This window comes from Xyrauchen texanus, chromosome 49, assembly GCF_025860055.1.
Source record: "Xyrauchen texanus isolate HMW12.3.18 chromosome 49, RBS_HiC_50CHRs, whole genome shotgun sequence".
NCBI classification, from domain to species: domain Eukaryota; kingdom Metazoa; phylum Chordata; class Actinopteri; order Cypriniformes; family Catostomidae; genus Xyrauchen; species Xyrauchen texanus.
Window position 1 is genome coordinate 18355822 of NC_068324.1, and position 72089 is coordinate 18427910.

General features: G+C 37.4%; 2 protein-coding genes across 2 annotated transcripts; one reads left to right on the forward strand and one right to left on the reverse strand.

The window, feature by feature from the left end:
• The first annotated feature begins 5051 nt into the window (after nucleotides 1-5051).
• On the forward strand, nucleotides 5052-16129 carry LOC127640445 (ubiquitin-conjugating enzyme E2 variant 3). The gene is made up of 12 exons (XM_052123026.1): nucleotides 5052-5209; nucleotides 5418-5502; nucleotides 5638-5703; nucleotides 6025-6188; nucleotides 7540-7681; nucleotides 7783-7871; nucleotides 7970-8075; nucleotides 11003-11173; nucleotides 11451-11624; nucleotides 15387-15474; nucleotides 15656-15779; nucleotides 15945-16129. Exons 1-12 carry the CDS (start codon nucleotides 5168-5170, stop codon nucleotides 16107-16109), a joined length of 1416 nt encoding a protein of 471 aa, XP_051978986.1. The 5' UTR covers nucleotides 5052-5167; the 3' UTR covers nucleotides 16110-16129.
• Nucleotides 16130-18572: 2443 nt separating this feature from the next.
• LOC127640444 (USP6 N-terminal-like protein) lies at nucleotides 18573-55868 on the reverse strand. Its single transcript, XM_052123025.1, has 14 exons — nucleotides 55726-55868; nucleotides 38859-38932; nucleotides 34577-34662; nucleotides 34241-34280; nucleotides 33992-34072; nucleotides 33770-33877; nucleotides 28267-28376; nucleotides 24854-24902; nucleotides 23348-23468; nucleotides 23120-23214; nucleotides 22972-23037; nucleotides 21654-21753; nucleotides 20031-20183; nucleotides 18573-19622 (listed from the first exon to the last, which is right to left on the reverse strand). The coding sequence occupies exons 2-14, from the start codon at nucleotides 38922-38924 to the stop codon at nucleotides 18577-18579; spliced, it is 2121 nt and encodes a 706-aa protein (XP_051978985.1). The 5' UTR covers nucleotides 38925-38932; nucleotides 55726-55868; the 3' UTR covers nucleotides 18573-18576.
• Between the last annotated feature and the right edge of the window lie 16221 nt (nucleotides 55869-72089).

The window sequence follows — 72089 nt, forward strand, 5'->3', positions numbered from 1 at the left end:
GATGGTAAATACACAAAGCATACTGTAATATAACAGCATGCGCCTCCATCTAAACTGAGCGCGCTCTACGGAACTACGTCTGAGGTTAGACACTTTAAAAATGTCCTAAGTTGTGAAAATAACACTAGAATATATTTCTATTTTTATACAAAGCCTGACAGAATCTCACCTAACAGCAGATTAACAGGACAGTAACAGTTACACCACGGGTTTGCATTATTTTTCAATAATTCAACGGGCCAGAGTCAATTATTCCACTTAAGACATTATTCAGGGTTTTATCGCAAGACATTTTCTGGTTTTCGTCCATAAAACGCTCTTGTAAGTGAGCTACTTTCTTCTGCCATGTATTCAGCATCTTTGATACAGTCCGAGCCTCCGTTGATTAGTTTGAAAGTGTCACTTTAGAACTAGCAACGGAGCACTTACTGGAGTAATAAGGTAGTGTGTTTGTATTTGTGAGTTTGTTTTTGAGGGATCAAAAGAGAGAAGCTCAAAAACTGAGATAGATCAACAGTGGGATTAACTTTATTTGTTGCAGCTCTCGTCAGAAGTAACATAACTTCAAAATCACCAAGATGTGAGTTTAAGCACTTCTCAGCAGCAGCGAGTGTCACCATATATTTCGCGTGAGGTATACTTTCAAAGCTGTGCGCCCACAACTGTGCGCCAGACGGAATGGAAAGTGCAAATTTAAGTATACCTGGGCCTTAAGACGGGGGGAGGAGCATGTCGACGTTGAAGCAATTTCCAAACAGATATTTCAGATAACATAGAAACTGTTTGATACAACTCAAGCCTTCGTTGCTAGTTCGAAAACATCACTTTAGAACTAGCAACAGAGAATGCGCTGCTTTTCGACATTGGAGTAACAAGGAAGTGTGTGTGTGCATGCATGCGAGTGTACCTGCACGGGGGCGGGGGGGATGTACAGTGAGGAAAATAAGTATTTGAACACCCTGCTATTTTGCAAGTTCTCCCACTTGGAAATCATGGAGGGGTCTGAAATTGCCATCGTAGGTGCATGTCCACTGTGAGAGACATAATCTAAAAAAAAAATCCAGAAATCACAATGTATGATTTTTTAACTATTTATTTGTATGATACAGCTGCAAATAAGTATTTGAACACCTGTCTATCAGCTAGAATTCTGACCCTCAAAGACCTGTTAGTCTGCCTTTAAAATGTCCACCTCCACTCCATTTATTATCCTAAATTAGATGCACCTGTTTGAGGTCGTTAGCTGCATAAAGACAACTGTCCACCCCATACAATCAGTAAGAATCCAACTACTAACATGGCCAAGACCAAAGAGCTGTCCAAAGACAATAGAGACAAAATTGTACACCTCCACGAGGCTGGAAAGGGCTACGGGGAAATTGCCAAGCAGCTTGGTGAAAAAAGGTCCACTGTTGGAGCAATCATTAGAAAATGGAAGAAGCTAAACATGACTGTCAATCTCCCTGGGACTGGGGCTCCATGCAAGATCTCACCTCGTGGGGTCTCAATGATCCTAAGAAAGGTGAGAAATCAGCCCAGAACTACACTGGAGGAGCTGGTCAATGACCTGAAAAGAGCTGGGACCACCGTTTCCAAGGTTACTGTTGGTAATACACTTAAGACGTCATGGTTTGAAATCATGCATGGCACGGAAGGTTCCTCTGCTTAAACCAGCACGTCAAGGCCCGTCTTAAGTTTGCCAATGACCATTTGGATGATCCAGAGGAGTCATGGGAGAAAGTCATGTGGTCAGATGAGACCAAAATAGAACTTTTTGGTCATAATTCCACTAACCGTGTTTGGAGGAAGAAGAATGATGAGTACCATCCCAAGAACACCATCCCTACTGTGAAGCATGGGGGTGGTAGCATCATGCTTTGGGGGTGTTTTTCTGCACATGGGACAGGGCGACTGCACTGTATTAAGGAGAGGATGACTGGGGCCATGTATTGCGAGATTTTGGGGAACAACCTCCTTCCCTCAGTTAGAGCATTGAAGATGGGTCGAGGCTGGGTGTTCCAACATGACAATGACCCGAAGCACACAGCCAGGATAACCAAGGAGTGGCTCTGTAAGAAGCATATCAAGGTTCTGGTGTGGCCTAGCCAGTCTCCAGACCTAAACCCAATAGAGAATCTTTGGAGGGAGCTCAAACTCCGTGTTTCTCAGCGACAGCCCAGAAACCTGACTGATCTAGAGAAGATCTGTGTGGAGGAGTGGGCCAAAATCCCTCCTGCAGTGTGTGCAAACCTGGTGAAAAACTACAGGAAACGTTTGACCTCTGTAATTGCAAACAAAGGCTACTGTACCAAATATTAACATTGATTTTCTCAGGTGTTCAAATACTTATTTGCAGCTGTATCATACAAATAAATAGTTAAAAAATCATACATTGTGATTTCTGGATTTTTTTTTTTAGATTATGTCTCTCACAGTGGACATGCACCTACGATGACAGTTTCATACCCCTCCATGATTTCTAAGTGGGAGAACTTGCAAAATAGCAGGGTGTTCAAATACTTATTTTCCTCACTGTATATGAAATAAAAAACTACATCTATTTAATCAGAAAAACAAAAGACATTTTGCCAAAGCAATATTAGCTTGTTTGTTAAATTAAGTAAATGCTTGCACTTAATCTAAAACGGAAATGAAAACATTTGTGTGTTCGGTATAATTCTTCTTGTAATTAATTTGTTATTAAAAACTACGTAAATGTTTGTTTAATAAAGACTCCTTCCAGTTTTTATATAAAAACAGGCCTTTCAATAATTTTTCTCTAATGTTTTTCCACAAAACTATATTCTATTACCTTGTTAAAATCCTTAAGATTGCATCTACGTCCACCTTCTTTAAAAAAAAAACATAGAAAATAATACCTTATTTTACAGTGTCCTTGTTACATGTACTTACTGTAGTAATAACAACAAATTATGCATAATTGCATGCAACTAAATCAAACAATATTCCTCACCCTATAGTAAGAACATGTTGTTAATTAATATTACTCCGTACTTAAATGTATAATTACACCTTGAAATAAAGTGTAACCAAACTTAATATGCAAATAATTTTCATTTCAAAAGATGAACTGCAGAATGGAAGCTTTTTTTAATGTAAAATGTAATAGGAATTTCTTTGTCAAGAACCAAAAACAAAGGTTGGGATTTACTGTACTTTTACATATGAAATTTAGCAAAAATTAAAATGTAATTTATAATATAGTATTCTTTCCTTTTATTTGAGGGGATATTAGTAAAACCAAATATAACGTTATCTAAACATAAAGAAAAAGTGGGTTCAATGTTATCAATTATAAATCTGGTCAAATCTTTCCAAAATGTCCTTACATGAGCACAATGCCAAAATAAACTAAACAAGGACTCAAGCAATGTATTGCACAGTTCAAATCAATATCCTTTTTAAATTTAACAAGAAAAATATTAACTGGGTAGTATCGGTGTAAGATTTTGAAAGTTATTTCCTTAACTTTATTTACTAATAAATATTTGTTTGGTAAAGCACAGATGGCCTTCCATAATAAACGTTCCACCAGTCTATTCCAATAAACAGTACAGTTTGGCATAGTGACATGTCTTTTTGAAGTAAGGAGCGAATAGTTTTATTAATATTTAAAACTCCAGGGGCAAAACAAAGTTTCCCAATTACTGTTTTGAGTAATTAGCTCTGAATAGTGCCAAGACCCCTGTGGGAATCGCATCCATGAAAATAAGTGAACAACAAGCCTTCTTGATTTAACAATTGATAGACTTGTGTTATGCCTGCTAAAAGCCATCTTTCAAAAAATAAAGATTTATTTTTAAATAATATATTGTAATTTTTCCAAATTAAATATCTATGGGGTTTCGGCGGTTATTCTAGCAGCTCCAAAAGCAAGTGTCGTTACTAGATGTCGCAGCTAGTGCGCATGTTTTGAAACTCTGAGCAGAGATGGTGTTTTTGTTTGTTTGTTTCAAAACCACAGTTCCCTTAACCACTTTAAGCTTGTTTGATTATATTAATTAAATAATTAATTACCAGATTTAGTTACATATAATTGATTAAAGAAACAAACAACCTCCATGATTAAATCAATAATAAGTCAAGTGGTTTTTAATTGTCGTTCAAACATATACAGTTTAGTACAGTACACAGCGAAACGAGACAAAAGTTGTGTGAGACGAGAGCGAAAGAGAGGGAGCCCAAGGACGCTTTTCAATTGAAATAAATGTAGGATATTATAGACATTGTTTGTCATATTGTACTATTCCAAATGTCTGTTATTTTGTTGTGGTAGCCTGTGTGGCTCTTTAAAATAACTGAAATAAATTGGATAAGTGATATATGAACTGTTATGCGGCCAAGAACTGTTAACTACTACATAGGGTGTTAAAAAGAATAATAATAATAATAATAATTTAGAGCCATAGAACTTCTGTGAACCAATCAGAATCAAGCATTCTACTGACCCGTAGTACAAGAAACATTATTGCCTTCTAGAAGTTCTGGTCATATTTTTGAATCTGAGTTTATTTGGCAGCTTTAATCACTTGAAATGTCCTCTAACATAGTGTTCATCGACGTTGCCCCAACGTCGTCATGACGGACTGGCGCCGTTCTTTCAAATAACTCATTGTGAATCGTAAACGACTCGGATTGGGCCATACTGATCAACGCTGAGAAAAGTAACACTTACACACAAATCCTCAATTGAGCAGCACGCAAACCTTTGGACATAAAATAATAATCGTTAAAATATCTTAATATATCAACAATAAATGTAAATTCTCCCCGCCAGTCTCTGAATAGATTATATGCACATTCTGTAGCCTAATAGCAGACGATTGTGATTGGCCCATCATGATTAGCACTGACAGCTGCGTCACGTCCTCTATGTGCTACTTCAGCAGCGGTCTAAATAATAATACTAACAAACTTGAATAGACATCGAATTGAAAATACTATTTACACATCCTATCTGATTAAAAACAATTTGGTACTGCCAATCCCCGCCCATTTAGCTATGACGTCAACTTTGGGAACTTCCTTTTGGCTTGCCGTCCCTGACAACAGACATCAGCTGGAATGTATTTGCGGAAGTTTCAGTTTATTACCCAGATGAGATTGAAGTGACTTACCGCTGACAGACCTCTATTAAACGCAAAGTATGGACTTGAGTGCGGAATCTGTTAAGAGAATCCTCTCTAAGGTTAGTATCTGACGTTTGATCACATATTCACCGGTACTCTTTAATAATTAATGAGTAATTATGAATATGATAATAATGATAATGAGTAATGACACTGGTCAAACCTGTTTGAGTTCAGTCATTGTGTCAGAAATTGTATGTACAATACACAATTTTAATATTTCTGTTCATTGATTTACTTTAACATGATACATGACTTCTTTATTAGTATAAATTTCGTGATGTTGCGATCGAAGAGCTGCAGAAAGTGTCTCGCGTTCATCCTGATATGAAAATAAAAACTGGACCATACAGTGAGTCATTGTAATACAGATAAAATGTATATTTCATTTTACATATTAATTTATTATCATACTTATCTATCACTGTGTTTGTCTTAATTGTGATCAGTTCATTGTGCTGAGTCATTACTCAAAAATCTTTTACAGCATTTAGTGACAGTTCACAGAAAGATTTGCTCAAACTGGTTGGAAACATCCCAGTCGCATACCAAGGTGAGACTCTATGAAAATAAAGGAATAAAATAGTTAGAGCCAATGTGTTTATGATTAAATTACTATTAGAGCACAAAATTGTTAACAAGAGCACAAAGTTCTTCATAGATCTAGCCTTTTAATTTTGCTCTCAAAGTGCACCAGACTGATGCATTTAACTTCAAAATGTACAAAATGTTCTTCTGGGTAAGCATTCCTCCGGACCCTCCTAGAGGGTCCGTGGTCCACTCACCATAGTCTCACAAGATCCTATGGGAAACACTGGCCCCTCTTTATGTTTTTAGCTCTAGTGTGTTTATGTGGATAATAATGTATTTACAGGGCACTCCTATAACCTGCCCATCCTTCTATGGCTCTTGGATTCCTTTCCCTTCACGCCGCCCATCTGTTTCCTGCGACCCACTTCCAGCATGGTGATACGGGAGGGTAAACATGTCGACTCGAAGGGTAGAATACACCTGCCGAGCCTCCATAACTGGGATCACGTAAGATAACTTAATATTAGATGGTGCCCTGGATGGGACAGGTTCGATTCACTTAGATTTGTCATGGGGATGTGACAATATGTTGAGAACACTAGATATTATATAGAGGGAACGACACCCTAAAAATACAGGAAACACTGTAGTTTAGTCTGCTTTTCTGTACACATCACCGGAATAATACACATGCAAGAACCGTTAACTAAACTGAATGTCATGAAAATTATTCGGTTTTATTGTAATGAAATCATTACCAGATCATTTGTATGTGTGGTGGTGAGTAATTAAAACTTACTCACACATCCACTGTAAATCCAAGGGTGGTCTTCCCTTCATCCCGATGGCAGTAATGCTCCTGTACATTACTTTAATCTTGCATCGAGATTTACTTCTAATGGTACGTGCCCATTGGTATTTTCTACTATTAGCTTTCAGTACATGATCAAAGATGTCATCTTAACTATGTGTGATTACAGTTGAAAAAATGCCAACTTCAATTTAAAATTCAAAAAGTATACAAACAGTGTTGATGTATTAAATGTTTGCTTAAGCAGCTACAGAATTGCTGCAAAGAATGCATGCAATCATCATTTGAAGTCTGGATTTAAAGCACTGAATTCACCTTCGCTCACCATGCACCAGTGGACACAGCTTTTGAGACCATTGATGAGCAGCGGCATTACGAGCTAATAATAGCCGTTCTATGTAAACTCCGTGCTTAAATTTATTTTACAAGCTGACATAACTGCTAGAAAGCAAAAACCACCCACCAGAGTCGCCCGTGACGCTGCGAAATTCACAGGGCAAACAGAAAATGTACCCACATTTGGCGCTTGGCGGGTGTTCATTTCAGACATTCCTGAAGAGAGCTCCATCAATCAGAGAGTCACTGACAACAAAGCACGCCAAAATAGCTCTGCAGTGGTCGCCCACTGTCATGATGCACTGCGAATGACACAGGCCAGTCTTACTTACGCTTTCAAGCTACTTATGTATTTGCAAATAACTGAATATTTTGCAATAAACTTAATATATTGTTTCTATGTTTATAATCAACAACTTGAAATCAATAGTTTAAAATGATTAAATTATGTTATTCACAAATGCTTCACAGTCTTGTACCTTTATCCTTTTGTCCAATTTTCATTTTATTTTTTGCTTCAAATCAAAGTTTGCAATGTTGTGATTCACCTCAAAGCTGGTTGGTTTGGTTAATCGCTTAGAACTTTTTTATGAAGTACTTTACTAAATACCCAATGGGAACAATATTATTGGGAAAAATTCTTCTGAAACCAAGATAGAAATTGACTAAAATACATTTTTATGTGCTAATGTTGTAACGTCACTGCTACAGCCCAAGTCAACAGTCAACAGTCTTCTAGCAGAGATGATTGCTAGATTTGAAGAGGAACCTCCACTGGGCACCAAATCATCCGGATATGGCGAAAACCCCAGCGATTTACTGGCCTATGTGTCTAATCTCAAAGTGAATGAAGGTTTAACAAGCCTTTTGTGACTCTTCCTTTTGTTACATTTAAGTTCATTACCTCTTTTGTGAATTTAAAATCGCTATTTGTTTTTCAAATTGCTCTTATAGGTGGAAATCGGCATGATCAAGCAGTTAAAGTTTCTGTGATTGGAGGGGGAGATTTGGGAATAGCTGCTGTGTTGAGTATTATGGCAAAAGTAACTACATTATTTGTTTTCAGGATAACAGAAATAGCTTGTGTGTAGCTAATTATGCTTTTATGACTCAGCTCTTATGTCATAATCTCCTCTCATAGAGCTGTGTGGACAAGCTGGTTTTGATTGACATCCCGGAGAGTTCAACCAAAGGTGGCACAATGGATCTGGAGATTTTCAATTTGCCAAAGGTCGAAGTTTCAAAAGGTGCTTTTTTTTTGTTATCAATGATCTGTATTTATAAAATGATATTCAAAATTTCATCCCTCCATAAATTGTAATGCTTCCATTGACACAACAGTCTGGTTCTGGAAGTAAAAATCCAATTCGTTGTCTTTTTTTAACAACAACAATTTATAAACCTTTAAAGACAGACCTACCATGAGTTCTGGGATTGTTAATCTAGGAATTAGGCTCCATTTTCTAAAATCAGTGTTTAATTGTGTCATTTCCTGTGAAGAACTACACTGCCTATGAATCCTGAAGAGAAACAATCCATCAATTGGAGAATTGTGGCAATCAATGTGCGCCAAAAGAGCTCTGCAGCAATGATTCACTTCCATGATGCACTGTGAATGACGCAGTCGGCTCGGTCTCCCTAAACTCAAACTAATTATGTATTTGTAAATATCTGAATATTTTGCAACACCTTTACAATATATTGTTTATATACTTATAATCAACTTTAAATTAATAGTTTTTAATTAGATTGTGTCATTCGCAATGTATCGTTGGATTGTAGTGCATTTTCCCATGAAAGATGTCTTGTATCTTTTGACTTTTTGTCTGATTTTCAAATACATTTTTGCTTGAAATAAAAGTTTGTAATGTTGTGATTCATGGCTTCATGGATTAATGTTTGGTTCGTGGCTTAGAACTTTTTTTATAGAGGATTATGAAATCACTATGGAAAAACCAACCAAGGTGGCAAAAAAAAAACGGGCAGGCACTATTGCATTCCTTTGCCAGTGTTGGGTAGTAATGGACAGCATATAATTTGTGTTATGTAATCATAAACACAAGAACAAAAAAATTACAGTGCATCCGGAAAGTATTCACAGCGCTTCACTTTTTCCACATTTTGTTATGTTACAGCCTTATTCCAAAATTGATTAAATTCATTATTTTCCTCAAAATTCAACAAACAATTCCCCATAATGACAACGTGACACACCTGTCTATATAAGATCCCACAGTTAACAGTGCATGTCAGAGCACAAACCAAGCCATGAAGTCCAAGGAATTGTCTGTAGACCTCCAAGACAGAATTGTATCGAGGCACAGATCTGGGGAAGGGTACAGAAAAATTTCTGCAGCATTGAAGGTCCCAATGAGTACAGTGGCCTCCATCATCCGTAAATGGAAGAAGTTTGGAACCACCAGGACTCGTCCTAGAGCTGGCCGCCCGGCCAAACTGAGCGATTAGGGGAGAAGGGCCTTAGTCAGGGAGGTGACCAAGAACCCAATGGTCACTCTGACAGAGCTCCAGCATTTCTCTGTGGAAAGAGGAGAACCTTCCAGAAGAACAACCATCTCTGCAGCATTCCACCAATCAGGCCTGTATGGTAGAGTGGCCAGACGGAAGCTACTCCTCAGTAAAAGGCACATGACAGCCCTCCTGGAGTTTGCCAAAAGGTACCTAAAGGACTCTCAGACCATGAGAAACAAAATTCTCTGGTCTGATGAAACCTTTGGCCTGAATAGCAAGTGTCATGTCTGGAGGAAATCAGGCACCGCTCATCACCTGGCCAATACCATCCCTAAAGTGAAGCATGGTGGTAGCAGCATCATGCTGTGGGGATGTTTTTCAGTACCAGGACTGGGAGACTAGTCAGGATCGAGGGAAAGATGAATGCAGCAATGTACAGAGACATACTTGATGAAAACCTGCTCCAGAGCGCTCTGGACCTCAGACTGGGGCGAAGGTTCATCTTCCAACAGGACAACGACCCTAAACACACAGCCAAGATAACAAAGGAGTGGATACGGGACAACTCTGTGAATGTCCTTGAGTGGCCCAGCCAGAGCCCAGACTGAAAATGGCTGTGCACCGATGCTCCCCATCCAACATGATGGAGCTTGAGAGGTCCTGCAAAGAAGAATGGGAGAAACTGCCTAAAAATAGGTGTGCCACACTTGTAGCATCATACACAAAAAGACTTGAGGCTGTAATTGGTGCCAAAGGTGCTTCAACAAAGTATTGAGCAAAGGCTGTGAATACTTATGTACATGTGATTTTTATTTTTATTATAAATTTGCAAATATTACAAACAAACTTCTTTCACGATGTCATTATGGGGTATTGTTTGTAGAATTTTGAGGAAAATAATTTAATCAATTTTGGAATAAGGCTGTAACATAACAAAATGTGGAAAAAGTGAAGCGCTGTGAATACTTTCCAGATGCACTATATTTATAATTACATTATAATGCATTTTTAAATGTGTATAATCAGATTAGTTACTTTTTTGGATTACAGGATTACATATAATTACATTCACTTTTATAATTACAACTTGTTTTATTGAATGTTTACTAATTTTACTCAATGGACAAAGTTTTCATGGGGGCCTGGGTAGCTCAGCGAGTATTGACGCTGACTACCACCCCTGGAGTCGCAAATTCAAAGCCAGGTCTCCTAAGCAACCAAATTGGCCCGGTTGCTATGGAGGGTAGAGTCACATAGAGTAACCTCGTCTCCTTGTCATGTGTAGTCACATGGGGTAACTCGCTCTCAATGGGGCGCATGGTAAATTGTATGTGGATTGCGGAGAGTAGCATGAGGCTCCACATGCTGTGAGTCTCCGCGGTGTCATACACAACGATTCACATCATAAAGTGCGTGGATTGACTGTCTCAGAAGCGGAGGCAACTTAGACTTGTCCTCCACCACCCGAATTGAGAAGAGTAAAAGGAGAAAAAATTATAATAGTTGCATTTTCAATTGCATAATTGCATTTTCTTCAAAACTTGCAAAAAGTAACCAGATTTGATTACCTTCTAAATGTAATCTAAAAGATTGCTACTGATTACATCATTTGCATTTACCTGCTTGTTGTTCATCTTTGCCAGGAAAGTTACTTTCTTACACGCAACTCTCTAACAAGCTTGTGTGTTTCATCTCCTTTTTCAAGACCTGTCGGCCACTGCGGGTTCTATGGTGGTGGTCATCACAGCAAACGCCTGGAGTGATGAGCAGTCATATGCAAGTGTAGTTCAGACTAATGTGGACATGTACCGAGGGATCATCCCTCATCTTGCCCAGCTGAGTCCAAAAGCTGTGCTGCTCATCGCCTCTCAACCGGGTTAGTCAATTCTGAAACTATTGCATATATTCCAGCAGTTGTTATTCACTCTCAAATCAAGTCATTATTAAAACGTTGAAATTGAAATATGCTGGCTAAGTCAATAACATCAAGTGTCATTGGTTCTTGTGAAATGACTTCACAATGTTTGGTCATGAGATTCAGTGAGGTGAACAATCTAGTTCTAAGTAGATAACTGACTAGTATATCAGTCAGCAATGTATTGCCTTTCTTGTTGGAAGAACATGTGTGTGACCTCTGACCTTTCTGTTCACAGTGGACATTATGACACATGTTGCCTGGAGACAGAGTCATCTGCTGCCCAGTCAAGTGATTGGTGTGGGCTGTAATCTGGACTCCGAGAGACTGTCTCACATCATCAATATTTCACTGGTGGCCAATAACACCGGCAAACAGGCATGGGTCATAGGAGAACTCTCAGAAAACAAGGGTGAGTGGATCACCTGACTGTATTCTGTGGATTGAACACGTTCTAGCGCATGGAAAATGAACACGTTCTAGTAGTCAACGAATGGAAAAGTATGCAGGTGTCTTGATACGGTTCAAAAGTTCAAAATGTTTTCTCTTGCTAAAAAAATGTAGACGCAATGGAAAAAACTAAACAAAAAACAGTCATATATTTGTAAAACATTATCATTTTCCACCCTCATTCTGACCCTCTGTTTTGGTGCTGCTTCTCCTTTAAGAATTGACAGTAAACGCCCACTGTTCTGATTGGCTCACTGCTCTTGACTGACCTGCTCTCTCTCATTGTCATTACACTGTTCTGGGTGGGGCTACAGAAGTGATTAGTAAAGTAAGTGTTGATGTGGTGTTGTGGAGGTGGTCAGATGCAAATGTCTATCACAGTGTGACATCACAATGTTGAGAACAAATCGTTTTGGCAGCTTTGTTTAAGAAAATGCTCTTATAACAGTGAGGAGGAAGTTTTGAGTTCTGAAACCTAAAGTATTTTTTATTATTTGGTAAAAGATCAAGGAAAATGTATTCCTTACATCACGACCCCTTTAAAAATGTTGGCAAAAAAGGTGTCTCTCCTGTGCGAGATGCTGAGAAAACAAGTCTGACATGGCAAGTCATTGCAGATGCACACTAAAGCATAATTTATCAATGATTGAATTGCTAACTATTATTAATACCACAGCAATATCACTTTTTGTTGCTGCTTGGAGACAAAGTAGTTTTAGATTTGTTGACCTCATTACTGTTACATATTACTTTGCCTCGTTCCTTCTTTCATTCTCACTTTCGAACTAGGAATGGTGGCTTGGCTGTTACTAAGCAAGATCATTTTAGTTCTACAAACAGGAGAAGTTAGGGAATGAAAACCTGACATATGTCTTAAAATAAACACATTCACATATGGTAACTGTGGTATAATCTGAATACTTGACTCCAGATCAATTCATTATTGAAAATTCATGCAGAGACAAGTGGAGGTTGACCGATAGTGGATTTTTCTGATTCCAATAACTTAGGGGGTGGAAAAGGTTGATAACCAGGTGTTAAATTGGACCGGTACAGTCCGGAATAGCGTTCAGGCACCTTTGGTTCCAAAAAGAAAAAAAATGCTTGTTTGTCAATGTATTGTATTTTCCAATGCAGTTTTTGATTCCATTGGACACATTCTGTCTATTTAGCAAGTGCACTTGTTCAAAAATATTTTAAGTTCATTGTGCTTCGTTCTAGTCAGTTGCAGATGCTGGTAGGGGCAACATAAGCGAGAGCGGCACGAGACAACGCGGCCCGCATATAAACCCGCGTTCCACTTCTGTATCGAGCCATGGTCCGATCTCTATTTCAAAGAAATAGCGTAATATGTAATCAACCGCTCACACATTTATTTTAGAGCTACTGATATGCAGTAGCGATTTTGCTTAGTTTTGTTAAAAAGCTGTATACACGAAGGTAGTTTGAATGCTGAAACACTCGCATCAAAATCAACATGAAGTTGTACATTCTACTGTACAACTTGAGATCAAAAGACCCCTCGACCAGTACACTGTAAAAGGTTTCACTGTTATTTGTATATGTACTGTATGTGTGTACTCCATTTTTGTTGATTCAGCATTTAGTTTTAGTTTGTGTGTGGAATTTTTTTGTTATGGAAAAAAAAAAAAAAATAATAATAATAATATATATATATATATTTTTAGCAAATATACAGTGGGACATCACCCACTTTTATGGTTCCCCCACCTCCAGAATCTCTAATAACCAATAAATCGGCCGATAGTTTTTAAAATCGATTTGTAGAATGCTTTCCTTACTATGATGGCCACAGATGTAAAGGCTACCAGAGTCCAAAATTAATCAAATCTCAGACTCAGTTAATTGTGCAACCAAAATGCCAATAATAACCTGAAAAACAAAAATGAAGATTTGGTGCATAGTGTGCATGAAATACACCAGTGACTCTTATTTTGAAATGACAGTTGGCTGTTTACCAAATTAAGCTTTTTATAGCCTATATAATCACCAAGTTTTGTGTGCATATATATATATATATATATATTAGCCACAACATTAAAACCACCTGCTTAATATTGTGAAGGTCCCCCTCGTGCTGCCAAAAAAGCACCGACCCGCATCTCAGAATAGCATTCTTATATGATATTCTTCTCACCATAATTGTACAGAGTGGTTATCTGAGTTACTGTAGACTTTGTCAGTTTAAAGCAGTCTGGCCATTCTCTGTTGACCTCTCTCATCAACAAGACATTTCTGTCTGCAGAACTGCCGCTCACTGGATGTTTTTTCTGAGTAAATTCTAGAGACTGTTGTGTGTGAAAATCCCAGGAGATCAGCAGTTACAGAAATACTCAAACCAGCCCGTCTGGCACCAACAATCATCCATGGGATTATCTAATCAGCCAATCATGTGGCAACAGGGCAGTGCATAAATTAATTCAGATACTGGTCAGGAGCTTCAGTTCAGTTTAGTTCACATCAAACATCCGAATGGGGAAAAAATTTGATTTCAGTGATTTGGACCCTGGCATGATTTCTGGCGCCAGACGGGCTGGTTTGAGTATTTCTGTAACTGTTGATCTCCTGGGGTATACACACACACACACACACACACACACTCACTCACTACCGGTCAAAAGTTTTGAAACACGTGACTGAAATGTTTCTCATGATCTCAAAAATCTTTTGATCTGATGGCGTATGCTTAAATGTTTGAAATTAGTTTTGTAGACAAAAATATAATTGTACCAATATATTAATTTCATTCTAAAACAATTTCTTTTTTTTATTATTTATGACTTGGACCAAATAATAAAGATAAGTTGCCAACAGAGATGGAAACTCCTTCAATACTGTTTAAAAAGCATCTCAGGGTGATCCTTAAGAGGTTGGTGGAGAAAATGTCAAGAATACATGTCTGCAAATTCTAGGAAAAGGGTGACTACTTTGAAGATGCTGGTTTGATTTATTTTGGATTTTGTTTAGTCACAACATAATTCCCATAGTTCCCTTTGTTATTCCATAGTTTTGATGACTTTACTATTATTCTAAAATGTGAAGAAAAAAAAAAAAAATAAATAAATAATATATATATATATATATATATATATATATATATATATATATAATAAAGAATGTTTCAACACTTTTGACCGGTAGTATAGATATCAATCACCAAATGATGTTTAATAAGTAATTATTATTCACAAGATTTAAAGTTGGAGACTTGAAGTGTGTGCTGATGGGGCAAGTTTCTATATAGTCAGATTGCTCTGTGCATCTTCTCCCTTCAATTTAGATTTATCTAATCAAGCTAACTAAATGTGAATTGAAGTGAGGAAAAAATATGGATAAATACTGTAAAAGATTAAATAGTCAGATACAGCAAATACCTACGAAGTATGAGTGATTGCTTTTATTTCACCTCTGTAGGCCACTGTTGTACTGTAGCTGTTCTAACTAAAAACTCTCTGTAATATCATCATCGATTTTTGCCAATAATCGATAGTTCTAAAAGTGACTATCGGCACCGCTTAATTGATAAAACCGATGTATCCGCCTACCTCTGGCCAGTTAGCTTTGCATCTTGTTGGCCAGAAGTCTTTCCTCTTTCTGTAACCAAAATTTCACCAATACAATTGTTGCATAATGTCTTTGAGTTGGGGGAAAAAGTTATGATTTTAAATGATGAATATGATTGTTCTCTCTGATGGTGTATCAGTGGCAGTGTGGGGTAATCTGGGACCAGGGACTGACCAGCTACAGGCATTAATGCCAGTGTCCAACTCTACCAAACCTTTGATGGAAAGGTATGTATTAATCACAGGCCAGCTATTTTTCCATGTACTTTGTTTTGATGACACATTTTAATCAGATTATTATCATATACATCTTATAGATCAGAATATGTTTTTGTGGATGTAATTAAAGGATCACTATTGTGATTGTGTAATGAAGTCTGAGCTTTTTTTGTTTACGATATGTTCACAGGGGATTAGAGATGCTGAAGGGTAAAGGTCAGAGGTCATGGTCAGTTGGGTTGTCCATTGCTGACATCACTCACAGTATCATAACAGACCAAAAGAAAATACACTCCGTCACAACACTGGCAGAGGTATGTTACTTACCCTGTAGAATATCTAACCAAATGTGCATCATATTTTGGGAATCCTGAAACCCTGTTATGGTATACATACAGTAGTTACTGAAATGTAATGATCTAAACACACTGTACCAATTAATATAATGTCGCCAATATTTGTGCATCTCCTTGATTCAGGGATGGGGTGGAATTGGGTCCAAGGTGTTCCTAAGCTTGCCGTGCATGCTTGGAGAAAACGGCTCAACACGATTACCAGGAGTGGCTTTAGGTTCAGAGGACAATGCCAAGCTGAGGGAGAGTACGGCCTCTCAGATCAATCTCTTTATGCAAATCAGATTGTAGCTCCTGAATGAATATTACACCAGGGCATTGACAAGTGCTTTTCAAGATACACAGAACATTTGTCCAGAAGGTAAAGATGCAATTTAGTCCTTCCTGCAACACTTATGAAGCATATATTCTCACAGCAATAGCACTTTCTGAAGATATTTATTCTTTGAAAGTATGTCCTATTCTAGCAAATATATATGAAGTATCTGTAAATTAAGAACAAGCTGTTCTATTGTACTGTAAGCATTTTGCATTAAATTGTTGCTGAGCTTATGTATTATTGTTTACCTTACTAACTATGCAGTCATTCAGTATAACTTATTTATCTGTGCTAATAATACAATGGTGCTTCTCTGGCAGGTAAAAAGTTGCATTATGGTTAGACGGGGATTATCAAATTAATCTTTAAGTGTCCTTGTTAAATGCTATACCAATGAGGTGAATCCGTCATGTGCTTTTGACTTAAAATGCATGTATTCCTATTGTGCCTTTTTGCAAGTGAATGTACATCTTAATTTCTAAAGTAACTGGTCTTGTATGACACCTTTTGTTTACCATTGAATGTGAAAATTGAAATATCACAGCAATAATGTAAATATAAAAATAAAAACTCCACTTTACGTTACCTTGTATTGTCTCATTGTTGCCTATAAGCAGTTGTTCTTAAATCTCAAATGAGCATCACAACCAAGAACAATAAAAACAGTGTTTGACACACCATCTCCATTATGAAGATAAAACAAGGAAACCATTTAACCTGAGAAGCACAATATAAAAAACACTTAAATATCAGCTATTAATCCAAATGACAAAATAATAATGTTCTCTATACAACAACAGAATAAACCTATAAAATTAACTTAAATGTAGACTTTCTTCACTTGGATACAATCTCCCTCTAGATCCATTGAACAAGCTGTGCATCATCATTGTCAACCACACGATGGCGCTACAGGACAGGATACCATTGGACTTTAAACAGAGAATTTCCTCTGAAGATTTCCTGTTGAAATACTAGGATCTTTAAAACTATAAAAAGTTATTATAACCATGCCTACTCATGTCAGTGTGGTAAAAGTATACCGCATCAGTATATTTTCCAAATGTAACCAAGTTTCAAAAGAAACGCACACAATTCGCATAAGATATAAAACGAACCCACAACATATGACAGAGATAATAGAAATGGGGTCAAATCAAGCTCTTTCCCTCAATCCAAGATTAGTACTTGTCCTCTGATATGTGACCCAAGGACAAGTGTTGTCTCAACTCTCACAATCCCTTTAAAACAACAATACCTATGTTAAAGCACCATTTAAAAAGAGTGATGATATTTACTGCCATGGTCATGACATCCTCAACCCACATCAAGTCTCTCAAGAAGATTGTAACCAAACTTGTAATCAATAAATCGTGACACTGATAAAAACCAAGATACCTCATTGTGGAAAAGGGATTTTCAACGCAACAAATTTACCTGAGACACACTCATAAATACACAAACAAGCATCTCATTTAGATCTGTGGAATAAAGCAGCTTCTACATGACTTGCGTCAACATTGCCAAATACGCTGAGCTCTACGGTGTGAAGCGTTAGCGGTGTAAAACTGTGCTCAAGTTCAAGAATTTTAACCTTGACCTTGCTGACATTTTGAAGCTGAAGCCAATGATTACCAGACATTTCAGATGATTATTGACTGTACCAGCACTAAAATCAAAACAAGATGTTCTCTGCAGCAGGTTTCATCTGGTGTTAAGTGGTGCAACACATTTCATTCGTAGAAACCTCTTACCGTTATTGCAACATAAGCTCTACAAGCTGCAAAACAGTTCACTTCTTATCACAAAGCTTAATGGAGCTTCCACATGACTAGAGTTGGGGTGTCAACGCACTACTCAATGGCAGCATCAAGTGCTGCTTGAAAGCCAAATGAAAAGTGTTACAGCGACCATCTTTTGATTTTAGCACTGGCATCGATACATTTTCTGAATTGTCTTGTAAACGTTGGCTGTCACTTCTAAAAGGTCTGCAGCAACAGGGTCAAAGATGAAATTGTTTTAAGTTTGAACAGCGCATTATAATACTTGGCAGAAGTGCAACAAGGTATGGGGGTAGCAGTGAAGCTGCTTCTTTACTACCTAGAGTTAAATGTTTTTGCTGACGGGAGTGATGTGGAAGCCCATACCCTATAAAAGTCATTTTCATATGAGAAAATATACAGAATTAACTTATGACAAAGGTATATACAGTTTTGACAAACAAAATTTTACAAAAGCCCATAAGAAGAAACACACCTTCAGTTCATTGTAACACTGTGGTATAAAGAAGTCTTGCTTTAGAAGGGGAAAATTGTCTTACAGCAGCAAATGACTTGGATTGTGCGTTCGGTAGAAGTCTGAATCGGAGTGTACAGGAGAAACTATTGCAGATTGTTTTTTTTGGGGTTGTAGTCTTGGGAGCCATGATTGACCCCTATATTATACAGTCTGGTTTAGAAGCATGTGACTGGACGGGACTGAAGGTACAAGGAAAGGTCTGTCTGCGAAGCTGTCTGGCGGCTGGGAGAAAACACCATCTGGAGTCGCCCAACTGTTGGACTCCTCAGTGCATGGAGTTTGAGGAGGAGGTAGGGGCAAAGAGTCTGGGGAGTAGAAGAACATGGACGGGGGCGGTAGAGAGAGAGACAAGGCATCTTCTGCAGGAAGGGGAAGTGTGGGGTTCTTATGACCCAAGTATGACTTTTGCGGCAATGTGGGGACCATCTCCAAGAGTCTCTCCACAGATTGCTCTTCCGCCTCCCAGATGTTTTCGTAATGGGAGGTGTTAGAAGGTCGGCGGTCATTCGAGGATGGAGGAACATACAAGTTGACGGGAAACTTGCTTAGCTGCCGATGGGCTCTATAAGAGGAAGGCGATGAAGATGGTTCTGCTAAAATGAGATTCAGAGGTTCGGCAATTGGCAGAGGTGGTGGAGGAAGGTTAAATGGGACATCCTCCTCTAGAGATGAAAGCTCAGCTGCTTGTTTGATGCAGGGAACAGGTGGTGGTGGCAGCATATCTGGGAGATTCAAACAGTTTATACTAGAAGAATCTGTTATTGGTGCCTGGTAGGGTGGAGGCCACTCATCAGGCACAGCTGTTAGAGATCTACTGACACATCCATCTTTCAAAGAAAGTGTATCCCCTGGTGCAGGTTCTGGGAGGTGTAGAATAGTTGGTCTTTGTTCAGGGGCACTGTATTGATTCTTCATTGTGGTCATTGTGTCAACAGGTGTAGCTTGTGACAATGAAGGGTTGAATGATTGGGTTTGCTTTGGTAGAGGGGATGATGAGGTAATGGAGGGGGTAAGTTTGTCGCTGCGCTGGTTGTTGTTGGTGGTGTCCTCCGTGTGTGGTTTGAATGAGGTTGAGTTGTTGTGTGTGGCTGGTGGTGGTATGGACATGCACTCAGTTTGGATAACTGGCATCAGCACTGTTGGACACTCTTGGCCCAGAGGCATCTTTGGCAACTCATCTCCCTTGGCTTAAAATCAATCCCAGACAAGACAATACATAGGTATTACACAGTAGTCACACAACAGTCTAGCATCTCTAGCATCAAATGCAACCAGAGGATTAACATACGCATCTAAATATAAAAGTTATTCATAAATGTATCACACTTTTATTGTTTTAAACTCGTTTAGCTTTCTTTCTTCTGTTAAACACATAAGGAGTATTACAATGGCAGTGGTAAGTGCCTCACTTTAAAGCTTAAATAAGGACCCAAAAGTGATTCTTCTTATAGTAATACTTTCTGAAGTAGAACACGCTTTAATAAAATTAAGTCATACAGGTCTCAAATGACATATGGGTTCATAAATTATGGCAGAGCTTTCATTTTTGGATGAACTATTTTTTAATTGTACTCTTATGATATTTTGCCATTTACCTGAAGGAGGGAGATCGAGTTTCATCCTTCGGAGCTCGGACATAGACGACTGCAGTTGCTCAATAACAACATCATCTCTCACATTGAAGGACGAAGAAATACTCTCCTGCAGAAACTCCCTGAGGTCCTCAAGAGACATTTTCAGAAGAAGTTCTGATAGGGGTAGAAGGAAATTTTAAATGAGAACTGACAATTCTAACCAAACCAAGATTCTCAAAATTTCAAAACATTAAAGACTTATGGCTGATAGCATATCTAGGAAGCTCATCTAGAACTGTGACCTCTTCTGTTGTGTGCTTTTGAGCTTTCCAGCCCAGACAAGACATAAACAATGTATTTCAACAATGTATTCAATGACTAACTTCAATAAGTTTTTGCAGCACTGGCCATCTTGAATTACTGTATCTTGACACTTAGCGGTGTGGATGCAGCTCCACTTAAAAGCAATATTTATCAGTTAACGTTGCCATTGTAGAACTATGTCTGCATGATTAATTCATTCTGTGAGCAAATGTGTCCGATGATAAAGGGATTACAGAGATGTAGAAGTATTCGTCTGGTGATCTCAACATGGCAACCCTCTAGAAGCTCTGTTCACATTATCAGCGACTTTGTCGCTGGATGTCGCTTGTTTCTGTATTCTGTGTCACTAGTGGGTGTTCATCCTGCTGTTGCTCTAACGATATTAGTCAGCTGCACAACTAGCCACGTAGCTTTAGAAAATCTGATCACTGATGAGATACATTGCCAATAAAACAAAGATATCCTTATTTGACAAAGAATCTTCGTTTTGCCTCTAAAAATCAACATTTAGATTTTTATATAAACTGCAGCAATGCTCAATCCATCATTTGAGCAAGATGAACGATCTATCAATTCAGAAATTTGCTCAGAATGCAGACAATTTCTGACATGGTTTTCCATGCAACATATTTTTTAATTATATTCTTTCATGTGGTTACATACAAATAATATAGAACAGTGAAATTGATGACAACCACTTCTCAATCTTGACTGCACTCGATTCCAGTCTTCACTCCAGTTGGTTTTAGGTTTGCGATTTCATTACGCATTCGCTAAAGGTTATACGTTTCTCTGCTTTATCGCATCTCTTGATGCCCACATCCTGTAGCCAACAGTCGCTCATATCGTATCATATTGGTGGAAGTCCCTTATTGTAAATGAATGGTCGAGGCTTGATGCTCCATGTTAACTCCATGTTAAATAAATCAGCTATTATTAGAATACTGATTTGACCAGAATCTTTATCTCATCCCTTGAACATGTTTATCTCATCTCTTATTTATATCTGTATGGACAAAACGTTTTAATGAGAAAAATATTTAATACTTTTTCACAACTCAAACTATATTTTACACTTTAATGTAAAGACTGTTATTAATTTGTCATTTAGTTGATTTTTGTTTAGTTTTTTTGTACAAAGCAACAGACAATACAATTAATAAGGGGACAGTCTCTCTGGACAAACCTGAGGTTAAGTAGGGTACAATGGTGAAGCTCATGGATCAACTCTTGTGTGTTCAACCTTTTAGTTACCAGTCAAATTGTCAACCACTTGGCTACACCACCCCAAAGGTTCACCTGGATGTAGTTGACACTTACTTTGGTGCAGTTTGAGTAGAGTATAGGCCATGGCGGTGAGGACTTTCTCTCCCTCTAATATGTAGATGTCCCATAGACGCAGGGTGAGCGTGAAGGGTGTCTGTGTAGTCAAAATAACAGATATAAGTCATCTAACAAACTGGATGATTTTTCCAGCTTTTTCACAAGATGATGATTTCATCATAAGCAGAGTTTTCAAGCACTGAACTTGCGCAGTCTGATTTTTCTAACCACATGTCTGAGCACGCAGAAAGCGCATGTGCCTGGAATTATTTGCACTAAATAGTGGGTTCACAAGGTGGCAAAAAAAAAGTCAAGCCAGAAGCGCTAGAAGATGTAATCGCCACTAAACAGGAGATGGTGGAAACAGCAACTTTGTGAGTGTGTGAGGAGGTCAGGAGATACCTGCATTTGTGTAACTAGAGTATGAAAGAATATAAAGACATCTTTATGGGTCTAAACTCCTGAAGAGAAATAATCCAGTATCTCATAGCAGCCAAGGCACACATGAGCCAACCGACTGTGTATGCATAGTCAAATGGAGTACAGTATACTTTGAAAGGCTAACATTCGACTGTATGCAGACGCTTAGCATTCGCATCAAAACATTTACCATTTTGTAAGTGAAAGACTTTTTGCCTTGCGGAGGATAAAATGGGATGGGGGTCATACACTTACATTAAAGGATCCCAAGCATACCAGAACATCATAGAAACCTGAGGTAGGGCTCTTTTGACTTGGGCCAATAAGTAACAACCTAGCAACCACCCAGAACACCCTAGAATTGTTGAGTTTTGAATGGACACTCAGCACTCACATTTTATTAGTGTTTTTGGAGTATTTTAATAATCCGATATGATGTACCATATTCATCCATCCATCTTCTTTAGCTGCTAAATGTAGGCTCGCTGTCCTATGTAGGCTCGCTGTTAGTGCTAGAGCCTATCCCAGCTGTTTAGGGCTGAAGGCAGGGAACCCTGAACATGTAGCCGGTCCATCACAGGGCAACACAGACATACACATTCACACTCTCCAATTAACTTAATCTGCATGTCATTCTGTGGGGGAAACCAGAGCACCTGGGAGGAAACCCATGCAAACATGGAGAGCACATTGAAACTCCACACATAAAAGCCCAGCAAGAACCCGGGACCTTCTTGCGGTGAGGCGACGGTGTTACCAACTGAGCCACCGTGCTGCCCTATGTACCATATTGTCATATCTATTCAAAGCACTATGTTTTTGGCACGGTACTTTCCAAAGATGCTTGCATGAAGACACACTTAGTGTAAAGTTTCTAATGTAAATTATGTCTCACCCTGTCAATGAAACACTGGAGGAACCATTTGGTCGAGTAGATCCCAGTGGACATCTGTTCCTTATCCTGTGGAAAAACTGACATTTGAAGAACTGAGAAAGAACCTGCTTTCATCAGTGTAAAGCCAAACAACTGAATGAAATCTAACCATGTGTTTCTTCAGTTTGGAGAGAAGTTTGGACAGTATTTGGTCATGATGAGTCTGAAAACGCAGGAGTTTGGGAAACCCTGGGATGAAGAACCCTGTTAGAAACCACAAAGAAAGACAAAATGTAAAAGGTCATCTATGATTGGTTTCTTTCTTTCTACACAGAGACACACACTGAGAAAGGAACTTTTAAAGGTTTCAAAAATAACAGCATATTATAACACTCACCGTGCATGGCATGTTTCTTATTGGTCAGCAGTTGTGATAAGGCCCAGAACGCATCTTCCTCATTCATGTACATGAGTAAAATGGCGGCGATCTGACTCATTCCCTGACAGTAGCTTACTTCCTAAGGACAACCACATAACCAGAGACTTAAATGACTCAGTATTTAATTCAGTAATCAGTGACGGAATTGTACAAAAGCATTTGACTTGTAAAAAAGAAAAAAATATTTTTTTAATTATAGTCATAACACAAATGTCATACTGATTAACAAAATTCATTTGAAACCCCACTATAAAATATTTGCTCTTATTAAAACAACTGAAATGTATTCTGAAAAACTATGTAGGGAGGCACTGATATATATATATATATATATATATATATTGTGGCTGATAGCAATAGCCCATAAATATTTGCATGCTGTGGACGATAACTGATGCTTAAAACATACTGGCACAACTCAAAATCTCCTACTTATTTTCATTCTTTTTAAAGCTCACTCGCTTTCAATCTCTTCTTCATACCCCACATAATTTTCCCCTCACCCACTTGACCCACCTGAAAAGGAATCTGGCACCATTTCCTCTCTATTAAAACGGACACACTCCTCGTTTAACAAACAATGACATTTATGTGCATTCATGTTCAAGTAGTGTATTGTGTCAAGCATCCTGCCAAAACTATCCTCATAAAAAACTATTTTTTCCTTTTGACTCCTGCCATTCCTTCCTCTATATCACTGCAAACAGCATTATGGGTGAATAACAGAAATCTGGGAAAGTACCCCAAAAAAAAATTAAGGAGTATATCATCTGATTAGTACCAGACAAACATCCTCTGTTGTAGTCTTAAGACCCTAGTCACCCATAGCCAGTGGGCAGCACTGTAGAGTCACCGTCTCTGGATCAGTCTCCAAAGCATGTGTTAACATTGTTATCAAGCAAATAAATCAGTTTACCAAGAAACAGACAGACAGTGGGTTTATTTCACTAATAAATGCATTCAAGTTGCACACTTACTGTATGTGCACAGAAAAGGCTCTAAAGCCATATTCACTACAGGTGCGTAAACAAATACATTTGTTCTAACACTTATACGTTTGTTGATGAATTTGTAATACTCTAAATGAGGGAGCATGTGACATACCCCCTTTTGCATACTATATCAACATATGATTTGGGATGCACTAATCCTAATGTCACAATCTGTGTACTGGGGATATAATGTGAATTGGCATTCCGCCACGTGTTTGTTCACTTTTACAGATGCCAAGTTGTATTTTAGGATTTGGGTTAAGGGTTTTTCTAAAGTAAATATATTTAGCTTAACTTAACAACAACAGAAGTCAATTGGAAATCCCCATTTAGATAGCTAAGTAATTATGTGTGTGTGTGTGTGTGTGTGTGTGTGGTTGACTGGATGGGACACACAGTGGGACAACATCCCCTCTGTCCTGTATCGTCCAGTGCTGAGTTACGTAACATCCAAACTTTGTCAGTCACTCACCAAGTTGTAGACGGAATAAGCTGCCAGCACATGGAACAGGGATTGCTGTCTGTAGAGGACAAAAGCAGAGGTAAAAAACAGCCATCGTACAGATGTCCCTAAAAGAATGTTCAATAACTCTGATCCAAACATTAATTGAAAAATACAACTGTTTTTTTTTTTCTGGATTTAGTTACTCAATACAATATCAAAAAAAATCTATTTAATACAAATCAATTACATGAGTTTGTCATTTTGATATTTTTCATAAAAATAAAGTAAAAAATATATATATTTTATAAAAAGTAAAAGCTGAAATTCTTAAAAAAAAATACAAATAAATAAAAAATGTTGGTATAAATAGTTTGGAATAACATTTTGTTATTATTTCTTACAAAAAAATATTTGAAAAACATTGCAATCAATATGCAGGCAGACATTTTGTTGTCATGTGACCAAAAAAAGACCCCCATTACAGTGTAAATTAAAATTAAAATATAATAAATAATCAGCCATTTTGATATTTTCTTGAAAAGGTACATCTTGTTCAGGTTAATCAGACTCTAAATAAATAATTTTCATAACCACTATATATATATATATATTTTTTTACCTTAAAAGTAGTTTGAAAACTTGTTTATTTATTTATTTATTATTATTTATTTATTTATTATTTTGATACATTTTACTTGTTGGTTACACCACAACAAGAACCATTTAAGCCATAACTTAATCCAATACTTAAATTTCTAAAAGCTAAATTTACACACTTTAAGGACCTTGTGTGAACCCTGCATATAGTCCTTTCCCTCAAGCACCAACGAAATAATCAAAGAGAGCACATTCATAAGTGATGGTTGTGTGAATGGTCTGTATGCATGAATTAGAACAATAGAAGTATTGTTGAATTGACATAATTCTATGACAGTAACGCTACTTTTATACACATGGAAAATGTGGATTTGGATCTATGTTCTGTTAAATTATTAGTAATGCAATTATAATGACTAATTTTCATCTACTGACACAGATCATGGCTAGTATTAACAGTGACTGTATTGGCAAGCACTTCACTGAATTAATTGAAAAAATAAAAAACATTAAATCAACCAAAACAATTGCTAAATTCAAATTACACTTCAAACAAAATGAAAATATAATCTAAATAACAAAGTGGTCGAAAATATAATTCCAGATCCAAACATTTTACCCTCTCCAAATTCATCCACCAAATCTTTTGTAGTCACTTAAATAAAGGTGGAGAAATACCAATATAAATTAGATCATTAATACAATATAGCCTAAACATCCATCCATCCATCCATCCATCCTCAACCGCTTAACTGAAGTCGGGGTGCAGGGGCAGCAGCTCCAGCAGGGGGCCCCAAATTTCCTTTCCTGAGCCACATTAACCAGCTCTGACTGGGGGACCCTGAGGCGTTTCCAGGCCAGTGTGGAGATGTAATCTCTCCACCTAGTCCTGGGTCTTCCCTGAGGCCTCCTCCCAGCTGGACGTGCCTCAACACCTCCCATCCTTACCAGATGCCTAAACCACCTCAACTGGCTCCTTTCGACGCAATGGAGCAGCGGCTCTACTCCGAGCTCCTCACGGAAGTCTGAGCTCCTCACCCTATCTCTAAGCGAGAAGCCCGCCACCCTTCTGAGGAAACCCATTTCGGCCACTTGTACTCGCTACCTAGATCTTTCAGTCATGACCCAGCCTTCATGACCATAGGTGAGGGTAGGAACAAAAATTGACTGGTAGATCGAGAGCTTTGCCTTTCGGCTCAGCTCTCTTTTCGTGACAACGGTGTGATAGAGCGAGTGCAATACCGCCCCCGCTGCCCCGATTCTCCGGCCAACCTCCCGCTCCATTGTCCCCTCACTCGTGAACAAGACCCCGAGGTACTTGAACTCCTTGACTTGGGGAAATTCCTCCTTCCCTACCCGGAGTATGCACTCCATCGGTTTCCTGTTGAAAACCATGGCCTCAGATTTAGAGGTGCATAATAAACCATGACCTCTAGAAAGTTTAACACAAATCTCATACATTTTTGTTTCATAAAACAGCAACAACAGTGATTGTCAGGGATATAATTTGATGTTCCACTATACTTTCAGAGTTTGGACATGAACTTTATTACCACCTGCTGGTGTATTCTCCAAACTGCAAATGTAGGAACTGATTTTAGACTTTGCGCTGAAAACAAACGTAGGTTTTAAACATTTTAGCACAATTACCTATTTCTCAGGAAATTAGCAAATTGTGCTTTGCACCACTTCATTAACATAAAATACACCCACAGTTTTTGTGGATACACCCACAGATAGCGTAAACACTCCCAGTTCCGCTTTGTGCTGGTAAGAAAATTGCGCTTAGAATTGGTTAATTGAATAACATGAAAATTGCACATAGCCCTTAACATGTTAAAAAAATGGAGCCTCACATGATTAAGAATGTGATCTGTGCATTTTAAACAGTGTTTTTTGAATATTTTTCCTTTTTATCATCTTTATCACTGAGCAAACTACATTTTGAGCACATACAAAAAGGAATGAGTGTTCAATTCTACTCAATGAGTAGAAAGAAACCAGCCCATGGTAACAAGAAAGAGTCCATTCATGCATAAGTCATCACTTCCAAAGGAGTTGTATGTTAATATTTCATAACATCTGCATCTGTTGGTGGCTGGCCAGTGGAAAGTAACACTGTGCATTGTAGAAACACTCATGAGTAACAAAAACAAACAGCAGATGTGATAAAAAGCACTTCCGTCCCACATCCTCTAATTGGCCGTGCAGCACTTATAAAAATGTAGAAGTCATTGCTCAGATCTTCCATCCACTGGGTACCCTGATGTAGGTGGTATCTACATCAATTGTGGGTGTGCCACCCATGCAAACTACATAAACCCCCTGTGAACTTTGGTCGGCTTTCAGAAACATTATAAGATTGAAAAATGTCAGTTTAATTGAAAGTGGCGGCAGACCATTACTGCTGAAAATAAAAAAAAAATCTGGCCAGCTCTTTGGTAAAATGGCACAATAGATTTCTGGCTACCTAATTGCCGGCTTAAGGTGTCCTTTATTAAAGAGGACATACAATCCAAAGTGGGTCTTAACAACTTTTTTTTTTTGTGACACTGTGGCAGAACTGTTATGGATAACATCAAAGTTTATATTTATCCTAGACATAATGGTAACAAGTCACCGGTTCTGTCATTTCCTGAGAGGCCACACACAGTAACAGGAAGTAACTCTTGTTTTGGGTCTGAGCAACTCATTCCAGATCCATGTGAACATAAAGGCTGTGTAACATAGAAAAAAACTACACTGCCAAACTCGAAGTCTTCGAGTTAAACTAGGATAAAGACAGTTAAAAGGTTAAAAAGAAAATCCTAAGCATGTGTGTGAGCATTTGTGCAATATCTTACTTGACCCCAAAGCGCTCCATGAACATGATATGGTTTCTAAAGGTCCTGTTGACATCAAGGTCTATTTGCTTGATTTCTGTTGAGTACTTTTTTGCTTGCTCTATCATTTTCTGCAAAAAAAAAACAAAAGTAAATAAATAGGTTAATTACATTTTGTGCCAATAAAGCCATGAGTCATGTTATGAGCTATTTTGAGACTTAAAGATCCTATACATAGCTGTTCTGTAAATATATGTGTAAAAAATAAATAAATTATATAGCTCATATATACATATATATATATATATATATATATATATATATATACATATATATATACTTAAAAAGTTAAAGTTTAAAACCCTAAATTAAATAATAATTATAAAATTATTATATTATATAAAAATAATAAAAACCTAATAAAAAGGAGAAGTGCATAATATCTGTGGCACCAAACAGAATTACACCAAAAAAAAAAAAAAAAATGTTTCCAAATAGCTTTCCCAAGCACTCCCCCATCTGCCATTGGTCAGATAAAAAGGTAGTCCTGCCTCAAACTCACGCCATTGGTTGAGCCAGAAGTTACTATAAATCTCCGCCTTTGTCCGGCCATTCCCAGTAGGTGGCAATATGAACAAAGAATGTGAATCCCAAAAAAACTAGAGGAGGATGTGGAAGTGAAAGTGGAGATTTACAGTAAAAAAAGGACTTAAATATTGATCTGTTTCTCACCCAAACTTATCATATCGCTTCTAAACATATGGATTTTACCACTGGAGTCATTTGGATTACTTTTATGCTGCCTTTATATGCTTTTGGAGCTTCAAAGTATTGATCACCATTCACTTGCATTGTATGGACCAACAGAGCTGAAATAGTTTTCTAAAAATCTTGGATGAGTTCTGATGAAGAAAGAAAAAGTTTTTAATATTTTTTTAATAATATTTAAAAAAGCATGCATTGAGAATGGTCATCCCACAGTCGGCACACATTTTGCATTTGCATCCTGAATATAGCTGTCTGTGACATGCTGATGCAAATTAGTAGCTGATTGATTTTCACCATAGTGCACACAATCCAAGTGCTGCAGTTTACCACAGTAGTTCAGGCCTGCTGTGCTCAGCCAAAATAATGAAGTAAATGTACAAAAAGACTGAACGTGATTCACTGGCATCATGCTGACAGATGAGACATCATAATTAAAATTACACAGTTATGATTGTTTTACTACAAACTTTGAGACTGTATATTATATATGACCCTCCAGTGCTGGAACAGGGCTAAAGCAAAGTGTGCATATAGGTCTGATGTTGTGAGACTGAAGTTTTAACTTTTCTTTGTATGATACATTGACTACATTTATACAATGGCCAATGCCGGTGTTAGCTAGATAGCCAGCTTTATCAATAGCTAAATTTAGTGGATGATGACAGTAGCGGTTTATAAAATAGACTGTACATTATAAATATGTTGACACAATTCAGTACAGATGTGATTCTGTCACAACTGTCATTTATATATATTAATTGTTATATTATATTATTGTTTTATAATAATAGAATGTATATATTTTCTGTATAACCAAGTTACGTTACACTAATGAATGGACATCCGAATTGTTGGAATTCTTGAGCATGAAGGTAGAGATATGGTGAAATTTCCTAGATGAGCTCTTACCGAGTCTGCTCGACTTAACAGGCCATAATACACTGAGCGAGCTCACAGAGTCCTGGCTTGCAGATCTGCTGAGGGAGACAGGGCCCGATAAATTCTGGCCAAATTTCTGAGATTATCTGATAAAGATCTTGTGTTGAGCGAGGCGAGGAGCAAAAGGAAATCTTGGAAACACAGCAGTTTCTTGTTCCCAGACTTTGCAAGTTCGATAAGAGAGAAACGTGATCGATTCAGGAAATGCAAGAAACTCAGACATCAACGAAAGTTCAATTTTACATTGAAGTTCCTGGCCAAATTGAGAATAGATGCTAAGGATAGCTGCAAAATATTTACATGCCCACATCAAGTGATGTCTTCCATAGAATCAATGGACTGAGGAAGTCATGGTGTGTTTCTCATGTTGCCCCCGACTGAACTTGACTCACTGAACATACTCTTGACCATCCGATGAAGCTGGGCTCCTTTTTTTGTTTCTTTTTGGGCTGGTTCCGCATAGCGGCTGGAGTTTGTTTAGTGGAAAAACACTCCTTCGGGACAGTTTGTGGATGAATCTGCTTGTTCTTTGTGCTTATGCCTCCTATTGGCTGGAGTTTGTTTTGTGGAGTATTTTTGGAAGGACATTGGAACGATTATGTCATCTCCTGAACTCATGAAACAGTCGGCTCACTGAATATTCGTTCACCTGTCCAAGGAAACTGAATGGATTTTTTTTTGTGCGTGCTAGTTCTGCTAGAGGCTGAAGTTTGTTTTGTGGAGGAACACACCTTCGATACAATTTTTTAATTAATCTACACATTCTTTGTGTTTATTCTGCCTATTGGCTGGAGTTTGATTTATAGATTATTTCTTTTATGTAAATCTGTCTCACAAAATTTGTATAGAAACACCGGACTTGAACAATCTGACGGCAAAGTTGTCTTGGGGACTCTCATTCATGGACTTTAGAGGGAAGGACGCCGTGGGGAATGTGATCTTTATAATTTTATTTTTGACACAAAATCAATTTTTTATAATATGTCAAAATGTCAAAAATTATTATGAGTGCATATGGATATGAGGGTTCATATGAATAAATCTTTCCCTGTAGGAAGCTGAAACATTTGGGAAGATATGGGGTGGACATGTTTTCTTTAGTGCTGGCTCAAGTAAGAGTAGGGGAGTCATTATATTAAGAAGTAAACATTTACAATTCAAATGTCTCAAACAGATTAAAGATAAATTAGGAAGAGTCATTATGGTTTAGCAGAAATTCAGGGGCATAGGTTGATTTTGGCTATTATTTACGCACCTAACGCTGATGACCAAGGCTTATTTATTGATCTTGAAGGGATGTTGCAGGAAGCTGCTGGAAACCCTCATAATATAATATTGTGAGGAGACTTTCATCTTTTGATGAACTCAGTCTTTGATCAAGGTGAAGAAAAAGTGTGTAAGCCCCCTAGAGCAACGACTGAGCAAAAAAATATATTGATTCTGAGATAAACCTGGAGGAGCTTGGTGAGGTAATTAAGACCTTGCCTATAGGCAAGTCTCTGGGGCCAGATGACTTTGTCGCTGAATATTTTAGATCTTATGCTATAGAACTGGCTCCACTTTTGATACAAGTTTATACAGAATCATTAAAGAATGGAAAGCTTCTGCCAACCATGACACAAGCATGGATCATTCTGATTAATACAAAAGACAAAGATCCAAACAAGTGTAAGAGTTATCGTCCAATTTCCCTGATCCAGCTAGACATTAAAATATTGTCAATTTGGATAACTGATTAAGTTATGACATCTCTTATACATATAGATGAGGTGGGGTTTATTCGGGGCTGCAGCTGCCATCTCACTTGATGCCGAAAAGGAGTTTGATTTGGTAGAATGGGATTATCTTTAATTTAAGATTTTGTAAATATACGGGTTCGGGAATACTTTAATTGGATGGATTGTAACTTTACAGGGTGTCTATAGTGGTGGTACATACAAATGGATTAATTTCAGATCATTTTACTCTGGATAGGGGCACCCAGCAGGGTTGCCCTCTTTCCCCATTATTGTTCTGTCTTGCCCTGGAACCATTAGTAGCCACGATAAGAAAGGAGGAGGATTTTCCAGGATGGTGGGAGGTGTGGCGCATAAGCTTTTACTCTACACAGATGATATTTTATTATTTGTCTCCAACCCCACTAGATCTATGCCTTGCCTCCACAGAATTATTCTCAGTTCTCAGGATACAGAGTTAATTGGTCTAAATCTGGGTGCCTTCCAGTGGCCCAAACAGGCCATTAAATATTTGGACATTTTATTCCCGGAAAATGTGTCTGATTTAGTTGTCCGAGTTAATTTTGATCCCTTAATAAAAAGGTTCTCGAGCGATGTGGGCAGGTGGGCTTCATTACATTTATCTATGATTGGGAAGGTTAATGTTATTAAAATGAATTGTATTTCAAAATGTAACTACCTGTAAGAATCTATCCATATAGATGTCCCCCTGATTTACTTTAAGCAATTTGATAGCATACCAAAGTCCTTAATTTGGAATGGTAAGTGTCCTAGATTACATTTTAACAAGTTACACAGACAGATTGACAAAGGTGGGCTAGGCCTACCCAAGATTTGGTTTTATTATTATGCATTCGGTCTCAGACATTTGGCTCACTGGTCGCTTCCACCTGAGAGAGCCCCTCCCTGGTTTTGTATTGAATAGGAAGTTCTTGCCCCTATTTTGCCATTGCAAAGCCTTTCTATCAAACTAATCGGAGAAGCTAAGTTACACTCCGTTATCTCACATTTGCACTCGGTATGGACAAAAGTGTCCAGAGTGTTTAATTCTGACATTTCTTGAAATGTTGCCTCAAGCATATGGCTGAACCCAAAATTATGTATTAACAAGGATTGTGAGGGAGGTTAATATACTCGGTGACCTATATGAGAGCGGAGTGTTGAGATCATTTGAAAATTTAGTTCAAATTTTCGTTTTGGGATTCCCAGTTCTATGGGGATTTACAGCTGCGCCACCTGCTCTGTATAAGGTGATAAGCAGGGGCAGTGGTGGCTCAGTGGTTGAGGCTCAGGGTTACTGACCAGAAGGTCGGGGGTTCAAGCCCCAGCACCACCAAGATGCCACTGTTGGGCCCTTGAGCAAGGCTCCAGAACTCCAGGTGCTCCGGGGGGATTGTCCCTGTAATAACTGCACTGTAAGTCTCTTTGGATAAAAGCATCTGCCAAATGCATAAATGTAAATGTAAGCATTCATTTATTAGGGAAGCAGTGCATGTATGGTTTTGTTCATGCTACAATTAAGAAATTGTACCCTAAATCTAGGCATGATTGGCCATTTACAGACTTAAGATGAAGATCAGCTGATCTAAATCGGTGGCCAATTGATTGGTGCATACCTGGTAGAAATGAACAAACCAAGATTACGCTGTAATAATTGTGTATTGTTAGTAAATGTTAACTATGGTGTTAACCTTATCGTTAAGCGTTACCATGGAATTAAAATGGTGATGAAAGGTACTTCAAATTAATACCATGGTATTTCCATCATGCTAGTGTCTACAATGCAAGGTATTGCCATGGTACATTTGCTAAGGATTGTTAGGCTGTATCAAACATGCTAGGTAACTGCTTCCAAATAAGAAAAAACCTTTGCTAGTAAATAAAACATTGTTAAGTCTAAAAGGGCTGATCAGAGAAATAACATGTCTGGCTAATTAAATCCCAAACAATCACACAGGACAAAACAAAACCCAAACAAATGAGCCTTTGAATGAATGAACATCAAACAGTCACTTTACATTCAAAGGTTCCTGCTGGAACCCAAACACCTCTAAAACAGACGACCCCGCTGGTGCTCCTACCTCGTACTTCCTGAAATTGGCCTGCTTCACCTTGTCCACGTCGAGCAGCAGAGCCCAGGCTTCCCCACGCAGCTTCATGGGAATCCCCTTGTACACCCGTTTCATCAACTGCACAATGCACACAGGAACAGGAAACGGAAACAAATGGACAACAGGATTTATTTTGGGGTTTATTAGATTCTGGATGTGTGGAATCTGTTTGATGGGCACATATTAGGTTACCTTTTCACTGTTGTGGTACTTTTCAAACTTTTTCACCATTTTAAGCCATTTCTGCTCTCTTTTGATCTCCAAGAGCTTGTACTGCGGGAAGAACACACATAATCTGTAGTCTTATAGCCTAAAACTTTATCACTTTTCATTTAATACCTTGCAAGCACTGGTATTTTAAGGTTTATCTAATGATAAAATAAAAGATTTGACAGCATTATTTGATAGCATGTGGAAAGAAAGCTGATATCCTAATGTTACCTCCTCCTCTACTGCGGTTGGTGTTTGTAGTTCCTCTTCACTGAAAATACATTTAATAAGTTAGATTTGAACATCTATAACACAAATAAGAAGTTTCTTTCAAATAATATTTAAGACGTGTGGAAAAGAACAATCTCCACAACCTTCTTCTGGTGGGAACTTTATGCTGTAGCTACTTCCCAAAACAAACATAAAAATGCATATTTTTCAATGCTTTGACAACACTGTTAAGTGCAAGCTTTGAGAACAGAGGTCATCACCTTGCTATGCTAAAGACTGTGTGGTAAAACCGCCCTGGAGTTGTTAAAGTACAAGAAAGAGCGCGGCATGACTTACTGCAGGAAACCGAAGCGGTCCGTAACCCTGCAGATGCTGTAGTCGACATCCTCCCAGGAGTTAATGTGCACACCCTCCTTTCTGCCCTGTAACCAGCCGAAAGAAAAAACTGAGCGACTGGGGCAAACGGCAAACAGAGAGATGATTTGTTTCAGCACAATGACTGATAGATATTTCTATTCATTCTGAACAATTAACTTCTTTTGGCTCAAACAAACCAATGTAAAGGTACTTTAAGTACACTGATAATTTCCATCAAAACTGAAGTCAATAAGCACGTTTACATGCACTTGTCTTCAAATGCTAATACTTAATATGCCAACAACCTGTAAGGTCATGTAAACGTGTTAAGCAGTTTTCTTTTATGGTTTAAGATAAAAACGATCAGCACCATTGTAGATTATGTGCACACACACAGCGCAAACACATAACATACACACAAACCACCGCTGCATTCGCAGTCTGGCTGCTAACATAAATACTGCACCATCTATACGACTATATCTTTTTTGTTGTTTAATGTTCATTACATGCTGTTAATTTATCTCATTTTGGTTAAATATATTATTACATCTGTTAGAAGCTCATAATTCTCTGTCTGTTAGCAATTCATCAGGATTACCTTATATGCTCATATAAATGGGGATATATGAGGATGACCTAAATACTAATAACAAAGGGCTCATACGAGCATTACCATAAATACTCGTATAAATGGGCACCATACAATTTATGCAAGTGTATTGTCATTCATTTCTCATTCTAATCAACATACATCTGTTCTAGTTCATGTTAAATCTGCCCTTAAATGGCAGCATAGAAGTTCCCAAGCTCTTCAATAAAATCTGTATTTCAAATGAGTAGCTTTTAATTAATTATCTAGCAGTTACAGATTAAAAGTGGGTGGATGGATGGACGGACGGATGGATGGATACACTGATCAGCCACAACATTAAAACCATCTGCCTAATATTGTGTAGGTCCCCCTTGTGCTGCCAGCATCAACAGATTAGCGTTCTGAGATTATATTCTTCTCATCACAGTTGTACAGAGTGGTTATCTGAGTTAATGTAGACTTTGTCAGTTCAAACCAATCTGGCCATTCTCTGTTGACCTCTCTCATCAACAAGGCATTTCTGTCCGCAGAACTTCTGCTCACTGCATGTTTTTTTTGGCAACATTCTGAGTAAATTCTAGAGACTGTAATGCATGAAAATACTTTCAGCGGTTACAGAAATACTCAAATACACCCACAGGAGGCCTTTTGACAGATTAAAAACACAATTGAAAAGTCTGAATAGACCATTTATATTTTTTCTTTAAAGTGAGAATATATTAACAACAAACAACTTATTTATATAACAATGAAGCATTAAAATACTGTTTGCAAAACAAAATTCAGTTTATTATGAAAAGCTCGTAACATGCTGATTAATAAAGCAAAATTTAGATGGGGTAAAAACATTATAGTCTAAAGGCGCCATGTTAACGTTTTCGATGTTAATGTTTTTGATGTTAAAATAACCACACCTGCAAATCGCACTTGCAGTAAATTAGTCTTTATGTGGTGCCTCATGTCTATATTGGCAAGAGAAGCAATGCACGTGGAGTGGGAATAAAGAGTGGAGTGGCGTATACACGTATGCTTACACAATCATTTAGCCAGGTGTCAGATAACTAACACAAAGATTTAGAGTTTAAATATTATATCAATATTTAAACACAAAAACTGTACTGCTGTCATTCAACTTCAAAATGAACTGTTTGTCTTATCTTTTAATATTCATATCCAAGTGCCATCGATTGATGAAGTCTTGATTAAATAGTTTAATCTTTTGATAGAAAAGATCTCTCAGACCCCACTACTCTGGCTGTCTCTGGGCCCCCAATGTCCTCATCCCTGCCCAGATTTGATGAGACTATTTTGACTGTTATATATATATATATATATATATATATATATATACACACACATATACACACACATATACACACACACTATTATACGTACTATTGCTGTCAATGTGGTAAGTTATAAAAAGTATTAAACATAATTTCCTAGCCATATAACTACTGACTATTGACTACTGACTAAGCTACATATTATTATCCAGACCTTTGCTGGGAAGGAAATGTAGAGACTGGACCTCTTGGAACTTTAATTGAGTACCCCTGATCTATGGGATGTGCTGGACCAACAAGTCCAATCCATGGAGAGGGGGACCTACACAATATTAGGCAGGTGGTTTAAATGTTGTGGCTGATCGGTGTGTGTGTGTGTGTATATATATATATATATATATATATATATATATATATATATATATATATATATATATATATATATATTTGCAGATAATTGCCAATATTTAAATTTCATTTGTCCCCTAATTTGTTTTTTATTCCTTATCAATAAACCTCATCAGGTGAAATATCTAAATACTGTACAAAACTCTTCATCAGGTGATTCTATAGGCTATAAAAAGCTTAATTTGGTAAATACTCACATATAGAGCATTGTAACATAGCCAAATCTCTGTAATTTTAAAATAAGAGCCCCAGTGTATTTCTGGCTTGTTACCTGCGTTATTTATTTTTGGGATTTTGGTTGCACAATAAATTGCTTTTGGTACTTGATTCATTTTGCAGCCTCAATGTCTCTGCCCTTCATAGTAAGTAAACAATAAGGTATTTTAATAATTATATAGATCGAGTTAAAAAACTATCGACCAATTAATGGGTCATCTGGCTTTGGCACCACCTTATTTATCTATATCGGCAAAATTCACAATCAGTCAATCTCTAATTCTAACTAATTTATCCAAGTGTTTTGCACACACCTGTTTCTGTTTTGATGGTGAAAACAAAGAAAGCACTAATGATTTCAAATCACATTAACACGTTGCATTGTCAGATTGTTTTTTATAAGCTGATTTTGGTAGTTATCAGTGTATTGTTGTGCATTTAAACATTCTCAATGAACTATAAGCATGACACCCTGTATGTAAAAATACAAAATAAAAATAAAAATTGCCCACCAGCTACGAACGCACAATTTTAACAGGCACATACATTTTTCTAATCCAAATATATAAAATAACTCACATCACACACGTGCATCAATGGCTTTTGTTCTTCAAAATATAATCAAGTGTGTTTCATCAAGCATCCTTAATGCAATTTCTTTTCAAATATTCAGGTCGAATGTGGAGGTTTGGAAATTAGCAAAATTGCCCACTAACACACAAAGTTTATTTGGCGAGTGTTAATTTGACACCCTAATGACATACAACACAGCTGTGTTCTGCCAAAATGCTTACTCCTCCTCCATAATGCTATCTCTCCATTTTTGGGTTGCTGTATGGTTAAATATATAGGCTGGTAACCATAAGGTTGTAGTTTCGAACTCTGCATGGGTGATCAAGACCACAAAGTAAAGCAGATATCACTTATTACTTGGCTACTTACCAAATAAACAGATATGAAATATTGAATAAAAATCATTATGTGAGAAGAAAGCAAACACAGAGTTATACAAGTGATATAAAACTAGCACAGCTAGGTAGAAAACCAGATGCCTGGGACAATGGTCAACTACACAGTGTAGCAGTCATAACATCAAACTATTTGATGTCAGAATTCACCAGTTATAATTAGAATATAGTATACCTGAAAGCAGTGTAATGATAAAAGCTAAATGTACACTGTTGTCCACTGTAGCTAAGGGTCATGGGTTATCAAACTTTTCATGATCCAGTTAGCCCTTGTCTGGGCATTTATTGAACTGTTCAAAGTCCAAAATTTAGGTCACAATGACTTGCTAGCAGTAGAAAAATAGATGGTACACAAAGTTCAGGACAACGGACCCTTTTCACAGACCTGTGATGAAGCATTTCCGCCTATAGTGGCATAAATTTAACAAGCTTATTTATATTAGCAATTTTTGTATTATTTAATGCAAATTTATAAGATTATTATTTTTATTATATTACCCTGGAATTATTTAAAAGAACATGTAACCAAAGCTGCAATGAGGTTTCTAACACAGCTGCTGAGGGGCTGACTGAAAAAGTGTCATAATCCACCGCTCTCTATTTTTTTATTAATTTGAAAAGTTGTGGGAATGTAATAGTGCCGTTTTTCTTTTGATGTAGCAAATGGATAAACAAAAACTTTATTTGGCATGGTCTACCATTCACCGCTATTGATTTGTACCCTGCAATCCTTTACTTCTGCGTTCCAAAACCCAGAAGTGTGAAAAAGGTCAAATTATGTGACTTGCCTTCTCATATTTTGCGATGATCTCAGCCCGTTCTTCAGCTATAATCGTAGCAATGTCCTTCTTCATCTCAAAATCTGAAAAATAACCAAAAAAGGGGACTTTGAGCAAAATGAACTAATTGCCTTTCTTATAGGTTGCAGAATATAAAGTATTTCAAAATCTTTATCAAGTCAATCTCCCATGTCTTCAGATAAAACACTTCAAATAATCTGTGTTATCTACAATCCATCAATATTATGACACTGATCCACGTCCATTCTGCTTGTCTTTTTCTCGTTTGCTTCAGGCATTCAGTCTATGAGGTGAAACTAGACTGCACAATCATCTTGAGTCAAACACATCCATGTGCTGTCAAGTCAGCCAATTATTCAGGCACCATTTTTTCATACAAACTTTCTTGATGTGGGAAAAACCCTAGAAAATCTCCACATGCAAGAGCACTAGGACTGAAGTCATACAAGTAAACCCATAACACTTAACATTATGCTGTGCAGGACAACACTTAAGCTTTGGTCTTCTGGTCCTCAGATTCATACACAAACACATACATTTTGGTGGTGTGCCAACCATGCAGGAACAAACCAGTCCGCAAGTGAAATTTTGATTCTTCATGGTGGCCATAGTAGTCTTCGACTACGTTTACATGCACTTAAGAAAGCGGTTTATTTTAGGGTATTTGCACAACGCACGTTCTGAAACAACATTTCTTCTTAAGGGATTAAGAGAAAGCACACTTGAGTTTCTCCCAGAGAATGTGGCTTGTGTGGCCATGTAAATGCATAAGGGGCATTCTTAAAGGTGAAAGATGGGGCCCAACATCAAGTCAACACAGCGGAAAGATTTCAACATTTCTGGGAGTACAGTGGGAATATAAAATATCGTCTGTCCCTCACATTTGCATGTATGCACACGTACATTGGGGGAATCCAGGGATTTTACTTTAAAGGGAAACCACACTATTTCAGCTCAATCCCACAGTAGGTCCAGTAAAATAGAAAGTTAAAGGGATAACTTTCAAGATGTGTATGACTTTCTTCATCAGAACACACATTAAGAAAATAGAAAAATATATCAGCTCAGTAGGTCCTTAAAATGCAAGAAGATGTGATCAGAACTTTAATACTTAAATAATATTGATATTTTCTGCACCAAAAGCGATCGTATGGCTTTAGAAGATATTAATTTAATGACTGGAGTCATATCAATGACATTTATGCTGTGATTTTTGGAGCTTCAAAAGGCTGGGATATCATGAAGGGGAGTAAATGATGAGAGAATTTTCATATTTGGGTGAACTAACCCTTTATGGAAACAACACCGCAAAAACTCGGGAATATCTGGTAATACAGCAAAGCAACAGGGAATGAAATTGCGAAATCTTCCTTGGATGCCATGTTTGTAATTTACACAAAAGTCGCTGGGAAATTAGTTGCTGTGGAGAAAGCTGCTTACTGACCAAGCCTCATGTATAAGGGTGTTACGAGTACGCCTCTGATGTTAATGTCAACAGGAAAGCCACCACCTTGCAATAAGCCATGTTCTGGTGGTCATATAATCGTAGTCACCGATGTGTTCTGGAAATGGAAGGGAAACATTTTGAGAGATTCTAGGTTAAAACCCCTTTATGGGTGATTTATGAACTATCATCATTGTGCCCTTGAGCAAGCAATTAAAGCTCAGATTGATTGTCCCAGTAATAGGTGTACTGTAAGTAACGTCTTAAAAAACATCAACAAAAGGGGCAGTCCCAATTCGATTTAGGTTGGGGGCATCATACCTACCGTTTACCCTTTTCAAACCTACCCCTTTTTTGGAGGTCTGTCACACTCACAGATTAAGAATGGAAGAGAGGTGACAGACTGAATGACAGACTCTGATTTCTAACCAATTCACTGTCAAGGAGCATGCTGAAGTAAAAGCTGGAGCACTGTGCTCCAATATTCAGTTGGAATAGCATGAATGAAGGATATGGTATATCTCAATTTTCACATCATTTGGTCCAATCATAAAGGAACAGTGCTTCTCTTATCACTGCTACCTTTACACGCAGCTCCACCTGTGCTTCCAGCCAGATGACCCCACTCTCGGATTCTTGAATGACACACTAATAATGAAAGAGTACCTACTTACAGTGTGAAAACAGAACTGCTTCAGAGTTCGGACAATCAAGCCAAATGTGAGAAATTCCTAAATCACTACTCAATTAAACAAACCAAATTCTTGAAAAGTGTAAGCAAAAATTGCTCTACTCTTGGAAAACCAAGAGAAGCTTGGTAGTGGATTTGAATAAGCTCCAATTAAATGCCTTAAAACTGATTTGTGTCCATACCGTTGGGGGTAGAATCAAAAACAAGACAAGACTATTGCAGTAGATGCTAGGCACCATGTGTTAAAAACTGTTGAGGTCTGTTGGTTTACATTCACTTTTGACAGGTGTAGTTCAGAACATACAAAAGAGCATTCAGTTCACCGGACAACTGCTCTGCTAAGAAACAAGGTCTTCACTGGTTTTCACGGTTTAACAACCTGTCCTCCATAAAAACTATAAATGGCAACCCAAGTTTCCCTTTAAAATTCCCATTCAGACTTCTTATTAAATTATTGTGCTGGATGCTCTTTGGTTGCTGAATTATTAATAAACACAATCTTTTTTTTTTTTTTTGTTGTAATGAAAAAAATGAAATAATCCTGATTATTTTTGTCTGCAAACCACATCCTCTTGAGAAGCTAAAGACCTGATGTCATACCAAACAGACAGAGCAACAAAAAACTGTTTTAAAGCTTGCAAAATCTTACTGAAAATAACATTCTTTGAGAGAATGCTTCTTGAGAAATACTAAGTCTGCCATAAGGTGACCAGTGAAAACGGGTCAAAGCTTGCATAATTTATTTACTGCAGGCTCATCTGGTAGTCTGGGGAGTTAATGGCTAGATAAAAACAGGAATACAAATATGGGCCACTACAAGTCGACTTTTTACTGAGCAATGCCGACATATTCGGAATAAATAAAGGCTAATGCTATGAAATAAGCATTGATTTTCTGCCTTGCTAAAACAGCTTTATCAAGACTGATTAAAAGTGTATATCATGATAATGTATTGTGACCATGTATCCTCACTGTCCAAGTGAAGGTAAACCAAAGAACGTTTGCACAGAGCAGTCTTTAAATGTTCTCACGAAACGAAATCTACTGAGGTCACCCGCAAAGCTGAACAAATAATCACATGCATTCAAATATAATTGCTCTGGTATCCTGCCATTTTTCTTTGAGATTTATTTTACATAAGACCTGTGGCACAATTCTTAGTGCACTTTTTAAGCAAAAATAAACAATTTCATTATGCTTCACATTGGAACATACTAAAATGAGCAATCTTTTTTTTTTATACATTGGTTCATTGGTTAATACAAAGTTTTTCCTTAAGGAGGTTTGTGGTGGTCAACCGTTATGTTTTTTTTTCATGGCCTACTGCAGATAACGCTGTGAGAGTAGGCCGATGACCACTATAATGCAGATGTATATAATACAATTGCAAAGTCACAAATAAGAGGAGGCTAGAAATATTTCTTTACAGAATTAAATGTACCTAAAAATATTTCAAAACAAGTTTATTATTTATTATTACATGTTTATTATCCATTCAACAATCTATAAAATATTTGGAACTGACACTATGTGAAATGGCCACTTCAGTTAATCAGGCAATGTCAATGGCCATTGCTTTGATGGCCAATCATCCAATTAATCAGCCTGGCTGATATATCGGTATATCACTTGCCTCTGTTGCCTTCAGCTTGCTCACTGGGAGGTTTGCAATACACAATTCTTTGTAAAGCTGCTTTGGAGTGGGAAAGCTGCTTTATGAATTGTGAAAAGCACTATACAAATAATTTGCAGTCAATGTAACACGTTAATTCAATGTTATTTGGTTTATTTTAGGCTACATCACAGGCCTATTTATTCTATCAATAGCATTTATTTTTTTACTTTGAAACTGTTATTGGTTAACGTTCTCGACTGCAAAATTTTCATTTAAACCTCAGTGAAATTAGTAATTTCCCAAATTTGGATAGTGAACGCAAAGCGCTCTAGTTTCATTTTATTTTCCGATAGTATAATGGCAAAGGTGTTGGTCACTTAATTTGACTCTTCATGCTCTGAGGAGTGGTGGTGGCGTAGTGGGCTAAAGCACATAACTGTTAATCAGAAGGTCGATCCCCACAGCCACCACCATTGTGTCCTTGAGAAAGGCACTTAACTCCAGGTTGTTCCGGGGGGATTGTCCCTGTAATAAATGCACTGTAAGTCGCTTTGGATAAAAGCGTCTGCCAAATGCAGAAATTAAATGAAATGATATATTGAATTCAGTGGCTCCTTTTAAAGATAGAAGAAATAAAGTTAACACTCAGCCCTGGTTGAATAGTTCTACCAGTGCTCTTAAACAGAAGTTTAGGAGGGCTGAACGTAAATGACTCAAAGATAAGCTACAAGTCTCTTATGAAATTTTGGAAGAATGCTTAAGTACATACCAAAGAGCGGCTAAAACAGCTAGAACTAATTATTTCTCTAAGATTACTTCACAGAATTTTCATAATTATATTGTTTTGTTCAATACTGTGAATATAGTGCTCCAACCTGTTGCTCTTCCATCACCTACTCCTTCTGTTGACACATGCGACAAGTTTTTAAAAACAAGAATGCTGGATCTTGTTTTTCTACCTATAGTAAATTATTAAATTGGTCCTTTTGTACATTCAGATCAAATGATCAGTTTTGAGCCTGTGTCTCTTTTACAACTTAAGTTATAATTGCACATATGAAGCCTACCAGTTTGCCCTGTGATGTGGTCTCATCTCATTTATTTAAAGAGGTGGTGATACCATTGGTCGAAGTGTTATCAATTATAAATAGTAGTTTGACCACTGGCATTGTCTCAGCCAGTTTTAAGCAGGCGGTTATCCAGCCACTCTCATAAAAGCCAACCATGATCCCCTAGACATGAATAATTTTCATCCCATTTCAAAATTACCAATCATTTCAAAGATCTTGGAGAAAGTAGTGTGTGCACAATTAAATGCAATTTTAGTGAATAATAATATTCTTGATTGATTTCAGTTGGGTTTTTAAGCCAGTCACAGTACAGCGTCTGCTCTTCTGAGGGTTTCTAATGACATCTTGGAGTGGATTCTGGAAATTGTGTTGCTTTTATTTTGTTAGACCTTAGTGCATCCTTCGACACCATCGATCATGGAATCCTCATCGATTGTCTCAGAGACTATGTTGGCATTCAGGGTTTAGCCTAGGAATGGTTCTCCTGATATTTAAAAGGATAGAACATTCTCGGTTAGGATTGGGAAACTCTTCACCTCTTGCCCCCCATTACCTGTGGGTAACTTCCATTAAGTCTCTGTATGAATGTCTGGCTGATGTTAAGTTCTGGTTGGCTAAAACTTTCTCCAACTAAATGAGGATAAGCCCGAGTTAATTCTCCTTTGGTTATAAAGGATGTGGATATCATTTTAATGACAGCCTTGGGTTTCTGCCAGGTAGAAAGTTTCTGGTGTGAAAAACCTGGGTGTAATTTTTGATTCAGAGCTGAAATTTGATAGAGGGTTTCAGAGAAAAAAAAAATTGTGCAGCACTGAAAACCGGCTTATCTGCAAAACTAAGCCATTTCATTGTCAGACAAAGAGAGGTAAGATGGCTTTACAACAGTTGTGAAGTGCAACAACTCTCTGGCAAAGAACCTATTTCATCTGTGCATTCTCTACCTGTCAGGTATTTCATTGTCCGGGAAAATACATCATGTGTGTGAATAAATTCATTTTGTTCCCTCCTTCATGAGATATATATATACACACACACACACACACACACACACACACACTCACACAACTTTAAAATAAAACCTCAAACAGAATGAAATTTCATTGCACCATTTGTAATTCAGTAATATGAGATAATTGGTCAGGGGTCTGAATACTTTTGCAAGGCACTGTGTATATATATATATATATATATATATATATATATATATATATATATATATATATATATATATATATATATACACACACACACACACACACAGTGAAAAACACCAAAAGAATGATGCACAGGGTCCCTGCTAATCTGCGTGAACGCCTAAGACAGCACTACAGGGAGACAGGAAGGACAGCTGATCATTCTCGCAGTGGCAGACCATGTGTAACAACACCTGCACAGGATCGGTACATCAAAATATCACACCTGCGGGACAGGTACAGGATGACAACAACAACTGCCGCCCGAGTTACTCCAGGAATGCACAATCCCTCCATCAGTGACAAGACTGTCTGCAATAGACTGAGAGATGCTGGACTGAGGGCTTGTCGGCCTGTTGTAAGGCAGGTTCTTACCAGACATCACCGGCAACAACGTCGCCTATGGGCACAGACCCACCTTCATTGGACCAGACAGACCTGGCAAAAAGTGCTATTTACTGACGAGACGTGGTTTGGTCTCACCAGGCATGATGGTCGGACTTGTGATGGTTGGACTTGCGTTTATCGTTGAAAGAATGAGCGTTACACCAAAGCTGTACTCTGAAGCGGGATCGATTTGGAGGTGGAGGGTCCGTCATGGTCTGGGGCGGTGTGTCACAGCATAATCGGACTAAGCTTGTTGCCATGCAGGCAATCTCAACGCTGTGCATTACAGGGAAGACATCCTCCTCCCTCATGTAGTACCATTACTGCAGGCTCATCCTGACATGACCCTCCAGCATGACAATGCCACCAGCCATACTACCCGTTCTGTGCGTGATTTCCTGCAAGACAGGAATGTTTGTGTTTTGTCATGGCCAGCCCGGATCTCAATCCCATTGAGCAAGTCTGGGACCTGTTGGATCGGAGAAGATTCCCCCAGAAATGTCCGGGAACTTGAAAGTGCCTAATTTTCACCAACATGTAAAAACTAAAAATGTGAGGATTTCACGCACTGTGAACACGGAATGTGTAGGGATACTTAAAATGTTGTGTAAAACGTGCAATCCCACTAAGAAATTTAAGTGGGGTTTTTTCCTTATATTTTCAACACATTTAATTTAATGCTATAAATGCAGCACAGGTCCGATCGGGCAATTGACAGTTCTAGCAACTGGTCCGAAGCTTTCTCACACTGGCCCTGATAAAAACAATTATAAATGTAAAAATAATAACTATAATGATGAGAATAATCACTGAAATATAAATAATTTTCTGACTCAACTGTATGTGCATGTGTGCTTGCAAACATAAAGGCCTCTGACCTGTGTACATGCACACACACACATACACTTTTGAGTAGTAAATGCTTTCTTTTCCACAGAGATTAACTTCATCCTACCCTGAACTGCATCCAACACCCTTCCAACATTATCACACACACACACAAACTCTGGAGTAGTACATGCTTTCTTTTTCATAGAGAATATTTATCCTACCCTGAACTTTATCAAACATCCAACATTATCACACACACACACACACACACACACACACACACACACACACACACACACACACACACACACACACACACACACACACACACACACACACACACACACACACACCTTCTTTGCTCCACAGTGACCCCTCTCCAATAGAATCTTTCTTATATGATCTTTCATCACACCTTTCAGACAAAATATTCTGACATTGTTTTGGAATTTTCATGATCTCATAAAGAAGCAGATCAATAGTTGTTTTTCCACTAGCGGACCAGCGCGAGCCAGGGCTATCAACTGGCCAGCTGGGGCCAATAGCTGGTGCCAAAAATCACACACCTCACCCATTTCATAAGCAAAAGGGAAGCTCAAGCTGAGGTATCATGTTATCTAGTTATCTAGAATATCGAGTTGCCAAAATCATAGACAAATAAGTCTTTTTTTACTCAGGTCAAGGGGGCCTACGATTATCAAGTTCCAAACAGAAATACAAAACCTGTGCTAATTAAAAGAAAATAAGTTGACAAAAATGTTTTGGTGATAATATAGCATAATGAGAGATTCATAAGAAATGTTTAATAGGCTGGTCATTTTTGACCTGAACACTAAATTAGGTAGAAAAAAAATTAAAGACACCACAAGGGTTAACAAGACAATTGTTAGAAAACCAATTGGCAAACAGATAAGTTCAGAGACCCATCAGCTTGCGCCACTGAGTTTTATGGCAGAACAATTTATTATTTAATCGTTATTTTGAATATTATATATTGAATTATCTTAATTTGAGGGCCTTCCTCAGAAAATATTGATATATGCAACTAATTGTGATTAATTGTATTCATTTAATTGGCATCGCATCTAACTAATTAGTTTAAATATTTTTATACAACAATCGATTGACAGCCCCACAAATACAATTTTAACTGATTTAAAACTGAATTGTAACATTCACAGCACCTAGACTTGGAGACCAAATGTAAAACTATTTCAAAGTATCTGATGTCCCTTTAAATTTCTATATATTAACCCGTTTTTGACACCACAGCGTGGCATCATATATTTCATGAAATATTGCATATTTAGGAAACTTATACAATTAAAATGTGCAGCTCCCTCTGTAAAACTAAATGGCAAATCTAAATCCACAGTTGAATCCTGTTGTAAATGTCATGTGATCATCAGCCAGAAGAGTACATGTGTGCCTCTCATGACAAGTTATTTGAACAGCAAAGGCACTTCCGCCATGAATATAATTTATCGTAGGTCAGCTGCAGCAGGGCAATGAAAAGCTGCTGACAAATAGAGGCCTTTAACACTGATCTGTGGTCAGTTTAGCTGTTTTTACAGGCAGAAGCCAATGACGAGAATGGCAGCATCTGGCAAGGCCAATACAAACAGCTGAGAGTTTGCATGGAAGTGCAAACATTTACCTTCCATGGACAGCTTTGCATTCAGTTAAATCCCCTAAAAGTTCCCCTCATCATCAATATCCCTGCTTAATATGAAGAGACAACTACTGTATTAGCAAGTCATACATACAGGGTTCGTACACATTTTCACCAGTAAATTTCCATGACTTTTCCATGAAAATCCAAAACTCTTTTGCAACATTCCAAATGTTTCTTCTAGGGCTGCCAATTTAATGTGTTACTTCGGTATGATTAATTATATACATAAATAACGCATAAAAAAAAACTAACTAATGTGTAAGCCATAATTGTTGAAAAGACTCTTAAAAATGAAATGAAATGAAGATATGAATATAAATCAATTTATTTATTTATTATGCATTTATATGCATAATTAAAAATCTTATAAACACTAGTGAAATTACTACTTTGACATAAATATTAATGAAATGTATCATACATATGCATTATTGACAATTTCCATAGTTGATGAGAGCTTATTTCACTGAGAAAGGAAGCTGTGTCCTCACTTCCTGTTGATTTCGGTGCATGTGGTGCAGAGGGTCAAAGTTAGCTGATCGGCTGGACCCCGTTAGGTCCTGCTGTGCTACCAAATACCATAGCAACCTAGCAGAACACCCTAGCACCACACAGAACACCCTAGGAACCACATAGCAATGCTGTAGCAACCACCAGAACACCCAAATAACTGAGTAGCAACCTCCTAGCAACCACAGTACACCCTAGAAACCACCTAGCAATCACCCAGAAATCCCTAGCAACAGACTAGCAATGCCCTAACAACCACCCAGAACAACCTAGCAACCACAAGAACACCCTAATAACTGCGTCACAACCTCAAATCAACCACAGTACACCCTAGAGACCACCTAGCAATGCCCAAGCGATCACCCAGAAAACCCAAACAATGGCCTAGCAACCACCCTGAACACTTTAGTAACAACATATCAAAGCCCTAGCAACCGGCTAGCAACTCCCAAGTGACTAGTGTTGACACCCATCCCGTAAACTATGGGATCGTCCCGTCTTTAAAGTTGAAATGTTGTGTCCCATATCGAATCAATACGGGATGCTATTTGTCCAGTATTTTAAGCTGGTCAGATTGCGTCACAGTGATCATTCAAGATTTAATTTTCTTTAGTCCACACATTGCGCTAAAACATCCTAATATTGTTGATGTACACAGCTGAACGAAGCACAATTCCGAAGGTATGGATCTTGAGATGTTGAAATGTTGCAAATTTCCATTGATGCATCCTAAGAATAGCCATTATAAAATATTAATCTCTGACAGATTTACTAATTCAATTGCAAAATTGATTGACGTGGAATGTAGGCCAATGATAGGATTATGTTCAATAATATGGAAATAAATATATTGCCTTCTAAAGACACTTTTTTTGTTATCAATTTGTCTGCCACAATAATGTAATGCATTTTAAAGATTTTTTTATTATATATATATATATATATATATATATATATATATATATATATATTATAATTGTTTAAATATAGCTAATTATACAGTTGAAGTCAGAAGTTTACATACACATTAGCCAAATATGTTTAAACTCAGTTTTTCACAATTCCTGACATTTAATCATAGAAAACATTCCCTGTCTTAGGTCAGTTAGGATCATTACTTTATTTTAAGAATGTGAATTGTCAGAATAATAGTAGAGAGAATTATTTATTTCAGCTTTTATTTCTTTCATCACATTCCCAGTGGGTCGGAAGTTTACATACACTTTGTTAGTATTTGGCAGCATTGCCTTTACATTTTTTAACTTGGGTCAAACATTTTGAGTAGCTTTTCACGAGCTTCTCGCAATAAGTTGCTGAAATTTTGGCCCATTCCTCCAGACAGAACTGGCGTAACGGAGTCAGGTTTGTAGACCTCCTTGTTCTGCCCACAAATTTTCTATCGTATTGAGTTCAGGGATTTGTGATGGCCACTCCAACACCTTGACTTTGTTGTCCTTAAACCATTTCACCACAACTTTGGAGGTATGCTTGGTGTCATTGTCCATTTGGAAGACCCATTTGCGACCAAGCTTTAAATTCCTGGCTGATGTCTTGAGATGTTGCTTCAATATATCCACATAATATTCTTTCCTCATGATTCCATCTATTTTGTGAAGTGCACCAGTCTCTCCTCCATCAAAGCACCCCCATAACATGATGCTGCCACCCTCATGCTTCAAGGTTGGGATGGTGATCTTTGGCTTGTAAGCCTCACCCTTTTTCCTCCAAACATAACGATGGTCAAAATGGCCATACAGTTAATTTTTTGTTTCATCAGACCAGAGGACATTTCTCCAAGAAGTAAAATCTTTGTCCTCATGTGCACTGGCAAACTGTAGTCTGGCTTTTTTATGGCGATTTTGGAGCAGTGGCTTTTTCCTTGCTGAGCTGCCTTTCAGGTTATGTCGATATAGGAGTTGTTTTACTGTGGATATAGATACTTGTCAACCCATTTCCTTCAGCATCTTCACAAGGTCCTTTGCTGTTGTTCTGGGATTGAGTAAAAGAGTAGCTCATTTAAAAGGACTCATGAGTAGTGAGTACCGAGTTTGCAAAACCTATACCCCATTATAATGAACAATGTATGCCTAAAATACATCACTTATCTATGTTAAACACTACATTAATCTGATTCCAAAAAATACAACGGAGACATGACAACAGAAAGTAAAAGATTAAAAAGTTATTCATTACACTGATCACCATTTTAAATTAAACAATTACATTAAAATCAGTTTATGTGTAGGGTCTAATTTTACCTTAATGCCAACAGAGTGTTATTGTTGAGCATAAAACTGATGTTCAAACAATGCCAGGAATGCAAAAAAAAATGCTAAATAAGCAGGATCACTTGGCACATCATCTCCTACACAATAGATGTAGAGCAGGCATGGGAAAATTTGTTTGGAACAGCTTGAAAAGAAATAATTCACCCAAAAATGAAAATTCTCTCATCATTTACTCACCCTCACGCCATCATTGATGTGTATGACTTTTTTCTGCAGAACACAAATTACGATTTTTAGAAGAATATCTCAGCTCTTTTGGTCCATACATTGAAAGTGGATCGGTGCTAAAATATTGAAGCTCCACAAATCACATAAATCAGCATAAAATTAGTCTAATGCATGTGCCTCCAGTGGTTTAATCCATGTCTTCAGAAGCGATATGATAGATGTGGTGAGAAACAGATCAAAATTGAATTCCTTTTGAACTATTAAATCTTTACTTTAACTTTCACTTTCTTCTTGTGTTTTTGGTGATTCACATTCTTCATGCATATCGCCACCTACTGGGCAGAGAGAAGAATTTCTTGCAAAAATGGACTTAAATATTGATCTGTTTCTCACCCACACCTGTCATATCAATTCTGAAGTCATGGATTAAACCACTGGAGTTGTATGTATTACTTTTATGTGCTTTTTGGAGGGTCACAATTTTGGCACCCCTTCACTTGAATTGAAGGGACCTACAGAGCTGAAATATTCTTCTAAAAATCTTAATTGTTCTGAAGAAAGAAAGTCATAGACAGATGGCATGAGGATAGAGAATGATGAGAGAATTTTCATTTTGTGTGAATTATTTCTTAAAGCAGCACATGGGGGGCCACATTGTCCTCCTTTTGAGATACAATGTTCCAAATTGATTTAGTTCTTGTATCTTTGAAGCCAAGAAATAGTTGTGTTCTCATTCTCATGCATGATTTACAATTTTCTGAAGTTTGTGACTGGTGGAATGTTCTGCTGAAGTATTGCTCTGCAAATGTTGATACTTTATATCTTTATAAAGGCTGAGCATAATTATTAATTTGTTTTAATCATCTCTACTTTCCTGGTAATTTATTATACCAATTAACCCACTCTACTTCAGGGGTCAGTATTATTAAAAAATTAACAATATTTAAAAAAAATATTATTATTAAAAATGTCACGGTTTTATTCTATTATATTAATACTTTTAAAGATCCTCAAGTTATTCGGCAATAAGTAGTGAGTGGTTTTCTAATTTCCTTGTTAATGTTGTTTTATTAATAGCCTTTATATGACATAGCCTACAAGACAGTGCTCAATTCGGTTACATGTACACTTCAAGTCCAACATTTTGATGCAAATAGGCATTTGTCCTACTGTTTAAGTTCACTTTAGACATAAACGACTGCGTTTACATTAAATCCTCAACAAGACTGGCATCGGCGGAATTATAAAGTGTATTTGACCTTTTAGCCACAAACACACACCACCCAGAACACCCTAGCAACGCTCTAGCAACCACCAGAACACCCAAATAACTGCGTAGCAACCTCCTAGCAACCACAACCACCCACAACACTCTAGCAACCACTTGACATAAATGAACACCCCTATTCTGGATTTAGAACATAGGCTAAATATAGAAAACTACTCAAAAGTTTGATAGAGGACATCTCTCTTTTCCCGATAAACATCTAGATCATTTTATTGCCCAGCCCTATTGATAACATTGCATTAATCTCTCACAGCAGCCCAATAATCTCAGTGATATATTTAAAATTAAAGAGTTAAATTACAGGCTACGTCATAGACACACTGAATCTAGTAAGCTGAAATATGAAATTTACCTTGATACCCATTTCTTTAAATTAGGAGTCAGGATTAATGCTGATATATGGCTTGAGCAAGTTAAACTCACATTACACGATCAAGCAATTGGCCTTTTTCGCTGCAAAAAGCCCTTCCAGGTGCGGCCGAGATGTTCAGCTGTAAACTGTGCTTTGAGGAATTCTACATATTTGCTGCCAGATCTGCAGCTGCCGTTTAAGTTTTTTTTACATGTGATTTGATTTGATGGGAGTCATAGGACTCTCCCTAGCCAAACTTGTTGATAGATAAAAATAAAATCAGGACAGGGAAGTAGCAAAAACAGACGGTGGGAAAATAGCGCATTAAAAATAGAGTTACAGCGCTTGAAATGTACTTAAGTAAAAGTATAACATTTTAAACTATAAGTACAATTCTTGGGAAAAAGTAGTTAATTACAGTAATGTGAGTATTTGTAAGTTACTTTACACCCCTGACTATATGTATATATGTTTAAATGTATATGTTTGTATGTATATATGGTTGCATTTGCACTGGAAGATTCTGTCACCATGACAAATGCTAAAACACTCAATTTTCCCATCTTGCATGGCTAACACGCATGCGCTGTCTGTATCTAAAACATGATTGGCTCTTTTACTTGTAAGGTAACGTTGACCATTGGGTGCTAGATCCTCCTTGGTAGGGCATTCCAATTTCTCCCATTCATTTAAATAGAAGTAGCCCATCTCTGGTCAACAGTCTCTGGTAGCGCTTACACGAGTAAAAACGTAATTCTTAGCACACTATGACTTTTTCAAAACATTCAGTGTTAACTTGTTTTTCCATGACATTTCCAGGCCTGGAAATCACAATTTCTAAATTCCATGACTTTTCCAGGATTTCCATAAACATATGTACATGAAGTTGATTTCCCCAAAAAGTGTAAACAAATGTGGCTCTGTGGTACAACATCCAGTGTATTTTTATTGTATACAGTCTTCTTATTTTGTGGATATTGTATATTATTAGGTGTATATTGTATGGTGTAACAATATGTGTAAACTGTTTTATGTGTAAATCAGATGTTTATTGTAATTGTAATACAACTATGTTGCTTGGACCGACACCCAAGACTTTCACCCACTGTTGCTCTTGTGTACATGTTTAAGTAACAATAAAGGGATTAGATTTAGGTTTGATTTATATTTTTGACCTTCAGTGCACCTACTGTGATATAATCTGTCATCCAGTACATCTGCTGTGAAGTGTAAGGTAAGATTTGTTTTAATTACAGCATGCATAAAAGAACTCACGCTGGGGACATCCATCAGTACAGGAGAAAGTCACTTGCAAAAACGTTAAGATAGGGCTTAGCGAAGGGTCGATTACATAGTACTACAGCTCTGTGTTTAGTACTGAAAACAAAAATATCAAATAACCCTTTACAAACTACCCGGTTATCCTATATTCAATAAAAAGTGTGCAATAGTACAAATATTTCCATGTAAACATTTTTGTTCATCTTTTTTTGCCATCTAAGCATTTTAGTCAAGCCTTAACTTATAAATATATAGAAAAATAGATTGTTTCTTTATTATTATTATTATTATTATTATTATTATTATGTCTGGATAGAAGTATGTCAGCTTGGCACTAAAAACGATTCTCACTGTTTTTTCCCCCAAATCTAGCAAATCAACAAATAATAGTAATGTTCTTTTAAACTAACTCTACCCATTTCCTATGAACCCAATGTCCCTCCACATTCTTCCCCTGGGAAAACTCAAGTTGACTTCTCTGCATACTAAAAGAAATGTGAGGTATTTCTCAAGAATTTAAAGGCATCTAGAACGTTCAACATCTTAATGTCACAAACTTTGTCATTATCATCTCCACTATGATGAAACATTAAAAAACACAAACCAAAAAAATACAATCGACTGGTAGAACAGCAAAGAAAAATGTCAAACTCAAATCAAACTTATTATTACAAAAGTTTAAACTTTGACAGCTGCAAATATCTAGGCAACTTCAAAACAACACCTCAATTATTATAAACAGCCTGATAAGGCAAAAAAAAAAAAAAAAAGCAAGATATAGAGAGTGACTCACATCACACCCAAACCACACAGCTTTAGAAGCACTAAATTTTGTGAAGCTATTATTAGGCAACACGCTACAACATGTTCGCTTTCCTTGGATCATCTAGCTGTGAGAGAAGTATTGGATGCATAATCAGCAGTGTGCCAAACCAAAGTGTTCAAAAGTTAGTTTGCAGCCATTACACTTCCCTTAAACCTGCTTTGATAGATCGGACAGGTAGAAATGTGTGATGTAATCCCCAAAAGTGTCTCTGACATGCATCATGGCCTCTTTCGGAGGACGCATATGTGTAACAGGTCCCACATGTCGGTGTGATTGTGGTTCTTTAGTTCTCATTGAAGGGTTTTGAAAAAGAAACACATGCTCTCCATTGGCCCACTTCCCTATTTACATGTATTTTGAAACAACACTCTAAAAGAAAATCTTATTTAATGACAAGAGCAAAAAATCTAATTAAATATGGGCATTTGTGAAAGAGTTTGATATCATGCATGCGGAGCGACTCTAACTGGAAAGCGGTGTGTCACACCTCGCTCTGAAACAAGGTAAGGAAGTAGGCTGGTGACCACAATACATCCTGTACTTCAGAAGTTCATGGTTTCAACACGAAACCCTGTCTCATGAGAACGTTCAGCATTTATGATGAGTCTGGCACAATGTTTTTGAACAAAAGCACTTTGCGATGCTGGAATTGGGTCACATTTCTTAGATTAAATACAAAAATACCATCAATATTGTGGACCTTGTGTTTAAACTGTTCGATTAGAAGGCTGAATTTAGCCCAGACTACTTATTGGAAATCCATCATGGACGGGTGGATAACACACTAAAAACATCAATTACTCATGTATGGAGTTGGGTCACATTTGCTATAATATGGTCAATATTAAAGTCTATCACATACTAATAAAGTCTCTTACGTCACAGTAATTTCATTATAGCATGCACACACAAGAATACGTTAAAACTGACGTTTAAATGTGGATTTATTGCTATCAAACCCAAGGGAACTGATATTGATTTGTTTGTTTTACCTTACAGCTTAAGTTACATGAAGTTTCTTTACTGGTAACTTTAAGATATGATCCATCTAGCCATATTTAAAAGGAAGACGGTAATTCCAGCTGTTTCATGCACAGTAGTGGCATTCAAAGCTTGACTTTATCTGGCTTTACTTCGCGTTGTTTTGACGCGAAGACGCGGCAGTAACAGCACTCACCGCCAAAACAAACTCTCGTGAGACAAAACGACAATAAAAACAATACTGAGATATCTTACCCTATAAAGAGACGCTCTGCGCAGGTTGTTAGAAAATAACGTGTGTTCATAGTTTCGCCGCTCATTGAGAACAGTCGAGACTCCAAAAAACTGACTGACCTGAGCATGCAATGAGAGCGCGTGCGTGCGTGCGTGCGTGCGCGTGTTCGCGAGGAGTTTCATTAGGCGTGTTCAACATGATGCAACGCTGCGCAGACCGATAGGCAGTGGACTTGAAGCAGTGCATGTACGTTAGACATTTTATCCGACTTGAAACGAGGCCACTAGCGTTTTAACCAACACGCAATGTCGTGGGGACCCGGACTTGATTCGCCAACGCGCTCTCGCTCACATACGTGCGAACGTATGAGGGGCCGTTCACACCGAACGTGTTTTTACATGCGTCTTCTCTGTTTTACCATTGTTTTCCTATGTAAATGCGCTGGACGTACGTCCTTGACTGCTGCACCGCGTCTCACTTTTTCTTCAGTGTCTCACGCAGGACCGGCATATTTTTAGATACTGTGTCCAGGTGTTACAAACGCATGTAGACACACCTGCTTTGTTTAATTTACTGGCCCTGTCCCAATACCCACACTATTTTGAGTGCGCGTGCATGCGATAGGAAGTGTTCGAGAATGTCCTATGTCTAATACATGCTCAGTGCACTTAACCCACACTTTTATCCACACTCGTGCGAATATCGCTTCAGAGCGGTCTTTCAGGTTAAGTGTATCCCAGAATGCATCACGTCCTGGAGCCCCCGCCTACCCGAGCGATTGGTGTATTTTAGCCATAATGACGTTAAGAAAAGATTTTCAACATCAATTTATTATAATCAGAGAGTGAAACGTAAGTGAAGCATATATTTATTTTAGTATAAATGAAAGTATTCAACATTATATAACGTGTTTGGGATGACTTAATATCAGCATAATAATTACAAACTATTATTTATGTGTGTGTATATACATACACTGGTGGCCAAAAGTTTGGAATAATGTACAGATTTTGCTGTTTCAGAAGGCAATTGGTACTTTAATTCACAAAAGTGGCATTCAACTGATCACAAGGTATAATCAGGACATTACTTGTGTAAAAACAGCACCACCACTATTTGAAAAAAGTCATTTTTGATCAAATCTAGACAGGCCCCATTTCCAGCAGCCATCACTCCAACACCTTATCCTTGAGTAATCATGCTAACTTGATAATTTGGTACTAGAAAATCACTTGCCATTATATCAAACACAGATGAAAGATATTTGGGTCGTTAAATTAAACTTAACATTCTGTTTGTGTTTGTCTTTGAGTTGCCACAATATGCAATAGACTGGCATGTCTTAAGGTCAATATTAGGTCAAAAATGGTAAACAAATAAACAGCTTTCTCTAGAAACATGTCAGTCAATCATTGTTTTGAGGAATGAAGGCTATACAATGCTTAACATTGCCAAAAAACTGAAGTTTTATACAAAGGTGTACACTACAGTCTTCCAAGGCAAAGGACAACTGGCTCTAACAAGGACAGAAAGAGATGTGGAAGGCCAGATGTACAACAAATAAGAGGATAAGAACATCAGAGTCTCTAGTTTGAGAAATAGACACCTCACATGTCCTCAGCTGACAGCTTCATTGAATTCTACCCGCTCAACACCAGTTTCATGAACAACAGTAAAGAGAAGACTCAGGAGGCCTTATGGGAAGAATTGCAAAGAAAAATACACTTTTGAAACAGAAACAAAAAGAAAAGGTTAGAGTGGGCAAAGAAACACAGACATTGGACAACAGATAATTGGAAAAGATTGTTATGGATCTTAACCCCATTGAGCTTTTGTGGGATCAGCTAGACTGTAAGGTGCATGAGAAGTGCCCGACAAGACAGACACATCTATGACAAGTGCTACAGGAATTGTGGGGTAAAACGTCACCTGAGTATCTGGACAAACTGACAGCTAGAATGACAATTATTTGTAAAGCTGTCATTGCTGCACATGGAAGATTTTTTTTTTATGAGAACTCTTTTAAGAAGTTCTGAAAAATTCTTTTGTTAATTGTAATAGTAATTTTTCACATTATTAAAGTCCTGACTATACACTGCATGCCTAATTATTAGGCAAGTGAGTATTCTGATCTTATAATTTTTTCCATGCACATTTTCCAACTCTTAACATTCATTTTTGAACAGTATTTGGGAGGCTGTGGTTGCTGCTTCAGAGAAAGTTGATTGTGAGCAGATCAAGAAACTGACAGACTCATGGCAGTTATTGAAAAGAAGGGTGGCTATATTGGTCACTGGATATTTTTGAAAGGCCAACAATGTCATTTCATTGACATTTTGTGTTACTTATTTGTTGCACCTTACTATTTTTGTAATTTAGTTGTCTAATAATTGTGCACACTTATATATTCCCCTGGGAAAGACAAAACTCACTTTTCCTTTGTTAAACATTCAGGTTTGAGGTGCAATCTCATTTTGGATTGACTGAGAGCATTGTGTTTGTTCAACAATAAAATGAATCCTTAGGAATACAATTTGCCTAATAATTGGGCACGCAGTGTACATTGTGATCAGTTGAATGCCACTTTGGTGAATAAAAGTACCAATTTTTTAAAGAGAAAAATCTGTACATTATTCCAAACTTTTGGCCCCAAGTGTACCTCCAAGTGTTATCCTTCTCACCCGAAAATCACATTATTTTGTTTGTTCTTGTCTAATACTGCTGGTGATTTTGGTAATTTATCAGCCAGTGTGGCATACAATATAAATTAGTAAATGTTGTTTTAAAATTTAAAAATGATTAACTACTACCACTGTTTCTTTCTCATCTTTTATGTATATAACATATATGTTGTAATGCTTTTTATTTGTTGTATGAAACCACATACTGATAAGTTGTGTAAAGCAGTTGTTGGTTGTCTTATATAAATTACAAGCCAAATCATATAATTTAAATGGTTTGTATTAATAGCTATTAATGGATTACACAGGTTTATAGAATAAAGTATCAAGTATCGAGAAACAAAGTAGAAAGAAATAGCTCATATTTCATATTTTACAGCAATTATGGTCAATGCAATTTTACAGTTAAACAGTATTTAATGTGCAAAGTATTGAAAATCAAAATGAGTAAAAATAATTAACTTTTACAATTATTTTCACACAATAAAAACATTATAAAAAATGTACTTACATATTTTCTACGGCACAATACACTTCCAACAACCAGTAGGTATGTACCAGTGTATTAATAAATGAAAAGATGAGTAACATTTTTAGTTATTTATTATTTTAAGCTATAACAGTCAATGCTACCAAAAACATTCAGTCTTCTGCAGAGTGAAAATACAAAAAGCGCTATCGTAACCAGCACCATAATCATTAAATCTACAAGTTTCCCAACATACAATTAAAAACTCCACACACTCGCAGTCTTCACTAGTGACAAACACTGGAAATACATAAGACAAGTGGGTAAGTACGCAAGACCAAAACTGCAAGTGGGGGTTTTGGGACAGGGACATTTTTAGCACATGTGTCACAAAGATTTAATGTTCTGATCAAGTTCAGGTAGCAAAGAGGTGACTGTTACAATGTTTAACATTATTCCAGATTGTTCTGCACCAAGCAAAGTTTCAGCGCTTGATAAATGGCAATGTTTTTTCCCCATTCTGCTCTATGTGCTGAGGGGCCTCCATACCTTGTGTGTTTACTGTTACTGTTATGAATGTTGCTTACATAAAAAAACAGCCTTTTGCAACATGGTGAACATACACTGCAGCATTAGAATATAAGCTCCAGGTGAAAGTAAATAAGACAGAAATATATTACTATTGTATACAACAAATCCTTACAGTAATAATAGTAGTACTATTATGTTAATATTAATATAATACTAGTATATTAATAGTAATACCAAAATGTTATTGAGTGAAGTAGTAGGTTTTGCACACCCTGTTCATTAAATAAACTAGGTAAATATTACTTTTTTTATCACTGTGTTGTGGGAAAACTGGAAAACATGCATTCATTTTCTTTAACTAGATTTGTATTACATTAAACACATTGAATGTACTTGGTAACAATGGCAATTTAAAATTATGATTTAAAATTAATTATATGTAATTTTTTAAGCAAAGAAATTTCGAAATGGGGCACCATGTTAGTCGTTTGCTTGGGGCTTCGGAAATCGTAAACTCGCCCCTGAACTTCCGCGCCACTTCCGTGACGTATGCATCAAAGTGCCGTACCGCGAGAGCGATTGATGAGCAGCTGGCTGGTGGAGCCGCTGCTGCTGCTTCTATCTTTCTATTCTAAATTTTTCTTCTTTTTTTATTTGTTATTTTATTGATGCTCAATAAAGCATAATATAAATTGAACATATTGACAAATTAGCCTATGAGAATTACTTGACACTGGTAAAAGGAAAATAATTGCAAACAGATTTTTAACTTAATTTTAATTGAATTGAAATTAGTTATTTTTCAAGTTCTTTTACTAAAACAAGAAAGAGAGTTTAAGGATTTAGATATTTAATTTGTATTAAAAAAAAATAATAATATTTTTTATTAATGCTTACAAAACTTTTACATCAAGAGCCAATTATATTAAAGGATATATTAAAACAAACAACAACAAAAATGAAAATAAATAAATAAACAGTTTAAATAAATAAATAAATATCAAATTGTTTACATATTTCAATACACTTTACAGCTTTCTTGTTACTCAAATTGGAAATTGTTCTTAGGTATTGCTGAACCTCTGAAACTAATGGTTTATAACTAACCACCATACTTACATTTATGAATAATAAAATCAAATGAAGAGACATGTCATAGCTAAAAAAAAAAACTAATAAAATATTTTCAAAACAAAGTTGAAAGCTGGGAATGATATGATCTCTAACAATCAATGTTTATGGCAGATATAAGAGTAGTGTGGTAGTATGCCGTTATCATGGTGTTTATGCTGACACCTCCAGTTCAGCGAAAACTCCGTTTTTATAACAGTAGGCCTACATCATGTTATATTATGTTTGTCATAGAATATTTTAATATGAAAATTTGATTATTATAAATTAATGTATTATTTATTTATTGAAATCACGTAGGCTTTTAAAATTATATATATCTAATGAAACAATTTATATATACGTATTGTAATATATAAAAAGTAAAATGTTAATTTAATCATATCTGTAATAAAAATGACAGAACTGCTCCTTTTAATCTCTTTGTGCGCTACTCCTATGAAAATCTTTTAGCAAATAATCTTATTGCGCCCTCTTGCGATCATTAGAGGCTGATGCATACTTAAGTGCATACATGTCTATTCCTTTTAATGATTTGATGCTTATTGGCAATTAACAAATAAACATCTTAGTTAAAAAATACCATGGACTTATTGAGAAAATGGCTTTAATAAAATGTTTTCAGACAGACAAGACATATTTGCATTGTTGTTCCACATTTCACCACATGAGGGGTTCAAACAACTATCAAACATGTGTTTTTTTTTAACTTTCAGACAGACTTGAATTTGTTACTGGAATTGCTGTGATAATTTACTTTGAAATAAATTAAACATGGCACCAATATTTCCTGCTAAAATCAACGAAATATCCATTGTGCTTCAGTTCTGCCTCAGATTACATGCAGTGATTTCAACACAACACAAATACTGAAAAAGGAATCAATTGTGCAAACATTTTGATTGGCATAAAATGCATTAATACAGCAATTACAAATATGGATTTAAAATGAATATGATATAAATTCTAAATATATCAATATATTCATATAAATAAAAACTGTCAAAATTGCCACAAGTTCACACTAAAACAATTACATATGCAAGATGTTCATGTAAATGTTTCAAGTAAAACTCTTTCAATAACACTAATTAAATATGTTGACAAGTGCACTGTAAAAAATTATTTTATCATGACATAAGTATAGCAGAAAAGATAAAGTACATTGTACATTGAATAAGGTAACATGCGAACTTGAAAACATTATGGAAATTCTACATTTATTTTTAATTCAAAAATTAATTAAAGCTCTAGCTTATAGTGTAAATATAATTTATTGTTTTTACAATGTGTCATCATGTATCCTAAAGTATAAAACCTTGTCATATGTATTTGCTAATTTAATAAAATTTCACAGGTATATAAAATGTCTAAATTTGACTTGACTTTTCGAAGCTGGCGTTCCCAGCATTGGGTTTGAATAATTAATGAGCTCACGTGGTTCCACTGTTATTGCTGATTTTGTTACGTTTTATGACTTCTTTGTTTTGTGAAGTCTGAAGTTTATTTTCTACTCAAAATTACCCATTCCTCTTGTACAAGATGAAAGGTCAAACTATGGAATGTTCTACTTAAATGTTCATTTAAATTTTTCCAAGTCAATTAAAATACTATGTACTGTACATCAGATTTGTAAGTAAAAGTTACTGTATTTTTTTTTGTTAAATTTATGTCTAACTTCAATCAATATTATGCCATGAAATTAAGTAGATTTAAAATTTACTCTGAACTTTTTTCCCATTGTGAATTCACAGATCCTAGTGTCAGAATGGCTAAAGAGTCTGAGATCACTGATGAAAAACCTGATGATTCATCTTAGTATGATTTATTTGAGAATGTTCTAAAGAGCATCTTGTGTGCTTCAATGTACAAAGGAGTTAAAGTGATAGTTCACCCAAAAATGAAATTCTCTTATCATTTACTCACCCTCATGCCATCCCAGATGTGTATGACTTTCTTTCTTCAGCAGAACACAAATGAAGAATTTTAGAAGAATATCTCTGCTCTGTAGGTCCATACAATGCAAGTGAATGGGTGCCAACATTTTGAAGCTCCAAAATCCACATAAGGGCAACATAAATGTAATCCATAGGACTCAAGAGATTAAATCCATATCTTTGAAGCGATGTGATATGTGTGGGTGAGAAAGAGATCAATATTTAAAGTCCTTTTTCCTTCACTTTCTCCTTCTTGTGTTTTTGGTGATTCACATTCCTCATGAATATAGCCCCCTACTGGGTAGGGAGGAGAATTATGATAAAAAAATATTTAAATATTGATCTGTTTCTCTCCCACACCTATCATATCATGTCTGAACACATGGGTTAAACCACTCAAGTCTTATGAGATACTTTTATGCTCCCTTTATGTGGATTTGGAGCTTCAAAACGTTGGCACCCATTCACTTGCATTGTGTGGACCAACAGAGCTGAGATATTCTTCTAAAAATCTTAATTTGTGTTCTACAGAAATAAGAAAGTCATTCACATCTTAGATGCCATTTTTGGCTGAACTATCCCTTTAACAAGATCAATATCACAAATATTAAATATGTCTTTTAATTTTACACTATATTGATCCTTGTTTAACATTATTTTAAAATCTTAAAACTTCAAGTTCGGATTTTGAATACAGATTTTCAATGGGGTCCCCGACTTTTGGACCTGACTGTGTGTCCCCACCAACAACAACTTCCCTAATATTGTGCTTCATTATGATAATGACATCACTATACGTAAGCCTTCGTTCAGTTGCTCGAGTTCAGGGACAGAGTGAATGTCATAGGCTGTGGCTGCTCTCTCTGGTGCTTGTCAGGCTGTGGCTCTGCCGGGCTCTGGAAAGGAAGTGACAAGGTCTGTAGCCCAAGGGGGCGTATTTGGCTTCTCTGGTTGGTCTCAGAAACACAGTGACATTTACCGGTTGCTCTGCATTTGCACACACATTCAGACAGATGATAGTAATGCTTATACAACCCTGAGGACAACGTTAGTCCTCATTCGTTGCTCTTTCAAATCTCAGGAGACTTAATCAAGTTCTCCATTACGTTTCATTTAAGCACTTTGTCTCGGCTTTTTGCATTAAATTTCTCTCAAATGTTTCTTCTAATGTTCCTTTGAAGAAGATTACCCTTAAAATCAACATAAGTATATAATAATATGTATAGCTAGGACTGTAATATTACAGAAGAATTCATTATAAAACACCGTAAAGATTTAACATTTTCACCCATTTTCAAGAGGGGCAGAAGAGTGCATTTCACACAAAGCATGTAAATATTAATATATTTTTTTTAATATTAACACTAATAGCTAAATCAAACTTTTCCTTGTATTTCACTCTCTGATTATGCTCTTATTTGCATGTGTCTGCAGTGATAAACTGTGTTTCCCAAACCAAGACACACACACAATGGCACCCATTGCTATGTCTATATGCTCATTATTGCCACATCAATGTCACAATGAAATAGCTACCATATACATTGAGAGTAATTGCATTAAAACACAGATGATTCAAATGATAATGCCACATTTTTATCTCTATTTGGCACAATGATCAATAAAACTGCCAGCTTTACATGTCCTCCATGCAAACCAGCGCTGACAGTGTATCCATTCCCACTAGAATGAAGCCTGTTTGCTGTGAAGGGTGTAATTTCCTAACAAGATGGTGTGACGTGCATGGCGTTTTGGCAGACGTACAATAGAAGACACCTGCGACAGGCCATACAATAGCATTGCCCACGTCACTCGCTCTGTCTTTGCTTTGCCCCCTAGATCCCATATGGCCAAGCGTGTCACGTCCTAACATCTGTGTGATCAGATATTAGCAATGTGCATAATTTGCGTGAAAACATATGGGAAGTGTTAAGGGACACATTTGGAGGTAATTGGGGGGTGAAATACCTCTCTCTATTTCCCTCTTTCTTGATTGAGTCAGTTGGAGAGGGGTCCCAGCTCCAAACATCTCAATTTGTCCCCAAGCAGGAGGATAAACAGCTAATCTCTTCGCGTACTGTCACGGTCCTGTCACTCTGTCAGTCTGGGTTTTTGTCTGACAGGACCGTGACATTATCTGCCCATGTCTGTCTTTGTGTGAGCACACGGTTTTGGTTGTATTCCCTGCCGTGAGCTCTTCAGTCTGTTCTGTTTCATGTCTGGAGTGTGGTGTCTGGGCCATGACTGCCTGCCTGGTTCGGTTTCGGTCTGTGTCGGGACCCTTGTCTGTCTGTTATTGATGTGGGTGCATCACACTTGTGTCATCTTGGCTGCATGCACTCCCGTCAATAATTTATGTCTGTCTTTGTGTCTGCCTCTCACGACCGTGGACGCACATTGTTGTGCACTTTGCGCAGCTTGCCCGGGTCGTGATCTATTTTCATGTTTTGCTGAGGTTCGGTCACTTCAGACCAGGCCTGGACTGGGAAGAGAAATCGGCCCGGGATTTTACATGGCAACTGGCCCAAATGTTGAGCGGGGTGGATGGGGAAAGACAAATGTTGTTGAGTTGGGGGGGGTTGTTCGCTGTTCCTTTCTGCGTATCGCGGCACCATTTATTGGTCTGTTCTGCATAACGCAGCAGCTCATTGTTACGTATCGTGGCCCATTCGGCATGTTTCCGCTCGGTTCTTCCGATGGCCATTCCACCCCTGATCAGCCAAAAGTGCGTCGACCCACCGGGAAAATGCCCGGTATGCCAGATTACCAGTCCAGCCCTGCTTCAGACTAAGGTGTCGGTTGCATGTGGCCGGACTCTCACACAAATATTTGTCTCGTTTGTCGCCTGTTGCGTGTGTCAAGTGGCGTTTCGGTCACGATGTAAACTCAGGTTTCATCTTGCGTCTTGTTTGTCGGTTGGCATGAGCGTATATTGCCTGATCATCCGACCGGATGTGCGCTCATGCCATTCGGGTGTTTGCTGTCTTGTGAAAACATGCAGCCTATTTCAGTCTCCTCTTGTGTGCTATCCAGTGCCAGGTCGTCATGTTTCCTGTGGTGCTTGTTAGTTCGTGTGTTCAGTCGGTCTTGTTCTCTGTTCTGTTCGTGTGTGGATTTCCTGTCTGCACTGTTCCCCACCACCTTTGCCCCAGCCTGGATAACTTTTATGTTTTCGCCCTTGTGGGAGTTTTATGTTGGCTTTGCCTTTGTTTTTTGTATTAAATGAATCCTTTGTTTTTACTTTGCGTTTGGGTCCTCATCTCTGCTTCCTTGAAAGAAAACTGTAACAACTTAATACAAACAATTAATTTATCACTCTCAGTTACATTTATAAAGATAAAAATTCCCCAAAATTCCTTCCAACAATGAATTCATCCCTTTCAGTAGATTTTAATACTGAAAATTTGAAAAGCGTAAGTAAATCCACAATAAATTCATCACTGTCTGTAGATTTTTAATGATGAAAATGTCAAAAATGAAAAAGATTTTAACAATATAATTAACAGTTCTCCCATGTGAATCAGTATGGGTGAGAGAGTATGCTTGATATACATAAAGGTGGGTAAAAAGATTCATTTGTTCAAGGGTCAGGTCAGGTCAGGCAGTAGAAACAAAGTAACACTGGGTCTCAGATCCCATAAATACATTTGGCTCTGTTGACTCCCTGATCCAATAAAGGCTGCAAATGCCCCACGGCGATGATGTCTGCGTGACCCTCGACTCCATTGGTCAGAGATGAGACAAAGATTGCGCCGGTCACATGTGTGTCCTAACACACCCAGCATCTCCAATTCTCCATGCATATACAAATGGAGTGCGGCAATGAATGTCAGTCAAATTTATGTTTACCCAACTGAAATTGTTGACGGATATGGAAATCGAAACAGTCTGGCAAATGTCCCCTGTCCTGTATAGTCACTATTTTTACATCTAATATTGGAATTGAGTTTGACTGAAGTGGGAAACATGAGAGATTGCATTATTGACACACCCAGACGTATGTATACGGATCGCCTGTCCAAGCATCCCCTGGTCTACATTAGGTCCTCTTCAGCCTAACTCGGCAGTAATGGCTGGCCCGGGAGACTTGATGAGCCCCTGAGACACTTGTGTGTGTTTAGGGAGCTGGCGAGGATGTGTCACAGCTGCAGCCATTATCGAGAGGAAGTGGACATTGCCAATGAGAGCAACAACATGCATTGCTTCCACGTCACAGCCCCAGCCTGCCATGTTTACTGAAACGGCATCGATCTGGCCTCATGACGGCGTCGGCTCTCCAGTCACACCACGTTTCAGAGGCAATTTACTTGCATCTGCTCCGATAAGCAATTACAGACATAACATCTTATTTGTGATGTTTTGTCTCTCACATTCCATGACAGAAAGCCTTTTATCACCATGCAAACACCATTTTGCCCTCTGCTGTGGAATTGATCTGTTTTACCTTGTCATTTATCACCATTTTTTTAGTCACTCAGATCTGTACCAATGCTAAAAAAGGCAGAGCAGGTAACCTAGAAGACCTAGTGTCCTTTTCATAACTATACTGCAAATCAATGAAAAGAGAATGGGCCAGAGTCCTTAGCTTTTTTTTTTTTTCACCTATTCCACCTTAGCATGCAAATACAAATATACATAAGCTATTCGTAGGTTGAATACCAAGAAAAGTGTAAATACTGTGACGCTGTCAAATCTTTACTTTGTTTGCATCCCGACCAGCCTGACATCAATATTGACTCAACCAATGGTGTTGAGTTCTGTGTGAGACTCCCCGTTTGCCCACTAATGGCAAACGGGGGAGTGTTCGCTAAGAAACATTTCCACAGAAACCTGCTTGTCATTATTTTAGCAGAAATTACTCTTTTAAAGTCTTAACTTTTAAATATTTAATTATTCCACATTTCTGATGAGTACCTACTAATGATGCTGCAAAGTCAATCACTATTACTATTGCTCGTAATTAGAGTTAATGATTTGAACAATTATCTAACATTACCGTAAGTATTCAACTTTGATGTGTAAGTTGTATCGCAACTGGTGGACAAAAATGACTACTCAAATAATGTAGTTTGTTGAGGAGAGGTGTGATATTACTTTTCGAAATAACTGAACTTTCACCTTGTGTTCAATAATAATAATAATAATAATAATAATAATAATAATAATAATAATAATAATAATAATATAAAAACATTAAATGAGGAACCAAAGCCATATCTATGGACCAAAATATCTTGTCCCTAGATAGACTTGGGGGTGGGCACTTTTGCCTTGAACCTGTTAGCAACCCCTTAGCAACAAATTCAGAACACCATAGCAACAACCTAGCAATGCTCTAGCAACTCCCCAAAACACTCTAACAACAACATCGCAATGCTATGCACTAAATGCAACATGCTAAATGCAGTGTTCTGTGTGCTAAACATGCTAAACATTTAACATGCTAAAACACCCTACTGACCACCAAAAACACTCCAGAAGCCACTTGGCAATCCTTGTCATTATTTTTGCAGAAATTGGTGCAGAAATTCACTTCACTTTTAAATATTCAATGATGCAACATTTCTATTTTACATTTCTTATGATTACCTTATTATTGATGCTGCTAAGGCAAACTTCACTATTAGAATACAGTTGCTCGTAATTAGAGTTAGTGTTTTGAACAAACTTCTAACAGTATTTAACTTTGATGTGTATCTCGTCCCACACCACTTGTGGACATAATAGATGCCTCAAATAATTTGGTTTGTTGTGGAGAGGTGTGCTATTACTTTTCGAAATAAATTAACTTGTGATTTTCACCTTGCGTACAATAAAATGGGCAAAAAAAAAAAAAAAGTACATTAAAGGAATGTTTCAGGTTCAATACAAGTTAAACTCAATTGACAGCATTTGTGGCATAATGTTAATTACCTCAAAAATGTATTTCGACGCATCCCTCCTTTTCATTTAAAAAAGCAAAAATCGAGGTTACAGTGAGGAACTTACAATGGTAGTGAATGGGGCCAGTTTTTGGAGGGTTTAAAGGAAGAAATATGAAGCTTATCATTTTTTAAAAGCACTAACATTAATTATTCTGTTAAAACTTATGTATCATTTGAGTGTAAAGTTGTTTAAATGGTCATTTTTACAGTCGTTTTTAGGTTTAAGGTTTTGTTGACATTACATCGTAATGGCAACAAAGTTGTAAAATTGGCTATAACTTTACACAGAAAAGGTTAGTAAGTGATTATATCACACTAAAATCATGTGAACACACATTTTGTTTACACCTTGTGGTTTGAAGTATTTTAACATTAAAATATTGGCCCCATTCACTTCCATTGAAACTTCGATATTTGCTTCTTTTTTTTAATGAAAAGGGGCAAGTCAAAAACATTTTTGTGGTAATCAACATTATACCACAAATGCTGTCGATTGAGGTTAAGTTGTCTTGAACCTGGAATATTCATTTAAAGGAGGAACCCCAGCCATATCTATAGGGACCAATATGTCATGTCCTGGAGATATTTGGGGGTGGGCAGTTTTGACTTGGACTAGTAAGCAACCCATTGGCAACTATCCAGCACACCATAGTAATCACCTAGTAATGCTCTAGCAACTCCTCAAAACACTCTAACAACATCATTGCAATGTTATGCACTAAATGCAACACTCTAAATTCAATGCCCTGTGCGCTAAACATGCTAAAATCACCCTACTGACCACTAAAAACATTCCAGAAGGCACCTGGCAATGCCATATAGCAACTACCCAGAACATTGTAACAACAACAACATAGCAATGCTATGCACTGAACAAAATATGCATAAACACAACAATCTTTGAACTAAACATGCTAAAAACACTCTACTGACCATCAAGAACACCCCATAAGCCATAATGTCCTAGCAACAGTCCAGGACACTGTAATACCAACAAGGCCATGCACTAAACAAAACATGCTAAATGCAATGCTATATGAGTTAAACATGCTAAAAACACCATGTTATAGCATAATAACATGACTTTTGCACCTGCACTCACATTCTGAAAATGTAAAAATCTATCTGGTTTTGCTATTTCACAATCCCTCAATCTTTAGTTGGAAAAACAAAACAACACTAAGCTGTTTTAAAAGCGAGAATGTGTAGTTTTAGCTTATGTCTCTGTCTTTAGACAGAGAATCATACATTTGTTTCAGTGAATAATGTTCAACCCAGCTCATGAACGTTTTATGAAATGTTTTTTGTGGTTTTGTTTCCTCTTTATCATCAGAGACGATTTTGACGACATGGAACAAGTGGAAGGAGATAAGAGTGAGGACACCAGTGTGTGTGTGCTTGTCGGCAAGAAAATGTCAGAGTTTAATTAGGACCTGCATCTGTGAGGTTAGGGCATTCGTAATTATCACATCCAGTTCCATGTTAGCCTGCGGCAGGGGCTACACATGGTGCCATTAGGAAAGGTAAATTCAATAACACGCTGCCTTTTGGAGAAGGTTCTGGACTAATGGGAATGGGAGCCAGTGCAGTTGAACCAAAATATACCCTCAGGTGAGAGCTGTTGTGACGAATATGATGCGCCTTTTGGGTTTAAGTGACAACGTCAATGTACTGGACTACTACCTAGAGCAAAACGAGGTCTATATGCTGATCTAGACAAGCCACTGGTAATTTGACTCAATCACTTCAGTGATGACGATTAAATTTTAGTTTTGTTATTTACTTTAGAGAAAGTTTTTTAGAGGGGGTTTCCCCCCACATTTGTTTTTTAATTAATCAATTAGAAGAATTTAATTAATCAATTGTTGTGTGACTTGTAGCTATGCCAGCAGCAAGGTTTTGCGTTCTCGTTAGAGAATGCACACTTCCAAAGCCTGAGAAATGTGGCATATAAAAATGAAAACTACCATCAGACATGCAACATTTGTCTTTACTGCTTAAATTATGGGTCTACATGCTGTATAATAATATTAGACTTTAATATCATCATATTCAGTTTTTTAACTTGAGAACAGGGAAAGCTCTGACAGAGCGTTTGATGCATGGGAGTGCGAAAGGTTCATTTGAAAGACGTGTTCTTGAGGGAGGAGGTGGTTCAGTTTGAAAACAAGCAGAAATCGCAGACAGCGATAAGACTAAAATAAAACTTTTCAACAATGTACTATTAATCATTGAAACACTTCTCCAGGCTCTCTATCTACAATTACTATCTTTTTAGCCTGGCAGAGAAAAATAATAAAAGACAGTGAATACAGTTTTTCCACCATGTTTTTTCAATTTCGGAGCACAGCTATTCCCGCCATTCCGAGATTCTCTTTGGTCAACGCATTCCTATGAAATGCTCTCAAGTCAAGTCAAGTCAAGTGGTTTTTATTGTCGTTTCAACCATATACAGTTAGTACAGTACACAGCAAAACGAGACAACGTTCCTCCAGGACCATGGTGCTACATAAAAACAACAAAGGACCAACACAGGACCACATGAGACAACACAACGAAATAAAATACCTATATAAAAAACCTATATATACCTATATAAAGTGCACGTGCAAACATGTGCAAAAAGTACGGGACAGTACAACAAATTTCTGACAATGAACAGGACAATAGACAGTGCAGCGCCGACCAGTACTCAGTAGTGCAAAAAGATGACAGTTTCTAAAAATGTAAACATAACATACTATGAGATAGTGTTCTATGCACATAGCAGTTATTGAGGTAGCAGAAAGTTATAAAGTGACAGTAATTAAAGTGCAGCTCAGGACACGTGTGTGTCAAACCAGTCTCTGAGTATTGAGGAGTCTGATGGCTTGGAGGAAGAAGCTGTTACACAGTCTGGCCGTGAGGGCCCGAATGCTTCGGTACCTCTTGCCAGTCGGGAGGAGGGTAAAGAGTTTGTGTGAGGGGTGTGTGGGGTCGTCCACAATGCTGGTTGCTTTGCGGATACAGTGTTTTTTGTAAATGTCTTTGATGGAGGGAAGAGAGACCCCAATGATCTTCTCAGCTGTCCTCACTATCCTCTGCAGGGCTTTGCGGTCTGAAACGGTGCAAGTCCCAAACCAGGCAGTGATGCAGCTGCTCAGGATGCTCTCAATAGTCCCTCTATAGAATGTAGTGAGGATGGGGGTTGGGAGATGTGCTTTCCTCAGCCTTCGAAGAAAGTAGAGACGCTGCTGGGCTTTCTTGGTGATAGAGCTGGTGTTGAGGGACCAGGTGAGGTTCTCCGCCAAGTGAACACCAAGGAATTTGGTGCTTTTGACGATCTCCACAGAGGAGCCGTCGATGTTCAGCGGAGTGTGTTCACCTTGTGCTCTCCTAAAGTCAACAACCATCTCTTTTGTTTTGTCGACATTCAGGGACAGGTTGTTGGCTCTACACCAGTTCGTCAGCCGCTGCACCTCCTCTCTGTATGCTGACTCGTCGTTCTTGCTGATGAGACCCACCACGGTCGTGTCATCGGCGAACTTGATGATGTGATTCGAGCTGTGCATTGCTGCACAGTCGTGAGTCAGCAGAGTGAACAGCAGTGGACTGAGCACACAGCCCTGGGGGCCCCAGTGCTCAGTGTGGTGGTGGTGGAGATGCTGTTCCCGATCCGGACTGACTGAGGTCTCCCAGTCAGGAAGTCCAGGATCCAGTTGCAGAGGGAGG

Bases quoted from the DNA above. Each gene is read 5' to 3' on its own strand.
- LOC127640445 (XM_052123026.1), top strand. From the start codon at position 5,168: ATGGACTTGAGTGCGGAATCTGTTAAGAGAATCCTCTCTAAG. The intron at 6,189-7,539 runs GTAAGATAACTT...TCACTGCTACAG, and splicing joins GCCTCCATAACTGGGATCAC to CCCAAGTCAACAGTCAACAG. The intron at 7,872-7,969 runs GTAACTACATTA...CTCCTCTCATAG, and splicing joins TGTTGAGTATTATGGCAAAA to AGCTGTGTGGACAAGCTGGT.
- LOC127640444 (XM_052123025.1), bottom strand. From the start codon at position 38,924: ATGAAGAAGGACATTGCTACGATTATAGCTGAAGAACGGGCTGAGATC. The intron at 20,184-21,653 runs GTAAGTGTCAAC...TACCCCTATCAG, and splicing joins TCTACTCAAACTGCACCAAA to AACTTCTTCTGAAAATGTCT. The intron at 19,623-20,030 runs GTAAATGGCAAA...ATTGATTTTAAG, and splicing joins ACTCGATCTCCCTCCTTCAG to CCAAGGGAGATGAGTTGCCA.